General features: G+C 31.2%; 9 protein-coding genes across 13 annotated transcripts; 6 read left to right on the top strand and 3 right to left on the bottom strand.

Annotated features, from left to right (window-relative positions):
* Positions 1-8,661: 8,661 nt before the first annotated feature.
* On the top strand, positions 8,662-10,095 carry LOC137816468 (uncharacterized). The gene has a single exon (XM_068619609.1). The coding sequence runs from the start codon at positions 8,922-8,924 to the stop codon at positions 9,750-9,752; it is 831 nt and encodes a 276-aa protein (XP_068475710.1). The 5' UTR covers positions 8,662-8,921; the 3' UTR covers positions 9,753-10,095.
* Positions 10,096-12,900: 2,805 nt separating this feature from the next.
* On the top strand, positions 12,901-13,449 carry LOC137815339 (transcription factor MYB73-like). The gene has a single exon (XM_068618484.1). The coding sequence runs from the start codon at positions 12,901-12,903 to the stop codon at positions 13,447-13,449; it is 549 nt and encodes a 182-aa protein (XP_068474585.1).
* Positions 13,450-14,237: 788 nt separating this feature from the next.
* LOC137816467 (mitogen-activated protein kinase kinase kinase 5-like) lies at positions 14,238-19,753 on the bottom strand. The gene is made up of 12 exons (XM_068619607.1): positions 18,991-19,753; positions 18,029-18,147; positions 17,411-17,945; positions 17,216-17,303; positions 16,484-16,546; positions 16,224-16,387; positions 16,043-16,118; positions 15,799-15,858; positions 15,594-15,719; positions 15,202-15,417; positions 14,830-14,930; positions 14,238-14,734 (listed from the first exon to the last, which is right to left on the bottom strand). Exons 1-12 carry the CDS (start codon positions 19,314-19,316, stop codon positions 14,557-14,559), a joined length of 2,052 nt encoding a protein of 683 aa, XP_068475708.1. The 5' UTR covers positions 19,317-19,753; the 3' UTR covers positions 14,238-14,556.
* Positions 19,754-22,564: 2,811 nt separating this feature from the next.
* On the top strand, positions 22,565-25,617 carry LOC137816466 (protein OSB1, mitochondrial-like). Of its 2 annotated transcripts, none has more exons than XM_068619606.1 (4): positions 22,565-23,004; positions 23,124-23,262; positions 24,221-24,296; positions 24,824-25,617. In XM_068619606.1, exons 1-4 carry the CDS (start codon positions 22,691-22,693, stop codon positions 25,090-25,092), a joined length of 798 nt encoding a protein of 265 aa, XP_068475707.1. In that variant the 5' UTR covers positions 22,565-22,690; the 3' UTR covers positions 25,093-25,617. The 2 variants fall into 2 exon arrangements, with proteins under 2 accessions (XP_068475707.1, XP_068475706.1); XM_068619605.1 differs by having other exon boundaries at positions 22,566-23,004; positions 23,124-23,274.
* Positions 25,618-30,824: 5,207 nt separating this feature from the next.
* On the top strand, positions 30,825-34,915 carry LOC137816465 (probable disease resistance protein At4g33300). Its single transcript, XM_068619604.1, has 5 exons — positions 30,825-31,676; positions 32,281-32,675; positions 32,917-33,272; positions 33,379-33,584; positions 34,009-34,915. Exons 1-5 carry the CDS (start codon positions 31,001-31,003, stop codon positions 34,827-34,829), a joined length of 2,454 nt encoding a protein of 817 aa, XP_068475705.1. The 5' UTR covers positions 30,825-31,000; the 3' UTR covers positions 34,830-34,915.
* Positions 34,916-36,663: 1,748 nt separating this feature from the next.
* Positions 36,664-40,342, top strand: LOC137816463 (probable disease resistance protein At4g33300). The gene is made up of 5 exons (XM_068619603.1): positions 36,664-37,557; positions 38,170-38,564; positions 38,686-39,041; positions 39,153-39,364; positions 39,454-40,342. The coding sequence occupies exons 1-5, from the start codon at positions 36,858-36,860 to the stop codon at positions 40,263-40,265; spliced, it is 2,475 nt and encodes an 824-aa protein (XP_068475704.1). The 5' UTR covers positions 36,664-36,857; the 3' UTR covers positions 40,266-40,342.
* Positions 40,343-43,023: 2,681 nt separating this feature from the next.
* On the bottom strand, positions 43,024-49,495 carry LOC137816462 (nucleobase-ascorbate transporter 3). Its single transcript, XM_068619602.1, has 14 exons — positions 49,019-49,495; positions 48,529-48,626; positions 48,248-48,424; positions 46,549-46,649; positions 46,347-46,422; positions 46,179-46,238; positions 45,899-46,086; positions 45,707-45,803; positions 45,397-45,483; positions 45,225-45,283; positions 44,408-44,499; positions 44,251-44,328; positions 44,002-44,162; positions 43,024-43,437 (listed from the first exon to the last, which is right to left on the bottom strand). The coding sequence occupies exons 1-14, from the start codon at positions 49,170-49,172 to the stop codon at positions 43,219-43,221; spliced, it is 1,647 nt and encodes a 548-aa protein (XP_068475703.1). The 5' UTR covers positions 49,173-49,495; the 3' UTR covers positions 43,024-43,218.
* A 9,014-nt stretch (positions 49,496-58,509) lies between these two features.
* On the bottom strand, positions 58,510-61,382 carry LOC137816461 (protein TUNICAMYCIN INDUCED 1). The gene is made up of 3 exons (XM_068619601.1): positions 61,116-61,382; positions 60,709-61,020; positions 58,510-59,434 (listed from the first exon to the last, which is right to left on the bottom strand). The coding sequence occupies exons 1-3, from the start codon at positions 61,206-61,208 to the stop codon at positions 58,685-58,687; spliced, it is 1,155 nt and encodes a 384-aa protein (XP_068475702.1). The 5' UTR covers positions 61,209-61,382; the 3' UTR covers positions 58,510-58,684.
* A 1,905-nt stretch (positions 61,383-63,287) lies between these two features.
* On the top strand, positions 63,288-67,199 carry LOC137816459 (B3 domain-containing protein Os01g0723500-like). 4 transcript variants are annotated; one of them, XM_068619598.1, is made up of 8 exons: positions 63,301-63,459; positions 63,547-63,799; positions 64,308-64,623; positions 64,726-64,851; positions 65,106-65,281; positions 65,756-66,245; positions 66,513-66,682; positions 66,776-67,199. In XM_068619598.1, exons 2-8 carry the CDS (start codon positions 63,713-63,715, stop codon positions 67,088-67,090), a joined length of 1,680 nt encoding a protein of 559 aa, XP_068475699.1. In that variant the 5' UTR covers positions 63,301-63,459; positions 63,547-63,712; the 3' UTR covers positions 67,091-67,199. The 4 variants fall into 4 exon arrangements, with proteins under 4 accessions (XP_068475697.1, XP_068475699.1, XP_068475700.1 ...); XM_068619599.1 differs by having other exon boundaries at positions 63,317-63,459; positions 63,570-63,799; XM_068619596.1 differs by having other exon boundaries at positions 63,288-63,459; positions 64,308-64,851.
* Positions 67,200-70,148: the final 2,949 nt, after the last annotated feature.

Raw genomic sequence — 70,148 nt, 5'->3', positions numbered from 1 at the left:
TGGTACCTGCAAAAGGCACTCTGACGCTCAAGTGAGATCTTGGTATTCGGCACTCGGTGCTATTAGTACTGGATGATATCGTACCTGGTTCTTAAAATTTGTGTCTATTTATATGATTATCATGAATCTTTTGTTATTAGACCGAATTAAGATTTTGAATCATGATTAAGAGTGTATTACCTAATGATTACCCATTGATTAGTCTCGTTAATCTTCTATTTAGACGTAATGAATTTGGTTGTTTCGGTCAGTCTTAACTGGATGTTTAACTTCTAGTTGTCGTACAGGTCCGACCGGTACATATCACTTAAAACTAGAAGGCTTATTATTAAACCAAATTTAAACCCTCACTTGAATGTTCCCACCCTTCAAAATCTTGATCATTTTTTTGTGGGCAAGCAAATGTTGATCTGTGACTGCATTGAAAGACAGATAAAGCTATGAGGGTCTACATTAAACCAAATCTGTTACATGTCAATCAATGAACAAAGGTGCGTTCGCAGGTAGGGAAGATTATAAACCAGTATGCAAATGTGGTCCATTTCATGGCAGGTTAGTTATGGTGAGGCAGAAGAGTGATCTTCAATTAATGAGTATACATGATACCTTAAAGTGCTCTAACTGCAGTTCCATAATGGCATTCAACATGCTTTGATTGCTTGGAAGCAGCAAGAATCCTTTGCCACATAAAAGAAAAATCATTAACTAAGTTTTCTCTTTGTATTCTTGTGTTGCCAACTACCAAGAGAACCCCAACTAGATGACCAGATTTGGATTCCTTAAGATTTTACTGGTCCATACCCACATGCTTAAGATGGAACCACACCACTTCTTTTGATCTTCTATGAAAAATTTTCGGCCAAGTTGTAGTCATAAACCAAACCCCAATTTTTGTTTCTGTTTCACATGGTCCCCTCTAGTTCTATGCACAAACATATTCATACGAAGGAATCAAATTTCAGAAACCAAGAGTTTTTAAGAGAGTTAGGTAGGAAAGTTATAGTGTAGTTTTGGATTCTTCAAATGCTCTTTTTAACTTGAATATTCAATGGATAGGAGAATGAGACAGAGTTTTAGACTACATAAAAAAAAAAATAAACTTATGACAAAATATATTCTAAATGTTTTTATACCACTAAAAAATAGACTTTAGGTATAATTCAATCTTATAAAACTAACTTATAAATTAAAGTTTGCACTCACTTATGTATTATAAAATGTTTTTATCTTTAATTGATATAAGTTTGCACTCACTTATATATTATAAAATAATGTTTTTATCTTTAATCGATATAGGATCTCCAACAATCAATATTTTATTTATACACATTTTTTTATAATTTTTTAAAAATTGTATTTATCTTTATTATTTTTTAATCATGTAAATCTTTATTTTAAAACTAGAGAATTATAAGTGCATTTAGCATATTGGTTGGGAATGACCATTTATCTTCTTATATTGCTTAGAAACCATCAAACTTACATGATCATTTCTACATTTAAATCTTTTAATATCTTGCATAATCCTTAATTAGTTGATCCAATATATTTACATGTGTTTTGTTGTGAAGTAATCACAAATCTTTAATCAAATATGCAATAATGGATTCATGTTTAATATACTTAATGTGGTGGGTTAGAATTTATTTGAATATTTAGAAGAAGAAAAATCAACCATGCATTGATTACAATATTTACAAGCAAATGATATGTGAAAAGATTTATAAAGAACTCCTTTTCAATATTATAAGATATGCAATCATTGATTCTTTATCGCTTCTAACTTCATATTATACTGACTTAGACATTGGAGTTGATGCCAATGATTATTTTTAATTGACCAATCTTATAAGAGTTTTCAACATACACTATCATTCACCAATTTTAATGGTTCATTCATCATTTTTGAATGTCTAAATCACTTTCCTAGAATCATCAATATGTTTTTTTTAAAGATTAAGGTTTGATGTTCACTTCATAATGAATTATGATTGAAGGTACCACTTTATTCTGGATTAAAAGAATTAGTTAAAAAAGATATATATTTGTACTGAAAAGAGCATTAAGTAGTCCTAACTTTGTCTTTTGCAACAGTGGATGACCATGGACCATGTCTAACCATTACATAACACCCCAATTGGTATTAATGGACCAAAGAATCATCCTCTCACAGTGTTGTACAGTTGGAAAACTCTACAAGAAAAACAAAAACATAACTAAATACAAACAGAATAATAAGACAAGTAGCAGACCTACATCTAAGGCTGGGGCATGTTCTAGTCTAATGATATATAATAAATGGCTAGTCTTTCAATCTGTGTATCCAACGTAATGACTATTGATTAATTAGCCTTAATTACTCAATTAAAACAGAATCATGACTATGATAGAGAGGTTAGGATTTTCCCTACATATATGAGATAACACTCTATAGAAAAAGATTATCTAAGACACACTGGTGAAGGGTACACTTATCCTTGACCACCTTAAATGTTCTAAACCTAAAATCCTTAAATCCTAAACCCTAAACAATAATCATAGGACTTTGGTTCCAATCATCTTATTCATTTCTCATAAACAAAGTTTCCAATTCAAATTTTATGAATAGAAAAAAAAACAATTGAAAAGAATATTTAATGTAATTTTTTTGTTAATAATGGAGAGATATGATATAATTATATTTAAATTAATTTTTTCATTAAAACTATGTTAAATTTTCTAAAAATTGAATTTTAATTCATATATTTATGCAAATTATGAAAAATATAAAAATTGTATTATTGATGTGACTATTTTAATACTGTAAGAAGTTTATATAATATTTTAAATAGGGGCTTTTTGACACAATTCATCAGTTGCCCGTCAAAAATAAGCAAAATGAAGCTCTCAAGGTGATACAAGCTGAAATTAATAATTGGTGGGTTGACCGCTAGCTCACCACTTTTTTATTTTATTTATTTTATTTTTTATATTTTTTGTTTTGGATCTATTTACTTAATTGTAGTGATTGATATTAATTTTTGGACAATAAAAATGTAAGGAAGACTAATGAAATTGAATCAAACTTTAATATTTGAATAAAAGAAGGTTTAATACCTAACAAAATAAAATAAATATTAACAATACCTCAAAGAATAAAATTATTTATAAAGAAATCAATATAAATAAATTTCTATATAAAATATTGACCACTACAAGAAAATCATTAAATATAAACAAATTTTAGAGACAAAAAATAATTAGTTGCTATATTGACTAAATTATATACTATTTTAGAGACTAAAAAATGTTTTTAATTTTTAAATTAGTTTCTATTATTATAATTAGTTTCTAAAATGGTATCTAATTAGTTACGAAGGTTTTTGCTACCAAATTTAGAATCTAAATAATTGGTAGTTAAGACCTTGATAGCTAATTAGATACCAATTTAGAAACTATTTACCAATAGTATAAACTAATTTAGAAATCAATAATTTTTTTAATCTCTAAAATATTATATAATGTAATCAATATAGCAACTAATTATTTTTAGTCTCTAAAATTAATTTATATTTGATGATTTTCTAGTAGTGGACCACCACCAATTTTAATTCAAAAAGTATGATATTCCTCTTTAAAAGTGTCAAAAATAAAGAAGAATAGACCGACGGACTAGCTTGTCCCACTTTTGGCCCGCTGGGTTGGCGAATTGTGGTGAATTCAAAAAGTTAACCCGTCCTACCTAAATGATGGTGGACCGACCCACTGAACCCGACCCATTTTATCATCCTAATTTTAAAATTATAAATAATATTTTTTAAATTATTTAAATAATTATTTAATTTTAATATTTTAGCAAGTAATATAATTTAAATTTATGTCTCATAATAATTATAAATACAAATACATATAACATAATATGTTTGTTCTAGTCTAAGTCTCTTAACGGTTTATAAAAATTCAAATCAGAACCTTCAATATTAGTTATCTTCTTATTTTCATCCCTTGTCTATAAAAGAACTAGTATTTTTACTTGTATAATGTATGAGACATATTTTAAAATTTAATATATTTATTACATAAATTTTTAAGGAAAACATGATTGAAATTCAATGTAAGTATTTCACTTTACAAAAATTGAACATTAATAATGTAAGTAACTTTTCTTATAACATCAATTAATATCCAACCATTATAAAAATCAAAAGTATATCAAATAGTATGCAACCTTAATCTTAAATAACATTTAGCAATGAGACTAAAGTTAAATATTAGTATAGATCATAAAAGAATATACCACCATTCAATATCAAAAGTAATACTTAACCATAAAATTAAGTAATATTATATATAAATTTATGATATAAATATATATTTTAAATTAATATTATGATTCAAATACTTTTCTTACAAAATTTGAATAACAAAACTTTAATTTTGAATCTTTATTTTTTGTGTCAAGAATATATATATATATATATATATATATATATATAATAGAATAAATACAACATTTTATCATCTCTATTAAATGAGTCATTAAAATTAATATATGAATTAAGAAATATTTAGTAGATATAATAGTATTATATTTATATTAAAATGTTTCTACTAAATATGATATTAGTAATTACAATAACTACTCACATTGTAATTATTAAATACATATATAATTTAAAAAAATAATCATTTAGATTTTGAATTTCTAAAATATTGTCAATAATTATGAGAAGGATATAGTATATTTATTAATATTAATCCATAAAATAAAAAGAGGTATTATTTTCCAGTTCACGTACACTTTAATTTATTGGCTCACCTACCGTTTCATAGTGACAAAATTTACATTTAAACATGTTATTTTTTTTACTTTGGTCCATATAATTGTTTTTACAAAATGGTAGTACTTGTAATTTTTTTTATGTTTTTCTTTGTAAAGTACCCATTTTTTGGTATGATATATATAAATAATTTAATTTTATAATTATCATTTTTTTCAAAAAGAACTAAAATGCATAGAATATTACAGATATTAAACAAAAAATATATATTACAAAAAAAATAAACTAAAATAATACAAACTAAATTAGAAAAAATATCTTTTGCGAGGATCATTTAATTATTTTAACAAAAGAGAATATATTTCATAGACAATAATATATTTAAATTTAAAATTATATTCGTTCATTTGTTTGAAGATGTCTTAATAGTGGTTAGTCTACAGCTACAAGAGTGGTCAAAATTAAGCTCCGAATTGTTTTTTATGAAACGCACGTTTTGTTACTATATAATTTATTATTAGCATTTCAAAATGTGTCCAAAAGAAAATTACACAAGTTGTTGATTTTAAATTCTTTGCACGTGAAGCAACTTTATTTTGTGACTAATTAATGAAAATTATTTGTGTAGTGTGACTTTCACTTTTTGAGTCAAACAAAACCACTCTAGGTTTTCCAAGTCATAAGGTATTTCATTATGATATAATTTTTCAGTTTTATAAAAAACTTTTTCAAAAAAAACTTCTTTTCATGATATATTAAGTTACAACACATTTCTAAAAGTATTTTTCATAGGACAAATTGTTTGTGTTTGTTATGTATTGATATATTCATGTGTTTCAATTTGTTTAAAAGAAATTTTTAAATAAAAAATTAAAATAATATACAAATATCAAATTTTAAGGAATTAGTGTTGTGTTTCAAATTCGTTGAGATGAAATCATTAAGATTAATCATCGTATTTGAAGTATTATTAGTTATCCAATCGAGGGTTAAGGGAACGAGTTTTATTCCCATAGTGGGTACCAATATTTTGACCTCAGGTCTAATGTTATGGTCTTTCAAAGATACAACAACATTTTAAAAACAACAAATGAAGTATAAAATATTAGTTAGTTTTTTTTATCTTTACAATTTTCATTATGTGACAAATGGGTTGAAACTCAATTAGTTTATCATAGTATAATATTTTTTAAATTTTAATTTAATAAAATTAGATGATAAATATAATAAAATTTGAAAGAGTGAATGAGTAGTTATTGAGTGCATGATTTAAAACCACAAAAACAAGATAATATTTAAACAAGAAAAATTATATGTGTAAATTTTTTTTACACCTAAGTTTTCATATTCAGACGAGATACTATGTCGAAAGATGTCTGAAATCAGTACTTTTTTTCTAACAATAGCTTCCGTAAAAGTACTTTTCTTACATGTGTAAATTTTAAAAAGTATTTTCTGAAATATTGGAATTTGATTTGTTTTACAAAAAATATGAAAAAGTTATTTTAGAAAAAGATGTGTATTAATAAAATATAGAAGTGTAAAGAAAAGGTGTAATGGAGGAAATTGAGAAAGCCCAATTAGTTCCTAAAAGGCCGCAATACACACACATGCTGCCCTGTTCTAGATCAATAAATTATGAGAAAGTCCAACCGTTGACTTTGACTTGAACCATTCCACCAAGCACAATTGCACAACTAGTCATATTTTCTTTATGTCATAAATTTATATTAATTGTTGTTACAGATTTCTCCATTTTATATTTAATGCAATTTTGAAGAATATACTATAATCTAACTCAACTTATAAAATAGAAGCCGGAAATATTATTACTTTCTACCCAAAGACTATATATTTATAGATGGTTTAATAGTAGTATGATAACGAGTGAAACCATAAATCAAATATCTCATTAGGATAAATTATAAATAACTCTGCTATCATATTATGAAGTGAACTTTAAGCCGAATTCAATTTTACAAAGTTGGTTTATAAAATGTGGTTTGCATATACATTATAAGAAAATCACTAAATAGAAAATAATTTCAAAGATAAAAAATAATTAGTCACTATATTGAATAAATTAAACCCTTTATTACTAGTTCACGTGACATCTCCATGAAATAATTTGATCTTTCTAACCTAAAAGAACTGAAGTTCTTTTTCTACCAAGTTATGAATAAAAAAGTCTCAAAAATTAAGTCTAGAAACTATAATTTTGTGTGTGTACATTATAATTTCCTCATTTGAAAATAAACCCTAGTGGTTTGATGAAGTTTCACTTGCATTGTTGTTACTACTTTATTTTGTTTTCTTTGTAGACAAGATATAATGTTTGTTTTGCACTAAGTGCAAGTAAAGGGTCAATTCTAGAAGGGTTGTTGTGCTGAACAAGTCTTTGTTGAGACATTAACCACATGTTTGTGAGCCCTAAGGTGGGAACGATATTGTCAAAAGCAACACGCCACACAACAATAACTAATACATAAACAAACAACAAGGTTTCAATATATTTTTATTTCACGTAAATGTATTTAACTACTTTGTTTTCTCATGCAAATCCACATTGCACTCTATTTCAAGTATTTATTCATAATTTAATAAAAAAATGCTCGTCACATCCATGTCTTTATATTTTATATTATTAGCCAGGAATTTCACAATCATCCTAATCAAACACTATCCAAACTCCATAAAATAGAAGACAACCTTTAAAAAATAAATATAATGTTTTGATTTTGTAATTATTTATTTAATTATTTTCTATTCATGTTGAATTGGCAAGTAGTTCTAGATCATAAGAAATTATATAAGACACCCCTACCCTTACCGTCACCAAAGATGAGAATAATCCATTGTTTTGTTTTATATTATTTAATAGCAGCTTCCAATTGACCAAGTTAAGGGTAATCACGTAAATTAACTATTAACACCCAATTGAAAACTGCCCAATAATGTTATACACCCACACACGTGTACATAAATAATACATTAGAAATTATAAATAGCTTCACATCAAAATCTTCTCGAAGCATGCAACGGGAACGATAACAACGACTTTTTTTTTAAACATTTTAAAATTCCACGTAAATCTCGTCACTTAAATACGAGAATAGTATATATAAGATTTATTGGATAATGTTTTTAATATCTTTTCGAACGGATTTGGGATCTAGAGAACAATTATTTCTATCTCTACCTTCGGTCGGTTACTGGCTTTCCAAGCTTCCTGCTTCGCCTTCTTCCTCTCAGTCGTCTGGTTCCACAGGCGAGAGTGATACCTGCAGAATGGACTCCAACACTTAAGTCAATTTGGGTGTTAGCACTCGGTGTCAGAGTACTATAGATAATGACGTACCTTTTTCCTTGTGTATTATTTATATTACCTTGATGGGTCTTCATTGGTGGACCGGATGAGGAGGTTGGTTCATGTTTATGGTTGCGCTAAACAACCCTTAATTATGGATTAATCCTGCTGACTTAGTCAACTCATGACTCGTCGACAAGGGTCGTCATGTGACCTTCTCACCATGATTAGGTAGTTAACTGGTTCGAGTATTGATCGACTCACTGAGTCATCCGGTCGTACTGATACATAATATATTCCTCATTGAACAAAGTTTATAAGTTTGTTTGGTGAAATAGTATTTTGCTACGTTGTTAAATATTCCATTTACTTAAACGTGCTCATGAATAAAATTTGGAATGGGTAATTATATATGAATTTTTAGCAAGGGTAAACACCATTATTACATAGATGCTTACCAAACCAAAACATATAAAATTGAGGCATGTGGGTCAACAATTTTGTGTCACAGCTTGCACCAAATGAGAGAGATTTTTGACATAAAGAAAAACAAACGGTATTAAAAGGCGGCTAAATTAACGTATGACACAACAAACAACCCACGCCAATGGTCAACAAAGCAATCTCCAACCCTAATTTTCCCACATCCAATGATGTTTCTTCTCACCTTCCCCCACCCCTTCACCATCATCACCCCATCTCTTATATAAATACCAACACCTCTCACACAAACCTTTTGCTACAAACCCAACACACAAACTCACAACTTCATCATCTTCTAAAGTTTCAGATACTTTCTTATCAGATTCAAGTTTAGAGTTTAAAATTTAGGATCGAAGAAGAAGAAAAGAAAGATGGAAGTGGTGATACAAAGTCCCAGTAGTCCAACTATGGATAATTTCGATTTTGGAAGCAACATGGGTTCGATCTATCACAGTGTTCCTTCTTCACCCAAAGGTTTTGGAAACTACTTCTTGAGCGCACCCACAAGTCCTTCTAGATTCTCTCAGTTATACTCCGAGTTTGAATATTTTTCATCCACCGATACCTCTTCATTCGAAGCTGCCAATAAAACTCATGATGAGGAAGACAAAGATGATTACAGTTTTGCGTTTTCCGTGAGTTGTGAATCCGACAAGTCATCTCGTTCAGCCGAGGAGCTCTTCGACGGCGGAAGAATCAAACCCTTGAATGAATCCGGTGATGCTCTTCGAAGAGGAAGAGGAAAAGAGAAGGTCTCGTCGAACTCGGGTCGTAGGGTGACACGATCACACTCTCCTTATAGATGGGAAGCGGAAAAACAACAAAAAGAACAGCAACAACAGCAGCAACAGCAGCAACAACCTAGGATCAACAAAGATGAATCGAGTGTGCTGTCCTCGAGCTCTTCTTCAAAGGGCTCTTCGAAGAGGTGGTGGTTGAGGGATCTTCTGCTGTTTCGAAGTGCTTCTGAAGGGAGAGGGTCGAGCAAGGACCCGTTGAAGAAGTACTATAAGAAGAATGGGAACGAGGAAGTTAAAGGGTCAGCGAGTTTCAGATCCTCGGAATCCTCGAGAAGAAAGGGACAGTCAGCACATGAGCTGCACTATGCCATGAAGAGAGCAGAGTCAGAGGATATGAAGAAGAGAACCTTTTTGCCTTACAGACAAGGGATTCTCGGAAGATTGGCTGGTTTTGGAATCTAGCTACCATGATCAAAGTTTCTAAGCACGTCTTGGTTTTTTCTTTTTCTTAAAAAATGTTGCATTCTTTTGTTGAAATTGTAATATGATACGTGGGTTTAAGTTGTGTGAACCCAATCATTATTTCTCCTTTTTTGTATAGATAGTTATTATAAGCGATGTGAGTTGCAATTTGCAAATCATCACTATCAGTATACATTTACTTCATTAATATAGAACAAAGCAATCATGTAATTTATCCCTGAGAAACCAAACATGGTTTCTGTGATATCTCTGTAGGTCTTTTTACTCAGAGTAAAATATTTGTTTATATTATTTTTATACAGTATAAGGACTTTCCTTCTTTTAGTTGTGTTAGTTGTGTGGTAGGGTTTGTGCTACTTTTTAACTAGTTTCTCTCCATATAACTCTTTTTTTTCTTTCCTTTGTCCTTCTAAATTTTGGGAAAAGGTTTAAATAGTTTGTTTGTATTTTTTTTTTATAAGAGTTGGAGTAGCCTAAAATACTCATTCTTCTTGTATTCTATTAATTTTTCGTCAATAAATTGAGTATATGGAAAAAAGATGGTAAGAGTTATTAGTGTGTTACTATAAGAAAATTATTAAATAAAAATCAATTTTAGAGACAAAAAATAATTAGTTGCTATATTAACAAAATTAGATACTATTTTAAAGACTAAAAAATTATCTAAATTAGTTTCTATTGATAAATAATTTTTAAAGTAATTAGATACCAAGGTTTTAGATACCAACTTTAAAATCTAAATAATTAGTACGTAGTTAAAACTTAGGTAGTTAATTAGATAAAAAATTAAAAACACTATTTATCAACAATAAAAACTAATTTAGATATAATTTTTTAATCTTTAAAATAGTATTTAATTTAGTTAATATAAAAATTAATTTTTTATCTATAAAATTAGTTTTTATTTAATAATTTTACAGATGTCATGTTCGGAAAATAATTTAATGACATTAAATATCTAATGATTCTAACTAGAGTTACCAAATGAGTTGGTTTGAGTTAGTCTAACACATCTAAAATTAAAGAGGACTTGGGCCACACTGGAATCTCTTACAAGTTGTGTGTTACATGGACCATTGGGCCCATTGGATTGAGCTCAAATTGACCTAGTTATTATATATATATATATATATATATATATTACTATTAAAATTTGAGGTATTAATGAGAGTCTAATGTTTGATTATATGTTACGGCAAGGAGGAGTTAGAATCAAAATCAATTTTGAGTTACGTAATTAGCATGGAGTGTTTAACTTTTGGTTGAATAATATGTATAAGACCATGTAAAAATCTATTAAGAACTTGCAAACAAGAACAAATATCAAAATCAATTTAGTCATTGGATAATCAAGTTCAACCAAAAACTTAAATCTTTTACATCTTAAACAATTATGACTATTTTGTAACCTAATTAACAAAAAAAAACAATATTTTATTGCAGTTATGTGAGAAACTAGATGTAGAAATAAATAAATAAAAAACAGTTTAAACCTAAAGCAGGAAAAAAAAAAACAAACTAGATTCATAGAGTTGTTAATTTGAATAAATAAGTATTAATTGACTGTCCCAAAAGGAAGATAATTAAGAAAGCAAAATAGTTTTGTGATTCTATTTCTAACACTAACTTACTAAGATCTCACTCACTTTTAACCTATATAATAGATTCAATTTCAATTCTAAAAAAGATAAAAGTTGCTTTCCGTCAAAAAGAATAAAAAAAATGTTTTCTACGGATACTTAAATCCTACTTATGACTATGCGAGATAATTTAATATTAATGATTATCATATGAATATAATAAATTTAAACGTGAGTTTAATTGTACATTGTTTAAAAATTGGGAAGTTGAACAACATAAAAGAAAAAAACTTGATAAACTCATTATTTTAAGTTTTTTAGTTAAATATGATGTTATAATCTTTTATATGATTTTTTTCTATGAAAAAAGTGTTATTAAGTGATTTTGGATAAAAAAATTGAGTCTAACTATTAGTTTATAATTTCATACACGAGAACAAATATTTTAATCAATTTTACTCCTTGTTGGATAGATCTCTCACTTAATTTCAAAGTTTAAATTATTAAGTTAACAATAAAATTTGTGCTAAAAAACATATTAAACAATGTGTAATAAGTTAAGGTTTATGCTACAGTTGTTTGTAAGATTATAATGAAATGTTTTTTTTTCCTTTTTATATGGTCATGAAATTACAATTATATGAAAAAAAAACGTGTTTATTGTTATTCTAACCTTACGTAAGTGTATTTAAATTTTTCTGCGTAATAAATTGGAGGAGAAATAAGAATAGTGCTTTTCCTTTATCTTAAGGTAATTGTGTTTGAAACAGTCTCCTAATTAAAGAGGAGACCATGAAAGAATAGTACTCACTTAATTTTCCTAAATTATCTCATTTTTAAAAAAATATTATATTATATATTATAAAAATTTAAGCAGTAAAATATTTTTAAAAAATAAATTTATTAATAACTTTTGAAAATAATGGTTGTGCTACACAAAATTTCTAATAGTACCACAACTTCAATATTAAATTTTAGCAAATGAAAATCGTCATAACTTAATACTAACAATATGTTGCATTAATTAAAGTTATCTTCATAAAAATCTTGGTAGTTAATTAGACATTAATTTAAAAATTATTTATCAATAATAAAAATTAATTTAGAAACCAATAAATTTTTAGTCTCTAAAATGATATCTAATTTAGTCACTATAGCTGTTAATTTTTTTTCTCTATAATTAATTTCTATTTAATAATTTTCTTGTAGTGATTATATTATACATTATAATGCGAATTCATTTTTATTTTAATAAAATTATTTCAATCTCGTATGAAAAAATCGTGTTACATTAACAAGACTTACATATTTATATAATTAAATAAAAATACTAATTTTAATAATAAAGCGAGTTAAATATCCTTACTTAAAGTTTCCAATAATTGAAGAGACTATGCAAGACACATATTTCAAACCCTAAATTTCATAATCCCACCCCCACCTTCCTAGAAGGTCCCTTTAATTCCACTCGTGCATGAACCTCACACTATTATTCTCATATATAACCACAATCAGTGTCACTCATAAACCAAATCCAGATTATGAAAATGAGAGGAACCAAACAATGCTCTTCTTCATCTTCTCATTCTTCTACTTCCGAGTTCAATCCTAGTAATAATGATCATAATAACAATACTTGTGTTAGAAAAAAGGGGGCATGGGGTGTGGAAGAAGATAGGGTTCTCACTGGGCTTGTGGAGGCCCATGGGCCGAGAAACTGGGCCTTGATAAGCCGACACGTAAAGGGCCGGTCTGGGAAGTCGTGCAGGCTTCGGTGGTGCAACCAGCTCAGTCCCGCTGTGGAGCACCGACCCTTCACCACGCGCGAGAACGCGGTTATCTTGCACGCGCACGATCGGTTAGGGAACAAGTGGGCCACCATTGCGAGAATGCTTCCGGGCCGGACCGATAACGCCGTTAAGAATCACTGGAACGCCACGCTCAAGCGCGTGCCCTCCCAACGATGTCGTTTTGGAGATGAACCGTTGACTGTTGACTCTGGCGCCGCCGGGAAGTGGCTGCGGCGGTTCGACGGCGGGGTTTCGGGAAGTGAGGGAATGTGTTTCTTACTCGTTTTCCGACAACTTTGGCTCTAACAAGGAATTACCATTTTAATTATGTATTAAGAAATAAGTTTTTGTGCATTATAATATTAAATGTTATTTTTTATAAGATTGTGAATTTGAAGTTGATAAAAAAATTAAGTTGAAATTCACATAAACAAATTGAAGTTGTGGTCAATATTAATTTATTGAAACATAATAAATATTTATTTCAAAATTAAGCAATATATAATAATTCAATAATATATATTGATGTGTTTTATGGTCAATATTAATTGAGGTTATTCTTCGACTAAATGAGCAAGATTTATTCAAATGTTAATAAGATCATTTTTATTGATATTGGTGAATATTACTTTTAAATGATTTTGTTTATAGTAATTAACACTAAATGAGGTTATTTTTTATATTATTAGTTTTTTAACCAACATTTCAATTAATGTTGTTTAAGAAAAATAACTATAAATAAATTTGACCTACATCGAAGAAAAATAATCTTAATAATTTCAACTAAAAAATAACATCCATCACATTGACTTAAAAAACTTTTACTTACATTGACCGTAATATTATTTCATTATTGTTGATAAAGCAAACCCTTAATAAAAAAAAAGTAGTGTTTAACATCAGTAAAAAAAACCATAATATTATAAAATAAAACTTCTATCTAACATCAATTGAAAAATAACACTAACCTATAGTGGCATGTACATTTATTTTTTTATTCAAGAAACAAAATTCGAAGCATGCTCTATCTTTTTTACCTAATTATAAATTACTATTGAAACAAGCGAAAGACAGTATTGGAAGAACTCAAAAAGTCAAAGGTATAAAAGAATGTTTTACCGAATAATTCAATGTATATTTACACGTGAATTTCTAACAGAGCCTCACTTTCTTCATGTACAGCAAAAACATTACTCAAGACAAACCAATATGAATTTTATGATTTCTTTTGCCTCTTAATCTTTGAGAGTACATTTAATAAACATAAAAAATCATGAATCACCATCTTTTAAATCCCTGCAGTACTTATTCAGCAGTTGAATTTATGCAAGATTCATTCACCTGCTCCATTCCCAGCAGCACGAACACACATTTAAGCTGCAAATATTCCTCCAACTTTTATGATGACATGCTTCAGAAGTTTGTGATCGTTCTCATCATGGTGGAAATGTTTCTGGAATTTTCAGCAGACATGTAATTGAGGGTACCAGGTTTCAATGAAGATTGAAGAATGCTCACTTCTGGTGCATGAGAGTGACTACAAGGTATAATATGATTAGAGTTCTTGGCATTGCTTTGTTCGGAAGTATCGCTGTAAAATGCAAAACATCAAAGAGAATGAAGCTCAATCAGACACCAGTTTCTGAAATCTATGAAATTTACATTTTTTATTCACAAAACTAATACCCCGCTAGTTTCTGAATTTTGTTGAAACACCGTGAGCTAATGGAGGCTTGTTTTATGCAACTTCTATTGGTGGTAGTGTCTCTAGGACCAGCTGAATTACCCTACAGAACAAACAATTTGAACAACGTAAGAAGGACTAATTATTGTAGCATTTTCTTCTTTCTCTTTGCATTAGCACCAAGCATGTGTCGGTTTGTGCATTATCATGCATGATAAATACAATTAGATAAAATTTCTCATGCACAAACTAGTTAGACCTACACAGATTTCAACCATCATGAGGGAATGTATCAGACCCTTCTTCATGGTGATAACCTTGGACATTGTCAATGATTCAGATGAAAGAATTAATGAAGCACAATTAGCACTTACTCCTGGTCCAAGGTCTCCTCTAGGATAGGATTGTGGATGGACTAAAACATCTTGATCATGCAGATTCTGCACAAAGGCATGCTTAAGAAGCGTTGATGAAGATGGTCGATATGCAGGGTCCCTTCGGAAGCATTTTTGGAGGAAATCCTTTCCCACTGATGATAAAGTTTCAGGTATGGGCGGGGACTCTTGCAGTACCTTGAACATGGCTGAAGGCTAACAAATGAAACACAATAAAGTGTAGAGTTTTTCTCATTCTTCTTTTGAGTAGAATTATAACATGAAGTCATGCCAAAAGAAGTGAAAAGGAGAACTGATACATAAGGAGAACCAATAGTTAACATGCATAAGGCTTGATTAAAACGAGTCAACAAGAATAAGAAGGTACTCACCCCTTCAACTTCGCTCCAAGGAGGTCTTCCTGTTAACATCTCTATAATGGTGCACCCTAAGCTCCATATGTCAATTCCCATGACAATATCAGGATTAGATTCGTTCTTTATGGCACCTTTCACGACCTTCAATGCACAAATTAGAGTCAAAAGGGGCATTTCATTACTCATCTAAAACACCATAGATGATTTGAGGATAGAATACCTCTGGAGCCATCCAATAAGGACTACCCTTCAAAGAAAGATCATATGAATTCCCCATCAGCTGGAAAAAAGCAGATTGGTCAGATTGCAAACCACCAGAAACAAAAGTGAAAGAAACAAGCTTCAATAATAATGCAAACCATAAAAAACATGAATGAAGTGATTATAACCAGATCAGTAGAACAGCTATGCCCAACTAAAAGTATATGTACTTCTAATTAAAAGTATACAATTTAATAACTCACAATTTTTGCCAGCCCAAAATCTGCAAGTTTCACAATGCCTGATTCATTGACCAACAAGTTTGCACCTTTGATATCTCTAAAGAACCATAGCAATCATTTTAAAAAAACTTCAATTTGCAACGCCTATCAGGTTTAATTAGCACAACAGAGTGGTTTTTATTCATTAAACAATCCTTGTTACCTGTGGATGGTTTTGTTACTGTGTAAATACGCTAATCCAGAGAGAATATGCCTTGTAAAATTGCGAACCACAGATTCTGTCATAGCTCCACAATGCTCACGCATAAATTTACTGATTGATCCTGGATGGACATACTCCATATATATGTACAAATGATTGCCGACCTGAAAGTACAAATGCCTCAAAAGTTAAAATCTTATATTTTACGTAGCATACATTATACTTGAAACAAGAGGTTAAAAAACCAACAATTAACTCACTATTTCACTTCCATAATACTGCACAATGTTGGGGTGGTTTAGTTGGTGAAGAATTTTGATTTCCTGTAACAAGAAACTTTTAATGATTGCAGTCTATGTACCATGCATTTGACGAATGTGCAAAAGTATAATATAATCACAATGGAAAAGGAAATATTAAGATCTATAGAGCTGAAACTAAATTATCATCCTGGTCTCGAACTCTAGGCTTCTATTTACTTTTCTCTACAGGAATCATTTTTTGGATTATTTATACTAGTTTACAGAACAATGAATTGGAAAACATCATGTAGTAAAAGAAGAAACCGAGACAAGTAGACACGAGGGAAAGATGTAAACAAGTGTTGAAAATTTCACATCGACTAAAGAGACATTTTATAAGTGGTGCAAACCTAACCGATTTTATAAGGTCGAGTTAGGTTTAAAGTCCACCTCTCTTAATAACAAGTCAGAGTCGTTGCCAATATTACATAGGATTAAGGATGAAAATAATATTCTTTCTATGTTCCATATATTCCAACTTTTCCATAACATATATGAATTTTTCTTGTGTACCATTTACATTAGAAGTTAACTTGCAGTTGTTGGTGTTTAACTTCAATAAAAACTGTAGACCAATAGTTAGGGTCAATGGTTGACTTGGGTAAATTCTTACCACAAGCTAAATACTAATTTCTCGTACCCATATTTTTCAATAAGATTATTATACATATATATAACTAAGGGAAGAACCTGGTCAAGTTGTTTCATGCACTCAGCAGATTTAGGATCATCAGGAATTAAACTGACCTCCTTCATTGCACAAGAGGCTCCAGTTTCTCTGTTAGATAAAATAGTAATGCACATGAGTAACTATACAAAAAGGTATACTTTATAGCAGATGTAGACTAGTAAGTATTGGAAAAACAATAAGAATTAAATAGTTACAGGTTGGTTGCATGAAAAACACTTCCAAAGGTTCCTCGTCCAATAAGTTTTCCTTTCTGCCATTGACCTTTGACTGAAGGTATACTTTCAGTAGCGTGATAGATGGTACTTGATTGATGCAGCACAGATAATTGTGCAGGCGGTGAAGCTCTAGGAGGAAGAGGCAAGGGATGTGCATCAACATGGTTATTTTCAGGACTCACCTTGGACAAGAATTTATTGCTCTGAGATCCCTCCTCAATTTTAGGATTGAAGTGACGAGTGAGGCTTAGTGGGCACTGAATAGGGGAATGGTCTAGACTGTGTACACTTTTAGCTGATAACATTCTCAATTTGTCATTAACTTCCAAAGAGAAGGTGAAGGTAGGATCAAAGAAATCTCTATTATTTGATCTATATGGACTAGTATCAGGACTAGTGACCACACTTGTTGGAGCACTCTTGGGCTTGGCACAAACACCCAAATGCAAGTGGGGATTACCTTCCGAGTCATAACCATGAGACACTGCTCTTCGGTTTATCAATGAACTATGATCTGTATTTACAACATAAGAAGGTATAGCATGTTAAATATCCAATTCTTGAGGCATAGAACAACAACAGAGAAAAAAAAAATACCTGTCACGAAATTTGCTGCAGGAATATGCTCTCTCAGATTGCATTTTGAATTTGCAAGAGTAGAATCCAAATGGAGTGTAGGTTTTGTACGTGTCACTACATCATGAGGCAATGCCTTCCTGATAAATCATTGCAATGAATCAACATGTAAAGAGCCACCAAATCCTCAGAAAATATTCATGTAATTTGACAGCATACACAATTTTAGACTGCCTTAGAACATTATTTCACAATAACTTTTCATTGATTAATCACTCCACACCCATTTTCACACCAATTTTATTGCTTATCAAAGACTCAATTATTCTACAGATTGATTATTATATAAGCAAAAAAATGGGTGTACAGATTGTACCATGGCACTAAAAAGGAAACAGTTTTCCATCAGTAATGACAAACTCTAGCCGGTTGAGGGATCCATTAGGGTAGGAAAAGTGAGAAACAAAAAGAAAAGTAAAATGTATAAAGAACATTCTTTTCCTTTTGCTTATGATAACAGTATATGAAAGTTCACACAATACACCTTCTTAGCTGCTACTTCTTTTTCTTCATCACATAAAATTACCCATAACATTTACAATTTTTCTCTCTCTCTTTATCTCTAGGCATAGATTGGCACAAGCTACGCAAGAATCATTTTTCTAACCAACAAAAAGTATACTGGTTTAATTAGGTATGCATAGGTTATTAAAGTGAAATACCTACCAACTGTGTCACTAGTTAATGTATCTTATCCTTTTAGCTCCACGAGCTCTGCAGAATCATTTTCTAGCCTAAAAGACATAAACTAATTTGATTTCTTTATATTTTTTTTTCTAACATGCACTTCTTTTCAACCATATTATATTTTAAGAACATCTTCTGAATTTCATTCAAAGACGTTATTTCACTTGCATGCTTGTTTTCAATTTTCGACGTTGAATTAGAGTTTCAAGCGGTTTGAACGATGAAGCAATGTTTACCCGGAAGAAGAAAAACTACGATGTTCTAAGGGAGGAGAGAGGGGAGGATGTGAGGAACCGGGGCCGACAGACCAGGCCCGACGGGTGGACGGCGCTACGGGAAGAGGCAGGGGTTGCGGCAGGGAAGAGAAGGAGCGGTGGTCGGAAGCGGCGTGGGAGCGGGGCTCCGGCGAGAGAGAAAAAGACGAAGAAGAGTTGGCGGAGTGGAAGGAGAAGAAACCAATGTCATGGTCGGTGAGGTGGTGGAGCTTCCTCTGGCGGGTCAAGCGGCGCGGCGGAGCATGTTGATGGGGTCCGGCGGAAAGCGAGTTCGGAGAAAGAGTCATTGGAGAGTAGTGGTTGTTGGAGAAAGAGGTGCGTTTCACGCAGAAGGGTATTTAACGTTTGGTTGGAAATGCAGCAGAAGATTACGAAGCAAAACCATGGAAAGAACGTATAAGGTGTTTTGTGTGGACTTTGATTGCTAATAATTTCCATGTTCCAACCAGGATTTTCTTCTGTCTGAATAATGCATACTCCACTGCTTGACTTTCTGTTGAAGTCGTGTTTTCTTACACTAACTCTAACACTAACTACCTTCTACTATCTCTAACTCACCAAAAGATTCACACATAACTTTGGGATATGTCTAACTCAGGAAAAGATTCACACATAGTTACTTTGGGATAATATACTATGTCTCCCATCACACGTATCACTTAAGTGTTTAATTCAACTTCGAACAATCCTTTGTGTATCTATGTTGGTATGAAATACATTGCCCAAATTCATAAAAAAATTATTGATTTATTTTTTAAAAAAAAATACTTGTAAAAAATTTATTACGATTATAAAAGTAAAAAATAAATCTTTTTAAACAAACATAAAAAAATATATTTATTATCAATTTATATAATTCATAACTATATAATATATTTTATTTTTTTTTTTTCAAAAATTTTAATTATGAATAAAATAAGAAAGAAAAAAGGTGATAAGAATGAAGTTTTTGAAGGGACATGATGAGCGTATGGAAAGACCACCGACAGCTTGACACGGATTCGTGGAAAATGGCTGTCATAAGGAAGTACAAGTCAGGTTTGATAGTTTCAACTAAATAAATCTACGTGTTCCAACCAAACAGATACTTTGTTTTATATTGGTTTAATCTAAAGTTATATTAGATTATATTAGGTTCTCTTTTGTAAAGTTATCTTTTATCTTCTCTTGTCAGTTAAAAATATATGTATTTTTTTCACTAAGTCAATTCTACATTTTTATAGTATATTATTACTAGTTACAACGAAAGAGAAAGAGTTATGTTGTCGTTGGTTGACTCGCTTGTCGGTTGTCTCGAATAGTAGTTACTGGTATGTTTATTTTCAACTGAGAATCACTTTCAAGGTGGAATAATGTCTCACCTGCAAAGACAAAGAGAGCGTCTTGACGGTCTTTTGCACTCTGACGCTCAAGTATTAGGGCAAAGAAACAATAAGTGTATAAAGTAGTTTCAGTCTTAGAAACGGTGTACCTTGTTAGGGTTCTTAGGCTCCTTTATATAGGTTGAAACTAGGGTTTACCTTTGTTCTATTACCCATGTATAGGGTTCCTTGGAGAATGTCCATGCGCCGCTATTACACAATCTTAGCATAATCTGGCACATAGGACTTCCCTTAACTGGAGTGCAACGACTAACATAGTGGCCGCCTGGGTACCAACTTGTGTACCAGATCTTTGGGGTCATCTGTTCTTTGGGTGCCCTAAGTGTTCATGTGTCATGCATGTAGCTTCCCTTGGAAACCCTAACCCTAACGAGCCTTAGCGCCTCCAAGAACTATTTACTCGTGCTGCGCCAGAATGTGTTATGCACACCACCTGCATGGATCTCTCATGTCTTAGAACTTCCTCTCATATCTGATGTTATAACGGTAACTAGTGTAATTCTGGAGCCCACCTTACGTGACTCATTATAGTTGTTCAAACCACCGACGTCCGATCTCTCCCTTTATTAGCGAAGTCCGATGTCGACCCCTGAGATCGATATCCGAGAACTGGTCAGTACAAGTTATTTTTGAAATACATAAAAAAAAATTAAGTCATGATTTTATAGTTATTCATGGTTAATACACTTATAATTTATATATTAGTTCCTCATGATCTTATGTTATAATGATATTAGTTTGTGTACTAACTTACAAATGAGAATTATTGTAAAAATATATATAAAAACATATTTTTTAAGTAATTTAGTCTAGTTTTCAAAATTGCGTTGTAATTTATCACGACGGAAGAGCTACAGTTTTAACATTTGATGAACAAAACTATCATTTGCATATTTCTCACTAGAAGATATTTGCTCAATTATTTTAAATTTAGTTAAAATACAATTAAACTTTCCCTTTTATGTTTTTCGTGTCAGGTTAATGAAGGAGTTTCTCCATTCTTCATGAGAATGTTGAATTACTTAATTTAATCTAAAATTTGTTACACGATTTTGAGGAGCCAACTATTTTTTTTTAACTTATCACCACTACTTTGTTATTATTTTTTTATCATTTAATAATTTTGTGTTGCTTTTCTACCAAACACTATTTTTATTTTTTATTATAAATTGAGATAAAATAGATATTAAAAATGACAAATTGTTATAAATTTATATGACCAGGATTTCAAGATTCCAATGTTGTTTAATATTGATGCACAAAGAACTCTAACATGAGGAAATTGTTTTTCTGATATTTTTTAGTATGTTGTTAATAAAGGACTTAAAACTATATTTTATTTGAGATTTTTTTTTTAATTTCATTTAAAAAATATTTATTTATTTTAAATTAAATTAATTAACTTATCTAACCTATTAACTCATGATAACTCGGAATAACCAATATTTTAAAAACTTATGAGGAGATTAAATTAATTTATTTGTTGAGTTAAAATCGAGCTCAAATATTAAAGTTAAGTTACCCATTTTGACATACACACTCTTTATCTTTATTTCAAGCATGTAGGCTTTTGAAACATACTTAACTAACTTTTGGGTGTTTCTCCCTGCACCCCAGCAAATGACTTCCTGCACCCCATCATTTTATCCCTTTTAAGAATACTTCAATAATACTCTTTTCGAAATATTTTCATAACATACTTTCTAGAACAAATTTTTGAATTCTGAATTTAACATTCCAAGAATTAAAAAAATGTGTTTTAAAAAGGATATTCTGGAATAGTTTTTTGTCTTCTGAATTTCCTAATTTAGAAATATAATTTGCTTATAGAACCCTATTTTGGAAAAAAAAATTGTTTACAAAAATTCTATTCCCTAATCACCCAAAATTATCAAGAATAATTCTGGTATTTCAGAAAAAGTACGGTGTGGGAAAAAATGTAGGGGTGCAGAAAGAAATACCCCCAAGTTTTCTACCATTTTCAAATATTGAAACATACTAACCAGCTTCAAAAATAATACGCAGGCTTTTCAAATTAAAATTAACAGGGGCAGAGCTGGGATTTAAACAATTATGAAGGTGCATGGAGACATCTTGAGAGGTGCAAAAGGTAAAAGCCTCCCAACAAGTTCAGCCACCCAGCCGAAAAAACCCAAAAGAGAAAGGAAAATGTGTAAACACGGTGTAACTTTCAAGAGCAACTACCCTTAATTCGCCGGCGAAATTTATGACACGCCGGAAAAGCTGATCGCCGGAATCGTCGTGCTTCGTCGGAGCCTATGAAACCAGAACCGTTCATCTTCTCGAAACGATATCCAATTCCATCGATATTTTCTCGATATTTTCCCTTCTCCACACACAATCGCCATTCCTTCGACGACTCCGTTACGAGATGCAGCGCCGTTTATAGCCACGCGTTCAAATTCCAGCGTCCTGCCACTATTCGGTGGACCCCGCGCCTGGAGAACACGGCTAGCTTTATCGGCTATGTCACGCGCGAGCCGGCGCGTGTTAACTCAAAAACCGGTAACTTAGGAGCTCATACTGTGCTCAGGGTTCGAAGATCCAACCAACCAAATAGCTCCTTTTTCCGGTGCGTTTTTTTTCTCCTGAAATTATCATGATTTTCAATTCGATGAAATTTTCAGTTTTATTAATTTGGTTGGGAGATTGTGACCGAAACTACATTGTGCTGTGCGTTTTGTTTACCAGTGTGCTTCTGATGATGTGGAACAGTGTAGCAGAACTTGCTTTGGAACACTTGAAACCAAATGATTTTATTTATGCTTCAGGTTCTTTGGGGTCTTACACTAAACCTGGTGCAGATGGAATCCCTGGGTTGAATTACAAGGTTATTTACACAGTTATGTATTCATAGTTGCCTGATAACTTATGGGATAATTACTTTAGATATTAGAGCAAACTACATTTATACCCGATGTGATATTGTCTTTTAACGATTGTAGTAGTCAATGTGTTTCTTGGATGCTGATCAGTGTAATGTATTTAAATCAAATAGAGGGGTTAGTTTAGGTGGCAATTTGATGAAATTTGCATCTAGGAATGATTTTTAATTGGATACATAGAGTAAAAATCTTTACGAAATACCATAGGAAACAATATACACGAGTGACAATTGAAATTTTGAAATTTTGAAATGTTGTTACTTGGTCATTTTCTGTTTGTAACCAATAGTAGTCCATCGGTGCAATTTTATCCCTGGATTTTCTGTTTGGGGGACTATTTCATCATAGATTTACTCAGTTTAAAGCATTACTACATATTCTCATGAATCGGGTTTGAACTTTACAGTACGAAGTTCTCTTTGTGTGGCTCTATCCTTTAAATAATAAGTCTTTTGTGATAAATATCTCATTTAGTGTGTGGTTGGATTAGTTTATTTTATGTTCAAAATAGGTTGTACTCAATATCTTTTGAAGAGACATTTTGAAAAGAAACAAGAAACGAAAAAAAGAAAGCAATCCTCTCTTGTAATTTAAGCAAACCCAAAGATGCTATTAGATGGCTAATATCCTCTCGCTCAATAGATTTTCTATCCCCTCTCAATATCATATTGTTAAATGGATATTCCATACCAAAGCACTCCTCCTTTTCCTGTTGTTTCAACGTCTTGAGAATTGCCTCTTAATTAAGTTTTTATGTTCATGTTTTGAAATTCCTATCCTTGAAAATGTATTAATGGTGTTCGTGTGCTCAAATTCCTCACTTATTATCACACTTCTTTTAACCTGCATCCTGTGATATTTTTCCCTCTTTTGTGTGTAAATTTTGCATTTACTTCCCTACAGCTAGATGTGAAGGAGTTCAAATTTGTTACTCAAAGGTGTGGTCGTCAAGGCCACAAGAAGTTAGAATCTGCTGAAGGTATGTTTTGTTGGTTGCTTAAGTTCACACAAATTCCAAGAACTGTTGTTTTTCTTTGATTTTTCATCTTGTTTGGAAGTGCCAAAACATATTTCCCAACTAGGTCAGTAATTAGTGATGTCAAAGAATTAAGACAAATTCTTATTTACAAAGTTTCTAGCACTGGCAATATTTGTTTTCCATTGGTAGAACAAATTTGATTAGTTTTGTAAATCTAGTGAGTGCAGAGGAAAAAGAATCTGCAGAATATCTTATGCATTTTTATGCATATTAAGTAATCACTTTTTTTGGGAAGTAATATTACTAGACGAGGCGTTGTTGTGCACTTCTAGACAGAGAAGTCTGGTGGGCTATATTTTGGGATAAACTATTTTTAAATTTTTGCTTGCACACAGGCTTCTCTTGTTGTTCTTGATTGAGTTGGTTGTACAATTTTTGTGGTTGCTTCATTCATCTTAAACTGATTTATTTCCAATTTTTAATGCATTTTCTTTGTTTCTATTCTCCTTATCATAAACAAAATATAGCCAATGTTGGCACGCAAAATAATCAAAATCGGCTACACCTTTGGCAAGTGTTTTTTGCCAATCCAAATGAGTGGTGGGATCAAAGAAAGCGCAAGTTAAATCCAAAACAGCCTGATTTTAAGAACAAGTATACTGGCGAAGTTCTGTGGCTAAGTACATATGATCCTCCATGGGTTAGAAGACAACTCCAATTGCTAGACTCAAAAATGGCAGGAGGATCAGTAGGTCATCATCATTCTCGTGTCACCAACTGGGTTTATGATGATTAGTCGATATCGATAAAAGACGTTGCATGTGGGTAATGGAACTTATACATGATAGCTTTGTACTTACTCTCACCATTTGGAACGAAATGTACAACAGAGTGATGGTGGCACCATTTATGTAAGAGAAGGGAAATCGCTGATAATGATGATGACCATATTCAATGGGCTCAGCTATAAGAAAGCTTGGCCCAGTTGATAATTACTCAGAAGCCAGAAAGAATGAAAGAGGTAAAGTTGATGACTCGAATTCTTGGTCTAACATGAAAAGCTTGTGATGTGACCAATTTGGTGAAGAAATATTCAAAAATATTTTTGTAGTGTTTTGTTTTAGTTGCTGTATCGGGCTCATAGGCCCGAAACAAGAGCCCGCCACTGATCCTGTGCGGGGGTGCGATGCTCCATCCCTGTGATTTGGACCTTTATGTTTTGGGTTAGGATTTTATAAACACTAATGTAACACTGCTATAACAATTGTTTTTTCATCTCTCTTGTACCAATTTTGATGCTGTGAATTGTTTTCTTGTTAAATTTGTGTTCATTCTTTCAATATACCTGTTGCACATTATTTCTATAAAAAATAAATCATGATAATTTATTGTCAGGTATGGTAAGGTAAACCCGTAATATACCACATTTGTCTATAAACTTGCATCAGTGATAAGAGGTTTCAAATCCTGCAAACTCCTTGTTAAATAGGTTGAGAACTTAAGATGATGTTTGTCAATCCTCAAATGGTGGAAGCTTCACATACTGTTTTTCTTTGATTTCTCAATTGAAGACTTAGGGGTGGAAATGTGTCTTGGTGGATGGTCATCACTTGGAAATTCAATATCATGATCACATATAGTCAACATAGTTTTCTTTGGAGGTGGTTCTACTTTCTGTCCTAGTTGCTTGTTATGAAGTGCTTTTTTTTTTTAAGTTTCCTGAACGTTAGTGCAAATGTAACCTTAAAGTTATCACATTATGAACTCTTGGACGTGGTCGTGTTCAATCCTTTTCAATTGACTTTACCATTATAGTGGATGGTGTTGCTTCAACTGGGAACCAAATGCAAACCTACCTCCCCCCGAAGACAAAGTCGTTAAAAGGAAAAAACATATTCTAGAGAGATTCATAACTTATTTTCAAAATTTAGTTATTCGTTTGTACTGTTACACGATATTCACCAATCATCTATAACATTATTTTCTTAGAACCACACTCACCTGACACGGTTTTCACACGACACAGAATAACATCTATCTGTTACGGGAGTTTCTTCCTGCACCCCGCAATTTTTAAAATTTCAAAATTAGCCTTGATCTTTTATTTGAAAAAGGCACCTGCATTTTTTTTAAATTACGGATTTGTGAATCCGAAATGTAATTTTTTGTATTATGGATTCTGAAATCCAGAAACATACTATGGATCCGCAAATCTAGAAGATTACCGAACTCACTAATCTGGAAGATTTACGGATACATCAATCTGGGAGTTTTGTGAATTCAATATTTTGAAGACAAAACACAAAGTGTGGATTCTCTGTTCCATAAACCTAACAAACGAAACTGTCTGGAATCACAACATATGTACTGCAAAAACGAAAATTCGCAATAAAATCAAAACTATAGATTTGAAAACTAACAAAAATTTACTTACCTTCTTCTCCTAATAGAGAACCGTCAAGACAAATCACCAAACCACCACCAAGAGAGACGTCTTCTTGTGCCAAGAGACGGAGTAGCGCGGTCAATGAGAAAACAATGCGGTCTCTGCTGTGTGTGCAGAGTGCAAAGAAAGAAGAAATAGTAGAATGTGGGTGCTGTGTGCATTTTAGGGTCTTTTACAAAATATTAGGGATAAGTTTGTCTTTGCATGACATTGTGGGGGTGCAAGACGAAAAACGCAGGGTGCAGGAAGAAACTGTCATCTATTGCTATGCCAACCCTAAGGATCTTTTTAAGGGTAAGTTTAATACATTTACTTTTCTGATGCTAACTATATTAATCAATGTTTAGGGGGGTATGCACTTTCGTGTGTGTGCTGCTTAAAAAATGGTTCACCTTAATTTTGACTGCTCCACAATCTAAGGAAAAAAAAAATCATGTTTTGGATATAATTGTGGATTAAATAAAATAAAGTCGATGAGATAAAATAACATTCTCAACTTGCTATTTAGGTATGTTATAATGAAGTGGACTTGTTACTAAAAAAAATGAAAAAAAGATATTGTAATATTGGCATTTGATGAAGGTTTTTTTACATGTACTAACTGTGTTTTATTTATTTTATTGAATTTATCATTTTTCAAAAATAAATTAAAGGTTGATTCTTTCTACTATCTTTTTTTCACAAATATCTTTTTTTCTAAGATAAATAATTTTCAAATACTAAATATACACATATGTCAATAAATATTCCAAATTATACATGATAATGCCCAATCCACCTCATTTTGTTACCTGTATTAAATTATTTTTAATCTTTTAATGTAAAGATGTTTATATTTTTAAATATCATTAAATAATTTATTTATCACCTAATTAATATTATGTATTTACAAGTATGAGTATAAATTTTATTTTATAATTTATTCTAATATTTTTTCCTAAAAGTTCTTTGTTTACTCATTGTAAATAGTAGATAGTATTAATCTTTAGAATTTTCTTTTAATAATTATATCTATGATAAATCTTTCACTTAAATTTAGAATTAAAAAATTATAAAGAATTTTATTTGTTTTCAAGATTTTAAAATGTATGTAGGTTGAGTTGTAAGTTCACAATTATCTAATTATATATGGATCAATTCATTTCAATTTCTATTTTTGATGAACCACATGGGATTCACATTCCCATTCCTATTCAAAATTATTTTTTGTTTTGAAAAAAAAAAAACTAGTTCCATTCACCTTTACCTATATAAATAATGAAAACTTACCCTTCTTCTTTCATACACCCATTTATGGTGTTTAATACATAAATTTCAAATTTACTAATGAAAATTTTGGCAGCAATTATTTTACATGTTCCCTTTATTGGTAGAAATTTTAAAATTCTAATTAATTAGTTAATGCCAGTTATGTATTATGTTATACTATTTATATTAATTATTTACATTTAGATTAATAATTTATATTAATAACTTATATTTAGATTAACTTAGCGTGAGTGATATAATTTAGTAAACTCGTTCAAGGGCTAATAAACACTTTATATGGTCTTAATTAAAAGCTACCAAATTGATTCATTAGGGAATAATAGAATCTATATCTAACAAGTTATACATCACATCAAATAAATAAATAAATAATACAAGAAAGATTGCATTAGAAATAAAGAAACTCATAAAACTAATTATTAAGAGCAACAAAGATTCTTTGACCCCACAAACAGCAACAAAGAAGTGTTTTTAATGTTTAAAGTATTAAAGTATCAATGTTCTATTAATAATCACTAAAGACTCGCTTCTATATACAAACTTTCATGTATTTTTTCCCAATATTTTATAAGGTACCGGACAACAGATGAAGGTTTCAATATTTAATATTTAATTAGTACCGATTAACATGACCAGATTCATTAACTTTAACATAATGTTAACAAAACTAAACATCGATTAAATATTAGGTAATACGTTCTTAATTATGATTTAAAATTTTAATCCGGTCCAATAACAAAGGTCTTTGGTAGTCATATAAATAGTCACAAGTTTTAAGAAAAATATATATTATTATCCCGTATTAATTGCACCGAATACCGAGATCTCACTTGAGTATCGAACTGTCTTTTGCAAGTACCATCCAAATTAGAAGTTTGCGAAGGAGAAAATGACAGAGAGAGTAATGAAGAAACTTAGTAAAATAAATAAAAAAAAGACAAAAAAAAAGAAAAAAAAAAACAATCGACCAAGAAGAAAAGTAATCGTTCTCTCAATTTCTTCCAATATGTAGGAGAACACATAAATATTCCTCTTCATCTCTCTCTATAATTTGCCCTAATATAGTTTTGTGTATATTTAACACTTTACAAAGTTAAATTAAATATTCTATATTGATTTGGTTTGTATAAAATAGGAGGTTCACAAAGGAATTTCAAATAAAACTTTCATCCTCTAGTGATTGATATGGTAATTGGACCTAAATTCCATGGGTCTATAATAAACTCATCACTTTGGACAAAACTTCACATCAATGTCTTTGTAGAATTCAGCAATGGAGTTTGAAGTGTGTGTTTAGGCATCTTCCATGGTGTAGGGTTGGTGAAGGGCACAATGGTCATTGCAGTAGTCAAGTGGTCCTTTGTGGATTGATGACTTATCCTTCAACAATTATGTCTTCCAATAGTTAGTGATAATGCTTTCATTTTATATTTTCTATGTAATGTTAGTGTGCTTTCATTATATTATCATTTTTTGCACAATCAAGAATTTTTATTATGCACCCTCACTTGTCACATCATTCTCATCTCAATTCAACTCAACTCACAAATTCAACTTTTGTGTGGTTGTTATGGAAAATAAATAGTAGTATATGGTCCTATGAGATTAGACAAATTCATAAATAGGGTTAGTTAAAAAAATTGTATAACATTTTCTTGGGTTAGGTTAAAAACTCATTGTATCAATTATAATTGATTTTTTTTATTAAAATAAAATAATTTTAGAATTACATTATTTCATATTATATTTTTGTGTTTTTTATTGTGTGGTTATCAAAATAATATTTTTCTTATTTATATTGTTAGAAAAGAATGGAGTGGAGATATTTTCAAAAAAATATTTTGTTTGATTTAGTTTAAACACAAAATAGATGAGTATTTTTTTTTTCTCATTCAAAATTTGCTCCCTTTATATAGTAGGGGATTTGGAGAGGAAATACATTATTTAAAATATTTTAAAATGAAAATAAATCTATTTATTTGAAATACAAAGTTATAAGTATTTAGAAATAAATTAATTTTTTAAATCTCTTTCATTTCCTCATAAATCAAACATGAAAAGGGTTACTCTCTCTTTTTATTAATATTTCTTTCTTTGCATTAAAACATAATATCTAATTAAATCTATTTTCCCCTTTATTAAATTTTTTTTTTCTTTTTTAAGATTAAACTGGGTATCTACTTATTCTGTTTGGAAAAATTAAACCATCTTGTAGAATGTTGCATCCCTCTTCATTCAAACAGGTAAAAATGTCCTTTTTATCTAGAAAAAATGAAAAGGATGATGATAATTTCACACCATCATAATAATTCCATAAATTATTATTTTATTTATTATTATTATTATTATTTTAATATAATATTTGATTATAAAAATAGTTGTTAAATATATCTAAGTGAGATAGAAAGTGTAAAAGAAGAAAGAAGAAGGACACTTAGTGAGTCATCTTCATTGACAAGTAAACTTTTGGCTAAACATTTTTGCTTTTGGGAAAAAAAAGTTCATGTTGATTTTTGCATGTATGTTATTTGAGACTATTTATTATTATTATTATTATTATACGATTATGCTTAAATTTTTGGATAACTAAGGTTGGATATGAAGTGTATAATGTACTAAACTTATTTTTAAGACCATCCAAATTTAATTATAAATAGAATAATTGTTGATTACCTTTTTATATTCTCATTTTTTTTCTTACTTTTACTTTACAACTTTATTTAAAAATAAAATATTATGTTTAACTAATAAAAATAAAATTTGAAATAAAATAATAATATATTTAATTACAATGAAAATGTAAAAAAATGTTCAATGTCAAAATTATGATTTCCCTAAAAATGAAGTTTTGGAAGTGACTTGTAGAAAGAAGTTAGTTTAGGAAAGAAGAGAGAAATAACTGAAAAGAAAAGAAGGTGTTAAGAATGATTGAGAAAACAGAGGAAAACAGAGCATAAGAGAGTGAGAGTGCGGCGGCTAACACCACAGAATGGCCATCAACGACTTCTTCGCCGGCGAGATTGCGACGGAGCTTCTGAAAATGCTCATCAGCATCTCTCGGAAGTCGCTCCTCTGCCGCGCCAGCGCCGACCAGCTCATCACCTACATACACGAGCTCCTCCCCACCATCGAGGAGATTAAGTACTCTGGCGTCGAGCTCCCCGCCCTGCGCCAGTCCCAGCTCCACCGTCTATCGGAGCTTCTCCGGTCCGGCGTGGAGCTCTCCCACAAGGTCCTGGCCTCCAGCCGCTGGAACGTCTACCGCAACCTCCACCTCGCCAAGAAGATGGACAAGCTCGAGAAGACCGTCTCAAAATTCCTCCTCGGCCCCATGCAGGCCCACATCCTCGCCGACGTCCACCACACGCGCTTCGAGATGGCCGAGCGCTTCGACCGCGTTGACAACTCCGTCCGCCACCTCGAACAGTACTTCGAGAACATTAAGATTGGTGTCGGCGGCGGCGGCTGGGTTGAGGAGGCTGTGAGGAGTGTGAATGAGGATGTTGTTGATGGCAACGCCGCTGTGGGGTTGGGGTTCGGGAAGATTAAGGTAAGGGAGATGGTTGTCGGGAGGGAGGATCTCTGGGTTGTCGGGATTTCTGGGATTGGCGGCTCCGGGAAGACCACTCTTGCTAGAGAGGTCTGCAAAGATGAACAAGTTAAATGTGAGTTCATCTCGTGGAGTAAAGTTCCTTAATTTTAAGCTCATGAAAGTTACTTATGATCAAAATCAGAGTTTTTCTTCGTAATTCGTGCAATATGACCAAGATGAAATTTTAGTTCTAATTAGAAAATAATGAAAAAAAAAACTTGCATATAGTTTTATTAAGCCTAACTCAACCTCATAGGCTGATGTTGAATTAGGTTAAAGTCCACTTCTTAATATGGTACCAAAGTCATTTAAAGCTTATTCAATCGAGTGTTTGGTGGGCTTATCAGACCACCCTTATCGAACTATCCATAATGTTGTTCCACGCACGAGTTGTCACTCTCGACGTGAAGAGGTGTTGGAGATCCTACATCGACTAGAGATGAGGATGGTATATAAGTAGGTGCAAATTTCACCTTATAAGCCGGTTTTGTGAGGTTTAGTTAGACTTAAAGTCCATTTTTGAATAAGTTATGTATATGTGATTGGTTTGTAGTATCGAATTAGATGTCAGAAGAATAGATAATGGGACTTGGTGTGAGAAAATGGAGTTTATGAAGTGATGGTTCTTGCTTAGTTTTTTTGCTTATTTTGGAAAGTTGTTTGACATTTTTTTGCAGGTTATTTCAGGGAGAGGATTTTGTTCCTGACAGTGTCGCAGTCTCCAAACGTGGAGCAACTAAGGACAAAGATTTGGGGGTATATTATGGGCAACGAGAGATTGGATGCGAACTATGTGGTTCCACAGTTAATGCCGCAGTTTGAGAGCAAAAGCGAAGCAGCTCGAACTCTGATTGTTCTGGATGATGTGTGGACACTCTCTGTGGTGGAGCAGCTTGTGTGTAGAATACCTGGTTGCAAGTTTCTTGTGGTGTCCAGAACTAAATTCCAAACGGTGTTGTTGAGTTATGAAGTGGAATTGCTGAGTGAAGAGGATGCCCTGTCTTTGTTCTGTCACCATGCTTTTGGCCAGAAATCAATCCCTTTAGCTGCTAATCAGAATTTGGTGAATCAGGTAATGTGTGGTTTGTAATTGTAAACCCTGCAACTGCATGCTGATTAATAGCATGTTTGGATTCCCATTAGATGATGCAGAATCATGTTAAATACCATCTAAAAGATTTTAGGTGAATGTACACATGGTTGTTTCTATGTTAAGAAATTATTTTAGTTCCAAAAATTGAAGCAACTTTAGTGACTAAATAAGTATAGTGCTATGTACTTAATTTTTGTTTCTTGTGTCTAATGGCAAATAGGTTGTCACTGAATGTGGAAGGCTTCCTTTGGCTCTTAAGGTGATTGGAGCTTCATTGCGAGATCAAACTGAGATGTTTTGGTTAAGTGTTAAAAACAGGTTATCTCAAGGCCAAAGTATTGGGGAATCCCACGAAATCAATCTGATTGAAAGAATGGCAATCAGTATCAATTACCTTCCAGAAAAAGTTAAGGAATGCTTCTTGGACCTGTGTTCATTTCCTGAGGATAAACAAATCCCTTTGGATGCTCTCATCAATATGTGGGTGGAAATTCATGATATTCCTGAAACAGAAGCTTATGCCATTGTTGTTGAGCTTTCCAACAAAAATCTTATCACCTTAATGAAAGAGCCTCGGTATGCAACATGAAAAATCTTCTTAACTGATTTCATTAGCTGTTTTTCTTGTTTTTCCTGTTGGAATAAGAAAAAGGGTCACTCTAACACCCTTTTGAACTACCAGAGCTGGAGGCATGTATAGCAGTTGCTTTGAGATCTATGTTACTCAACATGATATACTCAGAAACCTTGCCCTCAATTTGAGCAACCGTGCTACAATTAATGATCGCCGGCGATTAGTAATGCCGAAAAGAGAAAATGGAATTCCTAAAGAGTGGTTGAGATACAAGCACAAGCCATTTGAGGCTCAAATTGTTTCAATTCATACAGGTATATCCCAAATACTCTTTAAAATGGCTTTTATTATCATTGTTATGGGTGGGTTTGATGTTTGACACTTGGGTGTTTGGTTTGGTTTACTTAAGTTTGTTGGCAAAGACTGAGTTTAGTTGTTGGACTTTTGTGTCTTGTCTTGAGAATGTGTTCCTTTGAAGGATTGATGTAATTATATATTGATGTACTTTTGCTATGGTATGTTAATGTGGCTGATGTGTTGTAATGTCTGTGGGATCCCCAACTGGTAGGGGATAAGAAGCTTGTGTTGGAATTATTTGTATAAGCGTTGGGATACTCGCGAAGTGTCTCATTTTAATTTATTTATTCTTTGCTGATTAAAAAAAATTTATTATCTATATTATTATTTTATCTTTTCTTGCTTCTCTTGTTCTTTTTTGTGATGAATTTCACATTGCAGGTGAAATGAAAGAGGTGGACTGGTGTAATCTGGAATTTCCAAAGGCAGAAGTTTTGATCATTAACCTCACATCCTCTGAGTACTTCTTACCTCACTTCATCAATAGAATGCCAAATTTGAGGGCATTGATAATAATAAACTACAGTGCAAAATATGCTTGCCTTCACAACATTTCAGTTTTCAAGAACTTGTCCAACTTGAGGAGCCTCTGGCTTGAAAAAGTTTCCACCCCAGAGCTATCAGGCACTGTCTTGGAAAACTTGGGAAAATTATTTGTTGTTCTCTGCAAGATTAACAACAGTTTGGATGAAAAAGAGGTAGCCAAAGTCTTCCCAAACCTCTTTGACCTCACTCTTGATCATTGTGATGATCTAACCCAATTGCCCTCAAGCATTTGTGGAATGAACTCACTTCAAAACTTGAGTCTCACCAACTGCCACAATTTGACTCAATTACCTCTTGAACTAGGAAAGCTAAAATCTCTAGAGATCCTTCGTTTATATGCTTGCCCTGATTTGAAAACACTTCCTAATAGCATATGTGGCATGAAGAGATTGAAGTACATTGACATTTCTCAATGTGTGAACCTCACATGCTTCCCTGAAGAGATTGGTGGACTAGTAAGCTTGGAGAAGATTGACATGAGGGAATGTTCCATGATCAGAAATATACCAAAGTCTGTGTTGTCACTGCAGTCTCTGCAACTTGTGATTTGTGATGAAGAGGTATCTGGGATTTGGAAAGAGGTTGAGAAGGCCAAGCCTAATGTGCATATTCAAGTATCAGAACCCTACTTTGACTTGAACTGGCTTAAAGAGTGACTCATGTGTCTTACTTTCCAATTTGATGTGAAAAATTGTACATAACTTCTATTTCAAATGGAAATTATCTTTCTGCAAAAACCAAATTCCCCTAATGCTCAAAATCATGCCACCAGTTTCGCTTGTCTGAATGAAATACCATCGACACCATCGCATCTAAAGAAGACTAATAAGATTAATAAATGATAAAAAACATTAAGTAATACATTTTTAATTATGGATCACATTTTTAATCCGATTCAATAATAAGATCCATAGTAATCACATAGTCTAAGAATTAGGTGCGTCATCATCCAATATTAAATACAACTAAGTGTTGAGTACCGAAATTTCACTTGAATGGCAAAGTGCCTTTTGCATGTATTATTCGAACTCGATGTTCACGGAGACACAAAGAAAAAAAAGGTGGGGAGAGCCAAGGAATTCATTCGAAGAAAGGAAGAGTAAACCGACCGACTAAAGAGGAAGACAATCGTTCACTTGATTTCAACCCCTTCCATAATAAAATAGAAATATTTAAGTAATTATATTTAAGTAAGAGCTTAGATATAGGAATATTTAAGTGATTATATAAAATTGAGTGAATAATTTTGTTTTTACTGGAAAAATATCTCTCTTGTCGGAAAAATGGTACGAATATTATCTTATTATTATTGTATAAGGTAATTGAAATTTATGTTGATAGAAACAAAGAAGGGCGCCCCAAAAGAGAACTTTCGTGGAAATGCATAAAGTGCGATTATAATTTGTCTTTATATAAATAATGTGTGACTTTAATCACTCAACTTTTTCTACAGCAGTTTTTATTTTTAAATTAAAAAGGTAAATTTGATGTAAAAATAAAATAAAGTTTCCATGTGACCTTGTTATTAGAAAAGTGAAAATGATAAGGCGATCAAAGATTTGATCCTAAATTTGTTTCCAGTTTGACAAAACATTTTGGTACTGAGAGTCTCTATCAATATCATTCATGATTGGAAATAAATACCAATGGGGTGCATGAATTAGGTCAAAATTACACATTTGAGTCCCTGCCCTCATCGTTGAAAATGAAATAAACATTATTATCTTTTGAATTTCAAGACAGAAGTAACATCACTTTTCTAAAAAAATAATTTTGAAGATAAAAAGAGACATGGATTACATAATTTATCATAATAATAAATAGAAGTAGCAAATGATTATACGTAATTACACATACTCATTATATGTTTAAATAATGGAAAGAATTATCATAATTTCTCTTTTAATCTAATTTTAATGGTTACTATTCTAATCTAAGTACAATCAATCAATAATATTTTTGAATTCCGTAATGGTTTATTTTTTTTTCTATCAGTTAAGGGAAAAATGTATATTTAAACTGATTTTATCTTTGACTCCTAAACGACGTGATGCTATATTCATCAGGATTAATCACCGCATCTAAGGTATTGTTTGCTTAAGGAAGAAATGTGTATTTAAATTGATTTTATCTTCAACTCCTAAACGATGTAATATTATATTCACCAAGATTAATCACCGCATCCGAGATATTGTTTGTTTTGAAAATCGGTGTTTCACGATTTTATCTTCGAGATGACTTTTAAAGATAAAACCGTAACAAAATTCAAAAATTTTAAAACAAACAATTCCTTAAAAATGTGATTGCTCTTAACAATGATATCACAACGGACTTGAGATCAAACACTTACAAGTAAAAAATTTCACACTAAGTTAATATAAATAAAATGAATTACATTAATTATTTTTTTACAAAATATAAAACCAAATTAATAATAATGAAAAAAAAAAACTTATTTAACAATAAATAGTCCAAGTTACTAAACATAACAAAGTACGAGAGTTAACTAACTGTTTGTGGTGTTGGTAACGTCACGTGTGGCTGGACACTGTTGGTGCAGTGAGAGAGTTGAGAAACCATGATTAGCAGTTGAAGGACAACATCGTCATTTCCAAAGCCATCAAGTGCTGACTCCTATAATAGCAATAAAGAAGGAAGAAAGAGAGAAGAAGAAGAGCACCACCATGGCTCTCACGGAACTCTTCACCGGAGAGATAGCCTCCGATCTCTGGAAAATGCTCATCACAATTTCCCGAAAGGCCCTGCGCTGCAAATCGAGCGCCGAGCAACTCATCACCTACGTGCGCGAGATTCTTCCCACCATCGAGGAAGTCAAGTACTCCGGCGTGGAGCTTCCGGCGCCGAGGCAGTCGCAGCTGGACCGCCTCTCGGAGATTCTGCGCTCCGGCGTGGAGCTTTCGCACCAGGCGCTCTCCTCCAGCCGCTGGAACGTGTACCGGAACTTCCAGCTGGCGAAGAAGATGGAGAAGCTGGAGAAGCATGTGACGAGGTTTCTGCAGATTCCGATGCAGGCGCACATACTCGCTGATGTGCATCACGTGCGGTTCGAGATGGCGGAGCGGTTCGACCGGGTGGAGGCGTCGAACCGGCGCATGGAGCGGTTTCTCGGCGAGATGAAGATCGGAGTGAACGGGGGTGGGTGGGTGGAGGAGGCTGTGAAGAGCATGCAGGAAGATGAGACGTGGGTGGAAGGGTGTAACGGGAATAACGGTTTCGGGGTTGGGTTGGACTTCGGGAAGAACAAGGTTATGGAGATGGTTTTCTCCAGGAATGATGCTGATTGGATTGTCGGGATTTGTGGGATTGGTGGCTCCGGGAAAACCACCCTCGCCAGAGAGCTTCTCAGAGATGACCAAGTCCGATGTAAGTCCACCTTCACTCATCATCAAAACAGAGTTTTTTTTTTGTTCGTGGTAATGTGAATGCAGCTGATGGAACACTGAATTAGTTGTTTCAGTTAAAAAGTGATTCGCATGAATCAACTGACACAGAATTGTTTCAGTTTGAAAAGGGGTTTGCGTGAATCAACTGACACAGACTTGTTTCAGTTTTTAACAAGTAATTCTCGTGAATCAATTGATACAAAATTGTTTGAGTTTAATAAGTGGTCTTGAGCAGGATTAGTCCGTGAAAAATACTTTTTTTATTATAAAAGCTTTCATGTATGTTAGGTATCACTATGCAAACATCTTAGTTAGACTAACATATCAAATAACAATAATAATCAGTGAAAAATACTTTTAGTCATGTGTTAGTTTCATGTTTGATGACAACTGCAATTGTTGCAGTTGTGGTTTTTTGTTTAATGGTAATCAACAAATCTTATCCTTGTATATATGTGTATTAACTGATTTAGATGTGACAAGACTGCAGTTTTATAACTCGGAATGGGTGAATGAATGCATTTGTTGTTATTTGTTTAATCTGTATTTGTGAGAGAAAGTGTTTCAAGAGTGTAATAGTTGGTTTTTGCAGGTTATTTCAAGGACAGGATTTTGTTTTTGGCCGTGTCACAGTCTCCGAATGTGGAGCAGCTGAGAGCGAGGATCTGGGCACACATCATGGGCAACCAAGGCTTCAATGGAGATTACGTGGTTCCACAAAGGATGCCACAGTTTGAGTGCAAAGGGGAAGCTCAAGTTCTTGTTGTTCTTGATGATGTGTGGTCACTCTCCGTGCTAGAGCAGCTTGTGTGGAAAATTCCTGGCTGCAAATACCTTGTGGTGTCTCGATTCAGATTCCCAACATTTTTTAGTGCCACTTATCATGTGGAATTGCTGGGTGAAGAGGATGCCCTCTCTTTGTTTTGCCACCATGCTTTTGGACAGAAGTCAATTCCTTTGGGTGCTAATGTGAGTTTGGTGAAGCAGGTAATGGTTGGAATTGAAGTTGTGAACTTTGTCCCTGACTATTGATTAAGTTTTCAAACCAGAATCCTGTGATATATGAAGTTAGCTTACCTTCTCTCTTGTTTTGTGTTTGTAACAACAGGTTGTGGCTGAGTGTGGAAAGCTTCCTCTGGCACTGAAGGTGATTGGAGCTTCTTTGCGTGACCAGAACGAAATGTTTTGGTTGAGTGTTAAGAGTAATCTGTCTCAGGGTCACAGCATTGGTGAGTCCTATGAAATCAATCTGATTGATAGAATGGCAATTAGTACTGAATACCTGCCAGAAAAGATCAAGGAGTGCTTCTTGGACCTGTGCGCTTTTCCTGAGGATAGAAAGATCCCTCTAGAAATTCTGATCAATATGTGGGTTGAAATCCATGACATTCGCGAGGCAGAAGGATATGCCATTGTGGTTGAGCTTTCCAACAAGAACCTTCTAACCTTAGTGAAAGAAGCACGGTATGCAAATCGCAAACATGCATTTCAACACGTTTAATGTGTTCATTTCATTTATCTCTTATCAAAATAACCATTATTCTAATACCCTTTTGGCCATTTTTAATTTTTCAGTGCCGGGGGCATGTATAGCAGTTCCTTTGAGATTTCTGTGACTCAACATGATACACTGAGAGACCTTGCTCTTATTTTGAGCAAGCGTGGGAGCATTCAAGAACACCGAAGGTTAGTTATGGCTCAACGAGAAGAAAATGGACTACTCCCCAAAGAATGGTCAAGATACCAGAACCGACCCTTTGAAGCTCAGATTGTTTCAATCAACACAGGTATGTATTATAAATCAACACAGGTATCAATGTCTCTCAAGCACTCTTAATATTTTCTGTCTCGTTGTGTGATGAATTTGACATTGCAGGTGAAATGACAGAAATGGATTGGTATGAACTGGATTTTCCCAAGGCTGAAGTGTTGATTATCAACTTCACGTCCAGTGATTACTTTTTACCTCCCTTCATCCGCAAGATGCCAAATTTGAGGGCATTGATAATAATAAACTACAGTACCTCATATGCCCGCCTTCACAATGTTTCAGTTCTTAGGAATTTGACCAACTTGAGGAGTCTCTGGCTTGAAAAGGTTTCCACCCCTCAGTTGTCAGGCACTGTCCTGCAAAACTTGGGCAAACTATTCATAGTCCTCTGCCAGATTAACAATAGTTTGGATGGGAAACAGTTCCCTAACCTCTCTGAGCTCACTCTTGATCACTGTGCTGATCTAACCTACTTGCCCTCAAGCATTTGTGGAATAAAGTCACTCCGAAACATGAGCCTCACAGACTGCCACAATTTATCTCAACTACCTGTTGAATTTGGCAAACTAAAATCTCTAGAGATCCTCCGTTTATATGCTTGTCCATACCTAGAAACACTTCCTCCTACCATGTGTGACATGAAGAAATTGAAGTATATTGACATTTCTCAGTGTACTAACCTCACCTGCTTCCCTAATGACATTGGTAGATTAGCAAGTTTAGAGAAGATTGACATGAGAGAATGCCCCATGATTAGGCATTTACCAAAGTCAGCAGTGTCACTACAATCTCTGCAGCTTGTGATTTGTGATGAGGAGTTGTATGGTACATGGAGAGATGTTGTTGAGATGGCCAAGTCAAATGTCCTTATTCAAGTACGAGAACCACAATTTGATCTGTGCTGGCTTCAAGAATGAAGTATTACTTCCCCCAATTCATTGTATATACTTGTTCATAGTATCTATTCTGAAAAGGAAATTTTCTTCTTCCAAAAGTCATGGTATGGCACAATCTTTTCACTAGTCTGAAGCACCATAACAACCATTCTTATTTCAGACGCCATAGATTCCTAGAATTGCTGCTGGTATTAGGCAGTGATAAGGTTGTTTTTACTTTAGTTAGATGACAAACAAAAAGTTTCAATTTCTAAAACCATCAATGTTTGAGATAAGTTAAACAAGATTATACATACAAATACTGGGGGCGGCTAGAAAATAATGAAAATGGAAAAGACAGATTTCCAAATGGAATTGCTTTTCCCATTTGTGTTGGAAAGTTGAGACCATAATGTTGGAATTTTGAGGCCTCCATCGTTATCTATGTACATGTACAATGTACATGTGCGACCAGTTCCTATCACATGCCTCCACCCAAAGGCCATGTTCTAGAGTTAGATGGGAAAACGCGTAAAGAGAAGCACAAAAACAAAAACTGAAAGCAACCTTTGGATTTTAGTTCACCACAGTAGCTGCTGTCATGTGTCTACCTTGAAGCTTCCTTGCCCCATTTCTTATCTATCTTCTTTCTCACTGTTGCTGTTTTGGTCAATGTCTTTCTTTGATTATTTATCTTCACTCATTGTTCATCCTTATATAGTGCAAGTCAAAAGTCGACATCAGCATCATCATCATCAAAACTACTAAATATTTTTGGCATCAACTTTGTCTAACTCTCAAAGACACTTATACCCTTGTGTATGAGTAGTCTCAAACAATTTTTACCATAGAATAAGAACCATAACAGAGGCATTGTTTGTCAAATCAAAACAATATCTTTTACTCTTCTATACTTAGATAATAAAAAATTCTCAATTTCTTTAATCATTTAACCAATAAGGAGTATATTAAAAGATTTATAAAATATTAAAAAAAAATCAAGTTTATGATTACTCATATTTTTCGTTAAAGAAATTCGTGTGTTGATAAGTTGACTAATTTAAGATTTTTTTTTATACAGAATCATTTCATTGGTATAATAGAGTTCTATCTAATCTCTTCTTATAATTCTAGGTATAGTCTAAATTTTGATTTAATCTTTTCATATTTCTTTTATTTTTTTTATAATTCTTTCATGATTGTTGTTACTTAAGATGTCAAGTTAACTCAGATGTCAAGTTACACAATAATACCTAACATGAAGGCTTTTATAAAAAAAATTATAAAATATATTTTGCTAATTATCTAATTTTTAGAGAAAAAAAAGTAAAATGGTTTATTTTATGCTTTAGTTATATTTTCATTAATGAATAACACAAATTTTCTTAAATACTTTCTTAAATTCTGTTTGGTTTTCATGAGAAAGTAAACGATTTGATTAAAACATGAATTTAAAATTATTTATCAACGTTTTCTTTCTTCTAAGTTGATATTATGTTATTTAAAAATAAGTGGCTAACGTTCATTTGAGAAGTTACAATGACAAATATCTTCATAAAATTTTCCAAATAATTTTTATTTCTTAGGGTAGCCTTACGCCATGCTTATGTCTGATGCATGATGCATCTAGGACAAATATATCAATCCATAAACAGTGACACAATTGACATGAAAAATAAATAATCACCACTCAATTTATTGATTTTTCTTTCATCCTATTAGGGTGATAGATACACTGATTATACTGAATTTTTAAATTGAATATAAATTATTTTAGTCAGGTTATTTTTTTAGAGTAAGACTTTATTAAATGATTATGATCTGACCAATAATCAGATCTAAAACTTAATATATAAATAAAACATATGAATTTGAACATTATATGTCAGATTTACCATATCTTTTTTAAATTTACTATGTTTATAGTCAAAAGTTTCACAACCTTTTCTACTTTACAAGAAAGTGGCAATATTATGACACCAAAAAAAAACATTCACACAAATATTCATTTTTGTTTATTTATTTTAATTTAAATTCGTATACATATTATTAATTGTTTTTTTAGGGTGTCAAACTATTATTTAAACAAGACCAAACAAAGAAAAAAATAGTATGTAGAGAAACAAATAGATTATAAATAGATAAAGGTTTAGACTTAAGAACAACAATAATAACACTGTTACTGATACAATAGTATACTCTATTACAAGTCTTTGATTAGAACATCAGCATCATCCAACTTTGTGATGAACAAAATCTACCCTCTCAAAGTCAACTTTTGCACTAAAGAAACTACAATATAAAGAATTGGAATAAATTGCACTCTCCTGCAGTAAAAAAAAATGCTCATTACATTTTTCTCTGCTGCTATTATGAAATACACATTCTTTTTACTTGAAAGATGAATATCTTACAATTAAGTCTATTCTGATGTAGATGAAATTATTAGAGATTTTTCCTCACAACAGTTCTCAACAAAGTTAGCAGTAAGTTTTTCAACAACTTTGAAAACTCAGAACAAAACACAGAACACATACATGAAGCTTTAAAAGCAACACAATACAAGTATTTAACACTTTATTAACTCATGACATACTGAAACCAATAACAAAATGTTTCAAGATTAGTTATTGGTTATTCTAAGACTTTAGAAAAAGCACAACATCATTCATAGGGGAAAGGAAACACATTAACAATTATTCACTACTGTTAAGTTCATCCCTATTATAAAGGGCTAAACTGCAACTCATTTATCTCCTAAAAAAATTAAAGAGTATTTTAAATAAAAGGAGAAAAGTAATTTCAGCATCTTTCTGGAGTAGTTTATCCAAAGAATTACTATTCCAATCCCTTTATACAAGGTAAAATTTTGGCTTCTGTTCTGACCACTTGAGGAAAAATTTGTTTACCCATATTTTACAAGGTTGTCATTGTACATGAAAATTTTAGAATTAAGCTCACAGAAGGGGGTTAAGTACAAGCATATATGAGTACTTTAGAGAAATCTGGTGGGCATATACTCGTTTATCCTTAGAGGTAGACGGTAGAACTCATCATTTCTAACATCTCCCTTCCTATTCTGGAAAGGACTCCACCATTGAAGTCCTCTGTCGACAGCTTTAAGTTTGCCTTCAAGTGTGTTGTCAATAAGGATCCCAACAATTATAGCCACAGTTGGAGAAGAAGAGAATATGGTGTTCAAAATGTCATTAAACTGTTGTGCCATAAAACAAGGTAGAATCAATCAGATGAATGAATTTCCAAAAGGTAGAATATCAAGCAAATAAACAGTTCAACAACAATCTTACTTTACAAGGAAAATCACTTAAATATAAAACAAGTCAGTTTGTCAAATTAATCTAGAAGTATGTTTCCATGTTTCTCCCAAAGAGTGACCACCTAAATTAGTCCTTGAGATTTAAAAAAACCTTAACTTAAAGGTTGTTTATGTTAATCTTTTTTCACTTTTCTTTTCAGTCTTTTTGCATGGAAAAACGACTGAGTGAATGATACTGGGCAGCCATACTCGTGTTAAACATTGGGAACAGGAAAATTCCTAGATACTGCCTGAGCTTCTACTGCATAATTCATGGACTTCTATTCACTGATCTAACAAAATAGTGTTGTCGGAAGAAATTATTTCCTAAAAGGTAGCATCTTATTGTTCCACTTAATCTCAAACATGTTACACATAATTATAACCTTATGGATCGAGGAAAGCTGATATGCCTAATAATCACATGGAATGTAGAAATGAGATATTTTAAGAGTCACTTACCCATCCACCATCTGTTTTAACTGGACCATGACCATCTGGTGCAGTGTTAGTGACAAAATATTGTGGAATTGATATCGCTAGAAACAAGGATAGGCCCAGAACATAGATGTTTCTTATGGAGTTGGTATTTGCAAACTGTATAAAAGAAATCCCAACAGCAGCTGCAAAAAAAATCAATAATAAAATAAAAGGCCTGCATCCACTAGTAAAAATTATTGTAATTTATGTAAGGATAGCAGCAGCACCCACCCACAATACCAAACAAAACACAGTATATAGCCGCAAATATCGGTAGGGGAATCGATGCGAAAAAGGCTCCAAATTTCCCTGAAAGAGACAGTAAAATGATTACACCGGAAATGTAAAACTGAAAGAAACCACACGAGTTTCAGGTGGAATATAGTACCAAAAATAGAGAAGAAGATCATGAAACCACATGATATTTGCACAACTCTGCGGCTCCCTATATGTGTTAGACCAAGTAGGCCCACATTTTCACTGCAGTTGTCAAAAGGATTTGTTATACTATTACTCATAGAATTCCTCTTGCACATGGAAATTGGCAAAAGCTCACACTCCTTAAAACTAAGATTAAATATAAAATGGTTGTTATCAAATGTTAACTAATATATCAAAAAGTATGTCTATTACAAATTAACCATACAAAAGCTTAGGGTGTGCAGACTTCTATTCCTTCCAGCTCCCAACTCTTTCCATTTTCAAAACATCCCACTAATCATTTGATATTCAAACATAGCCTTAGAGTTTTCAGTCTTCTCACATGTATAGAGGCAATGGAGGTCTTGATCAGCATGGTATTAGAGACCAGGGATCATTTTGGTGGGATGGTATGCCATGATGTCATCCTTCATTAGTTTAGCCTTTTCCAGAGATAGATATAACCTTCATTTCTTTAGGTTTGTTTAGTTTTTTACAGGTTTTGGTTTGGACACCCCGTCTTTTGTACTCTGTTTTTCTTACTTTTACTTTCTATAAATTTGAGGTATGCTGCAAATGATAGTTGTTGACTGGGGTGCTAACCTAGTTAGAATTGCAGCCAACACTGATGCTTTTGCATACCTATTTTGATTAAAAAAGTAACCTTGAAGTAATTTAACCACCAACAGGATGAGGAGAAATGTTCAGGCTTAGGGTCTCTAATTTTACACTGAAATTTTGTCTTTGTTCAGACATGAGAAGTTCTTAAGACATTGTTTTCTTACACGGATACAGTAGTGCCAACAACAGAACCAAATATGCCTTCAAGCAGCATGCCAATGCCCTGGCATTTGGAAGGGTGAAAAACATGAGTCAGTGATAAAAGTTACATGCATATCCAGATTTTGCAACAATATAAAAGAACAAGTAAATTAATTGTTAAGAAGCAAGAATCACCTGCATCCCAATGCTTCGGCTGAGCACATGTGCAGGTGGTGGTGTTGCACCAGAAAGCCTGGCTGCAGCAAAGAAACCACCAGTTGACTGCTTTCAAAAATTTCAGCAAGGAAAAAACTCCACGTTAGATTATCAATTAGATGACAATGGATAGAAAATAATGGCATATATATATACATATATATATATATATAAAGTTAAGGTAATTTTCCAGAGGGCAAAGTTGTCAAATGCTTCAAAGATAAGAATTAACATATAAATTATTAGAGCTACATGAAGAATTCAAAATATTAAGGAATAGTTGATAGACCTCAGCAGAAGAGACAAGTGCTGCCCCCATCATCCCAAAGACATGACTAGCTCTGAATATGGGGGTACCCCACTGGAATGGATATGGAACTTTAATCCTGCAATAAAAAAGCAATTTAACTGTTATTATAAAGATCCAGAAACAGCACTCGAACTCAAATAAACTGTTGAATTGATTGTTTTGCAAACATACCATGGGGCAGAAGACATAAGGTATGAGCGATCTGTACGACAACTCACTTGGGTCTGTGTTTTAGCAGTATTATATGCACCTGCTACAGTAAGGATAGCAGCAAATGCCCAGATGACAGCAATGCAGAGAAGTAAAGCAAACCTCTCAAGTACATGATGTGCAGCATGATGAAGAAGACGCTTCAAATACTGCCATACAGAAAAAAAAAAAAAAAAAAAAAAGGCATGTTAGTATCTGAGAAAAAACTCTTTTAAGAAATTGTTTCAGATAAGATATAAACCTGTTGTGTTATGACAAGTACAATGAGCATAGGTAAGCCAATCTGCACACAATTTGCAAGCTGCACGGAAGAAGAAAGATGAGTTTATGAACTCTTCATATTTATGTCTTTTACTTTTACAATAATAAATAACCCGTTTATTCAAGGAAGTGCATTAGGAATATTTACCAATGGAAAGCCCCTGGAGAACAGACCAAGACCCACCACACATACTACAGGTACAATGCTTATGGGACTAAACAACCTGTTCAGAAAAGAAGACTCGCCAAAAGATTAATTAATAATTTACAATTAAAAATAACTAACGATGTTCCTTTAGACATTGACAATGAACTTAAAATAAAAAAGGAAAACAAGTCAAGAGGTTTACCTTGTCAAATTTCCCCATGCCTTACTAAACCCAAGGAAGATATTGACAAAAGAAGAAACAATGAGGGATCCTTGAATTGTTCTGATAGTGTAGATGAACCTCTACAAGCGCCAGTGTGATAGTTTATTAGCAGTTTGATTCACCATTTTCATGTTAGAGAAAACAATTCAGTCAACAAATAACAAGACAAAGCATACTGTTAGCAACATGGCCAACCTAAGATGACTACATATAGAAGCCCAACTACAGAAAAGATCTTCCGTGATCATCTATAGTAATGTTTCATTGATGCCTCTAGATGATATATTGTTATAACTCTCTCTCAGCAATGCTTATTTCACAAACATGCATTATTGGTAGATTTACTTTTTCTGTTACTGAAGCGTACAGGTAGCTAATCATTGGCACATGGGCCACAATGTGATATTTTGTGTCGATGTCCCTATTGGGCCTGACAATGTTACAGACCAGTTGGGCCTGACAATGTTACAGAAAAGTTGGGCCTTCCTCCTGAAAACATGACTTGGGAGAAGTGGGAAGAATTTCATACACGATAACCTTGAGTTCAAGGTGTTTTCTCCAGTGGAGGAATTGTTAGCAATATGGCCCAAACCTTTTGACCCAATATGACTACAAAGAAACTCAACTTGCAGGATCTTGTGTGATTACCTATAGTCACATTTCATACATGCTTCTAGATGATATATTGCTAAACATGCTTCTAGATGATATATTGCTAAACATGCTTCTAGATGATATATTGCTAAACATGCTTCTAGATGATATATTGCTAAACATGCTTCTATATGATATATTGCTATATCTGCTTCTAGATGATATATTATATTGCTATATCTGCTTCTAGATGATATATTGGCAAGGCTTATTCACAAATATGCATTATTGTTAGATTTTCTTTTTCTGTTACCAGAGTTCTAGTGTGTAAGGAAACCATTTTATGGAATTTCGAAAGTATTTCCTATAGCACTAGAGTGTAGAGTAGATAAAATGATCAGTTTTTCCTATCAGTAACCTAGCCCGTACACCACCAAAACTGAAGTGAAAAAAAATGTTCAGTTAAGGGAAAAGTTACAAAAACCCAGAACAAACATTTGAAGAAAGTCAAGCATAATGCTTGAAACAATGAGAAGATGACAAAGAAATAAAAAGAAGAAACAAATATTTACCAACTACATAGAAAAATCAATAAATAGAAAGCTTTTCTTGGAAATCAAGGTGGAGGAGGTGCATAGGTAATAATAAAAAGCCACACATTCCAATATAAACTTTTCACTCTTGAATTTTGAATAAAGCATCTTATAGCACTGATTAGCATTCATTTTCTTTAAAATATAAGTAAGTTCCATATTCTTGAATATCCTAGAACATTTGAATTCAACAAAAGTTTCATCAGCAACACACATGTTTGGATCAAAGGTAACAAAAAGTTTTGACTGAATTTCATTTTGCAAATGGAGTTAGCAAAAAGCAACTTTTGTATACTTTCATTTCAAACTGAGCTTCTGAAGCAAAACTCAGTCTACAATTGGACCCAACTGAAACTTATTTCTTTCTCCGTTTTACTTTATGAAAGGTTTTACTTTTTGAATGATATTCTCATGACAACAATTACTTAAAAATAAATATATCATTAAATGTTGCAAGTTAAAAGCTATTAGCAAAATAATCATATACAAACCTCATGCTCAGAAGGAAATGTCCTGTCTGCGTAATCGTTTATTATGGACAACACTGGAAGTAAAAAAGCAAATGATCCACCCATCACAGTTGGAAGCCTTGACCCAAACCAAGTTTGAAGCAGTGTGTTCAACCCAGACATAAATAACAATGACTGGATAACACGGGCCTTGTCACCCTGTCCAAAAATAACAAATTTCTTATGGTTATACCATAATTTATACAACAGAAACAAGAATACTAGTGCTATAATATAATCTTTATATTATAAATTTCACTTACATGGTCCCCACCCATTGCAGGAACCAGTGTGGTTGCAATCAGAACAGTGGTTCCAAGCATCACAATGTAGTGCTGAAAACCCAGTAGAAGAGCCTCCGCTGCCAAATTTTTTTATGCAATCAAAAGGTGAAAACTTTAAGAGACATGCACCAATACCATCATAAGATTGAATTCCAGAATTAAATTAATTAACTTTTCACCTAAAAGGTTCTCAAAACTGACAAGAACAAAAAACAAAGGACCTTTTTTCTTAAGAGAATCAAATCATAGTAGAATAAAGGTAACAAAAAGCAATCAGCAAATATACAAGTTACATAGAATTGTTTTTATTTATGATAGAGACACCAAACTGAGTAAAAAAAAAGGAACTTTTACATGAAGAGATTCTTCCTGTTTCCTAACTTCTTTTGAAATCAAGCATATCTTTTTTTCCATTTTGTGACACACAAAAATGAATCAAAAAGGTTGGAAAAAAGTGAGAGATACTAACGCCAAGAAGGATTTGAGTGGATGCAAAAGTGAAGTTGCAAGAGTTGTTCAGCTGGATTCCACACTGGACCTCTAGAAAGGGCAAGATTTGGGGGCGGTGGAGCAGACGGAGGCGCCTGAACTGGTGACGGTGCATGGTGGTGCTCCTCACCCATCTTCCTTTTTTGTTAAAAAAAAAGTCTTTGTGAGAAGAGTTCCGTTTTAGTTTGTGGGTAATGAAGAGAAATGCCGGAGGAAATGAAAGTGTGGCTTTTTTTTATGCTGAACAAAAGGGGTGACTTTGAAACAAAGGAAAGAAATTAAAATGTATAGAAAGCTGAGTCTTTTTCTGATTTCGAAAAAAGGAGTTATAAGCTTATTAGAATAATTAAGTATAAGAGTTGTTTTTTCCAGAAAAGTACAAGGAAATAGTGAGGAAGGAGTAAATAAGGTTGCATTTTCTGGTTGTCGTGTTGCAGGAAGAAAGTTTTTTTTTTTTTCTCTTCTTCTTTTCGGATTTGAGATTATTAATAAGAGTATGGGTTGAACACGTGGATTGCAGTGTTTCTTTACAGTCTTCGAGGATGTTCAAACCTCCTCACATTACACGCACTTTGCATTGAAACATTTCTCCAAAAATTACCATTTGACAGTAGTTTGTTCAAACAGTTCAACTCATTTCACAGAGACATTTTACAAAGACAAAATTATAACCAAGCACTTACATCCAAAACAAACACTTATTGATTCTAACAATGTTATTTTTTGCAATGTTCTTTTCTTCTTTCTTAGGATACAATGCAATTATCTGTGATGAATAAGAGTTATAAACTCATGCATCTAATGAAGCATAAACTGTTATGGTCCACATCTTTTCTTCTCTTTTGACAAATTCACAAACCAGTCAACACAACACAGCAACATCAAACATGTGGTGAACAGTGAAAACTACCGTTACACTTTCAAGTGTATAAATTTTAGTTGTTTGAAACTGTTGTGTGATTAATATTTAGTCTATAATTAACTCTATAGTTTACTCTATTCAATTATTAAGTGACATTATTTCACATCCTTTATTAACTGGGTTGGATGCAAATACTATTTCTATGGTTCTATTGAAGAGTTCAAAATGAGAACTACTCTAACACATTTAACAGATTAAAAAAACAAATCAGAGTTGGTCATGAACATTAATGTTGTACTTGTTAGCATTGATGAATTATTTTACAGAAATTAATAACCAAAGAGTTTTTTCTTAAAATAATATATTAGTTATTGTATTTAGTAAATGTATTATATAATTAGTATTCATAATGTTATCAAGTGTAATATATGTTTATTAAATGTGTGACTTTCTATATATTAAATTAAAAAAAATAGTAAAAAAATAGACACCTAAGTATTATATTCAAATATTAATTATTAATTAAAATGTATATTTAGAATTATTATGTAAATTAATACATGTATTAAATTTAATTAAAAACTGTTATTTTTATTCATTTTTTATTTAAAATAGTATATAAAAAACAATTAAAATTTGAAATATTCAAATATATATGTATATATATATATATTAATTATTCATATACATTTAGTTTAAAGCTTAAAGAAACAATGAATTAAATTGTGTATAATTGGGTGTCATTCTTTCTTTTTCTGCTTTGTATTTAAAGAATATGATGGTCACTAGATATATATATATATATATATATTATGTATATAACATATTTTGATAAAAATAAATACACCTCATTGAAAATCAGAGTAACAATATAATGTGACAATATATTATAAAAAACATATATAATTTAATATTTCTTATTAAATAATATCATCTAAAATATACCATTTGAATGATATATTATGTTAATTATAAAAGTTTATACTGATTTAATATTATTTAATATTTCATTAGCATGAATGAAAATAAAACATAGGCTATATATTTTTTATTCCAATTAGCAATTTATATAAAGTTATTCTATAATACTTAATATAATCTATAGTATAGATTGATTCATTTCTTTTAGTTTGCGAAGTTAATTAAATAACAAAAGAAAAAAAGGCACATTAATAATATTATTTACTGAAAATATATACATACACACAAATGCTTTTAACATTATAATTCTTAATTAAGTGAAAATATTTAAAAAGTACTCACACAGTTAACAAAATACAATATTATTAAAGGTTTTCAAAATATAATACAAATTATTTGTTAAATATTCATCCAAATCATTTTTTGACTTTATTTTTTCTTTTTGTCATCCCTTCAATTTTGTATGTCATCGAAATAACGACTGTTTAACAAATAATAATTTATAACATTCAATGATTAAAGCAACTTGTCCCAAAGTAATAATGGTATTAAACTTTATGTGTAATCTTGATGCAAACCTTTCATTTTTTTTTACCATATATACCCTCACACCAAAATCACAAGTTTTTCATACCTAAAATTCATTTCTAAATTTTACTTTAAATATTATGAAATATGTTGGCTAATTTTTAAAAAAAATTATGGAAGTGGAACAGTTTATTTTAACATGTTTTAAAACTAACATTTATAAGTATTACATCCAAATTTATTTGTTATATTTTAATAAATAATTTAATTTTAATATTACCAACCTCTTAATTACTATAAAATTTAAGTTCTGATGTTAAATATCAGTATTAAACTTGACATTTCAACTACACTGACACTTCAAGTAACTTCAAGTAAATAATAATCATTTAATTGACATTTCAACTACACTGACACTTCAAGTAACTCAAATAATAATAATCATTTATTATTATATGAAAAAAATATTATTAAAATATATATCTATAAAAAAACATAAAAATTCATATATTAAAAAAAAATAGTATATAAATACTTTATACATATTAATAAATAATTATAAGAAAACACGAGATGAAAGTGTAATATACTAATAAAAATAATTTTTTATATATAAAATCTAAATTGATAATTTTATAATATGAAAAAATTAAACTTGATTTTTTCATAATAGTGTTTCAAATATTTATTAGAAAGATATTAGAATACTTTTTAGTTATGCATTTATTTTGAAAGTAAGAAAAGGTGCACTTCATCCTAATACTAGCTTTGTCATGTTAATCCACTTGTTGAAATCTTAATCAACATTGTAATTAATATATAGCTAACAAATTGCACCAATAATTAATACTACACAAATAAAAAAACATAACTTTTTCAAAAGATTTTATATCAAAAGTTTAACACATATAAACAAAACAGCAATCAATCAAAGCATTGTCTGGTGTAAGAAACTTTAATCATTTCTCTTATCTTCTTTCTCTCTTTTCATTTCTTTTTTGAATTTTTTTCTCTTATAGTCTTGTCACACATGTACAATTCAAGATCTTGAATCTTTCCTAATGGATTATTTTGTCCATATTCATGAATTAAGTGTCACTCTAAATTAATCCAAATTATAATTAGATTCACTTGTTTAAATAATAGTTGCAGTAGATAATTTGGTTAGGTATTGATTGGAAGATTTTTATATAGTGACACTAAAAATAAAAATATATTGTCACGGTTATTTTCGTATAAACTGACGTTTATATCTGTCACAATATACGTTTGTGGCGATTTTGGTTTTCCAAATCGTTATAGAATTGGCTGTTACAAATTTGATGTGACAGTTTTACGCTACCCGCCGCAATACTCGTCACTTTGAACGTAGTGTAACTAGTGACGATTTTTATATGTAAATAGTGTCAGTTATAACTGTCGTAATTTATATTCATTGAAGAGGATTTTGACGCCATAATATATTTAAGTAGTGACGTTTTTAACTAACGTAATTTTAATTTTGAATAAATAAAATTTAACAACCACTTTTTCATAATAAAATAAAATAATGTATAAAGTTATAATCATCCATTCATTTCATTATTATCTTATAGATTTTTTTATAAAACAAAAAAGTTGTAAATAATACTTAAAAAATAGTTATTCATTCTTATCTTTAGTAATTAGGTTATCAACACTTTAATCATAAATGGCTATTTTATATCTATTTTTATCATAGGCTGCTTCTTCTTACACCACCGTAGGCTCTTCATGTACCACCATAGGTTGTTCATTGTTCATGTGAAAATACATTATTGTCCTTCAATTAAAAAAATTAATTAATCTTAAATTTTCACATATTTTTTATATTTTTTCTTTATTTTATCTTGTTATCTCAAGCACCGCAAGCCACCCCATCATCCCATTTGTATTTATTGAAGGTTTTTTTTGTGATTTTTTACATAATTTGGGAGCATTTGTTTGTTTGTGGTTATAGGTTGGAAAGGTTAGTTTCTTAGTTGTTTTTCACCTTTTTTTTTCCATTGATTTTTACTTATTTGAGCATATCTTATTTTTTTGTTCTTAAAAATATTTCAAATTATATAATTTTGAAGATATTTTTGGATTTGGAATGTTTTCTAAATTTGTAGAATTCATAAGAAATTTTAAAAAAACATATATTTCAAATTCCATAAAAACTTCTCCCAAAAAATATCTTCCAAATTATTTAATTTAAAATATAAGTTTTTAAAAATGATATTCTAAATATAATCTAAAAGATTTTTATAAATTTAAATTAATGAGAAGTTAATATTAAATCCATAAAAAAACTTATAAATTATATAATCCAAAAATTACACACTATATTTTTAGAATAGAAAACTTATGAGGTGCTACAATAATGAATGTACGAAGGTACAAGAAGAAGCAACCATTATATAGTGTAACAACTTAACACATATTTAATTATTTTTCATTATTAACATTTTCCCACAAAAACTTTAATACTGAAATAATTTTGAAGATATCATAACACTTTTGTACTATGTACTGGAATCTTTTTTAATGTTGTTTTTATTTAAATTATCATAATTTATTATGTATTTGATACCTCTTACTTTATTATTTATTCAATACTCTAAACTATTTTTTAACAATATCTAATCATTAAAATAAATAATAAATATGTATTTTTATTTCATATTTACTAAATATAATATCTTCTTTTATCTTCCAATAGTGGATCTTTTATAGGGAAATACACTTTTTTTTTTATAGTTTATAAGTGCATGGTTTTAATCAATTAACAAAATTTCGGTAGTATTTTATATTAATGTTCGAGTGAATGATAATATCAAAATTATTTATAATCAAATATACAAAATGGAATAAATCAAAGTATATGAAATATATTTGCATTTGTGGATTATTAAAAAGTGATTTATTTTATCCAAATAGACCATTTAATATTTAATAAAATTGCATGTTATTACTTTTTCATCTTGTTTTTTTAAATGAAAGAAAACACATAGATAGTTAAAACTGAAGATATATTCAATTTTATATTCAATATAAGACGATAAAACAAGGTTCTCTCAATTAAACATTATATAAATATACAAGTTTAATAACTTAAAAGATGAAATTTCAAGAATTAAATAATATATTTGTTAGGAGTGGACATCCCAAACTCAATACAATAAGCTCAGCATATAATGCACACTACAAAAATATATGAACATTCACAACATAATATAAATTTTAATAACATAACTAGATAATAACTCGTATTAATTTTAGAATCAGATATGTAACATAACCAAATAATATAACTAAACTTTGCTTATTCCAAAATGAACAATAACTATATTAATTAAAATCCAATTTCAAAAAATTTCGTTTTCCTAAAATATTATCCCAAATAAAGTTTTTATGTTTAGTATTTTTTTAGTAGAGTGTGTGATACTTGAGAAAAAAAAATATTATTTATCCTCTATGTGTGATCAAAAGTGAATTTGAATGTTAAAATAAGGAACATAAAATTAATTATCTTTTATCTTAAATTATTATCTCTCAAACGAAATCATAAGAATTATTCAAACAATATACAACTTGAACAATCTTATACTGTATGAATATATTTTGTTTAAATAAGAGTATTTCGCTTATATAATAATAATATCAAATATATATTTTAAATATATGAGATAATATTTAATCTATTGTACATGTATATTTATGTAATTCTTAAATAGATATGTTTATACACGATAAATTGATGTATGTAATGAAATATGTTAGATTGAGAAAAATAATTATTTGGAATATGAAATTTGTAATTGTAATATTAAGTATAAAAGCTGAAAAAATATTTAACCTAATAAATTACATGAATTGAGATATCATAATGAAAAAATGATATTATTTTTTTCAAAACCTTTTATAATAAATAAAAAAATTTATTCATAAAGAACAATTTTATTAATATAATAAATTTTCATCTAATTAAGTATATGTTATCTATACTATGCTTAGATGATGTTGAATATGTGTTGTTTTAAAGGTTTTAGATTCACTTTTGTTTGAAGTGTTTTGTATATCAAAATGTATCTAAAGCTTACAAAAATGAGTAGCAGAAAGTGTGAATTTGTGCTTGAGCTTGGGACATATAATAGTTGGTGTAATAATAGGTTGAATGCAGTTCAAAATCATTGGTTTTCAAGTCCTTTTTACCACTCAGAGTTGTGCAGTTTACAAAAAATTCTTTATAACAGTTAAAATCATAAGAGAATATGATGCACATGCAATGATAATTTAATGAGCAGAATGAAGGCAGAGAAGGAAATTAAGTGTGGTTGTGGTGAGACAGATACACTCTGTGAAGGATTTTAAAAATGGCAGGATCATGTAGGAGCCATGTGATCCTTGGGAATGCTTCATTCATTCCCAGTTATCTGTGTAATACCAAATCACTATACTCTCTTCAATTTTTTATTGTTTTCAGATTTGCAATCTCAATGCCATGATATACAGGCACCGACCTTGACCATCCAATGCTCAATCTATTTTTTTTTATTAATTGTTCCGACTTCAAATCTATCGTAATATTGACACCGTCTGTTAAAACAGGAAGAAAGTCCTTCGGTTAAATGAAAGATATTTGTTACGATAACTCACATCGTTTAGGAATTGAAATCAATAATAATTTATATATTTATTTCTCCTTTAACTCATAAAGATATTTTTAAAGATAAAATTATAATATAACACCATCTTTCAGTGTAGACAATATTTTAAATACGATGATTGAATCTAACAATATTATATCTAACAATATTATATGTAAGTTTAAACATTACTCATTCCTCATCTGAATTCAACCAAACCGCACACAAATTCTGCAGGATTTGGTAATAATCTACTCCGATTATCAAATAGTGTGATTCAGATAGCATTTTTTTTTCACAATATTAGGAGTGATTCTCTTTTACATCTGCAATTGATTAGACATCATCATTTGTATAATAGTATAAAAATCAGTCATGCATACATAATAATTCTCTAGTTGTTTTAGTAACGTTCTGATGTGTAAAAAGTTTAGACCAATAGATTAGCATGTTTTATAATAATTTGTTATAATATAGAATAGATTTTCAGATTATATAATTTAGAATGTTTATAATGTATAGATAATTTAGAGTTTTTCTATATTTATGGAGGTGAAAAAAAAGGTCCAGGTGTTAAAAGAAATTACCCATTCTCACCATCTGTAAAAAGTGAGACCTAGTAGTCCCACATTATTTATTTGGATGAGTTGAAGGATGGGATTCAAGTTTTGGTGGTACCTACACTTGTGTACTAGCACCATCATTCACAATTCTGTTTATATCTACGGATTATTATTATTTTTATTATTATATTGAATGCATTTAAAATTTTGTATAAAATATATTGTGTGGATATTAAAGTATCCAGACCCGTTGCTAGCTATTTGAAACTACATTTCAAAATTTTCAAAATTATCCTCTATTTTAGATTTGAAAATTTAAAATCCAAAAAATACAATTTGAAAATCAAAATAAAAAGTAAATTTGAAATATAACATATACATTTTAAAAAAAATCTGAAACACAAAATTTAGAAATACGTTATGAAAAAATATTTCTAAAATTAAAAAATGTGTTCTAGAAATCCAAAACCGATAATGTATTTCATAGGAAGGGTCTGGAAGTATCTTTTAATCCACATCCCTTTCATTTTTCATTTAAGGTCATTTTCATCATTTCAGTCAAAAATCGGTACAAATTCAAATTGATGCATTGCAAGAAAAATTTGCCTTAATTTTTTTTATTAAATTTTAAAACCCAAATTCATATTTATTTTAATTGACATCTATCAATTTCTAATAATATTTTTTTTATATAACAACAATAATTTGTAATCACATAAAAAAAATATTATTAAAAAAAAAAACTTTCAAATGTTACTTGAGAATATATTTTGTTTACATTGGCTCCATCCAAAGGTCTATAAACAAAGCACCACCAAGAACTCAACATCAGGGGGCTTGAATTTCTTGTTCCATCTTTCTAAATCACCCCTTTTGTTTCCTTAAATTGGTTAAGTAAAAAAAAAAACTTCTTAGAGTATTTATTTTGGTCAATGTTTTTGCTTTTTAAGTCCTTTGAAGCATTTGGACTTGGCAGAGATGCAACATAGGTTAGGCCTAAACCTAATCTATAACACATTTGATTTTTTAGTTCCTAATCCTTTGAATTACCGTTTTTATCCTATCTGCTAGAAGAATCATTGGAATTACAGATAAAATTTCACACCTTCAGCAGATCTGGAGAACATCTGGATCACTCAGCTATTTTCATGACAGTTACATGGGTTTATAGAGAGACTCGTGCATGTTTTCAGCATTCTGAGAGTGTTCTAACCTTTAAGTTTATTGATACTGTCATAGTTATCAGATCCTGTATATTATCCAGTTTTACGTCAGATGCCTCTATCACAAATGGCTCAAAATGTCAACAGAAATGTTGGATTTCCATTATAGTATATTCAGTTGGTGTTCTGGAGTTTTTTTAATGCAGAGTCCAGCAGGGATGAAGTCACTAAGCATAGCAATTCCTTAGATAGTGGCATTAAATTACTAAACAATAATCAACAATGTTAGTAGAGGGTGTGCCAAGTACCAAGTTGAATAGAGGCCAGTGAAGGACAAGTTCCAAACTTTTAGAATCTAATAAGCCTCCAAGGTGTTTTACCATGTAGAGGGTAATCATGCTGAAATTGAAGGTGAATAGTTGCAACTTCTCATGCCATTGAATTTGGATCTATTTTGAGGTCTTTATGTACTGTTCGTTATGCACGAGCCAACAGGGAAAGATACTATCATGTTCTAGATCAGATACAAAGACCCAAGACCAAAACCCATTTAAATACAATATGCAACCATACAAGACTTTCCTACAAATTTCAGCATGTCAACAGTGACATATTACACTAAGGATAACTAAGTTCTAGCAGATTATATTTGTAATCATGCATAAAGCACATTAGAAGCGCAGCCACTTAGCATAACTGCAGTGTAGCACACCACCTTAGTCCACACAGCTTCATCAGAGGTACCATTTAAAGAATTAAGTCCATATACTGGAAGACTGTATAAATTGTGTAAAATCTCTTCTTTCTCCTATCCTATGTTGGTATTTACAGGACCAATCATGAGTGCATGAGTAATATTTTACAAGAATTGGTGAACTCTTGCATATAACAAGATCAGCAGAAGAATCTACAAACATGATCTAAAAACACCTTAAAAAAGATATTATAACTTTGTTTCTCCTACCATTTCACATCCAGTGTAAGAGGTTCTGGAGGAAGAAAAACGGGTCTCAACATTGTATATGACATATTGGACATCAAATTGGCCCACGAAACCGAAACAGATTCAATAAAAGGTTTTACCTTCTTGATTGAAAGAGGTTTGAGCCTGTTTTCCTCCACTCTGGCCAGTATCTCAAACCAAAACCTTTCAAAACTAGGCCTTGTTCTCCAATCAGGAATCGTACGATTAAGAGTAACATTATTCCTTATGTCTCTTTCTAATTCTATGCGGAACTTTACAACAGCTGATGCTTTAATATTTGCTTTGAGAAGGCCAAAAGACTGACCTTGAAGAATCTTACGACCAAGAAGACTCCTCAAAACTTTCTCCAACATACTTAATTTCAAACTTACGGAATCAAGTGGACATGCTTGTTTTTTAAACATACGACCATGGTAACATTTTTCTGGAAGCATCTCAATAGCATCCTCTGAAATCAATGTAGTTGCTATGTGTGCATAAGGGTTTCGAGCTCTATAAGCAACCAAAGATGCAGACCCTGATATGCGTATGGGAATCACAGCCATGCAAGTTGAATGCAGAAAGGGCCAAATGTCACTCTTTCCCCCACTACACATGGCACTTCCATTCATTAGTAGATCAATATCAGAAGAGTAAAAAAGAGAGATTTCTTGAGCTCCTTTCACTTCTACTGTAATACCCTCACCAACAAGGATTTGTTTCAAACCAGTGTATGAAACATTCATCTGTCAGACAGAGTCAGAACTCAGATTTTATTGAAATATCAAGACCACTCGTTATCCATAGAATTAACTTGAACATATCATAGATTGCTTTGAAAAAAAAAAATCATTTAACAACAGCAGGGCAATCGTCAAATTTGCCAAACGAACTAAATGCAGAACAACATAAAAAAATAGCAAACTATCTTCAACTTTCGAGACATCACTCTACAGACGAAAATTTTTATGTTAGGCTGTTAGCAATAAAAAATCTGAAGTAATAGTTAAGGCTACAAGCCTACAACAAAAACACATAAGAAAAACAAAATTGTTCATTGTCTTCAACACACCTATTGTTATATAAGACTCAATCTTTATTCTGTAGTGGATGCACGAGTGGTGATAGAAGTGAATCTTGACCATATGTCCATACTTAGATGGGTCAAGATTGTTACAACTAATATTAATATTAATCATCTATGTTAATTACAAGGCTGATATTTACTCCTCTCAATACTTTTCTTTTGTTCTTTCACGAGTTTCTCCTAGTTCATTGGACTAGTGACTGATCTCACTTATAGTATTGTGACTGTCGTTGGCTCACTCACATACTCCCCTCAACGTCTACACATAGACATGTATACGAGTTATGGTGTATGCATTCACCATATAAAGAGTTTCTATATTATCATTCATTAAGAAGTGGACTTTTAACTTTAACTCAATATCATAAAATCGACTTATAAAGTGAGTTTTGCACTCACTTAAATATCATGAAATCATGAAATGTCCTAATCAATGTAGATCTCTATAACACACCCTCACGCCTAATATCACTTAATCACAAGTTTATTGATTTTTTTAGAACAGGGATTAAACCCAATGGTTTATCCCACAAACCAAAAGTCATGAGACTAATGCATGCGAGAAAGTAGAGTACCAATTCACATACAACTATGCCACCTACATATTGCTACATTCGCATAGCTAAGAATCAAACTACTGATATATGCTTAGAGGAACACGCTACCAGCTTCCTGGGTCAGACCTTGTGAGTTGGTCAGTTTATTGACTTATATAATATCAAAATTTCTAATGGTTTGACACTATAGGGCATAAAAATAAAAACTTCTCACTACATGTTGGTGTGTAAGCTTTTTGTTCGTTTCTGGATAAGAGTTTCAGCAATCAAAGTAAAAAAAACTACAAATTCGAAATGAAAAAATAAACAAAAAAGAAGAAAACTTTAGGACGTAGCATACAAAGATCTAAACTGAACAAGAAAAAAAAATACTTACGGGAAGGAATAGCGAGAGGTTATGAAGGGAATCAACACGTAACGAAAAGGGGCCTTCTAATTTGAGTGTGGGAAGGAGTGGGAAGGAACCGAGACGATGAACAAGAGAGGGTAAATCGGGAAAGGGTGTTCTGAACTTGTTCCACGTGGCAACTTGGTCGGCGAATTTGAGGGTGAAGTTACCGGTGCCCAATCCGATTCGGAACTCGTAGCTCTGGGAAGTTCCGAATCTGACCTTGGCAGCATCCAACTTGGCCACTCTAACGTCGTTCGAATCCCACTTCTGCTTCGCCGACACGGCCCTCAGAACATCCTTGGTTTCCACAAATCGTGAAAGTGAATGAACAGATTCAAAAAATTGAAAAGAAAAAAGATTGAAAAGTGAAGTGTGTGTGTGTGATGGGGTACCTGGAGAATGTGGGTTAGGTTGGAAGAAGATGCAAAGGCGGTGAATTGAAGGAGAAGTATGAAGAAGGAGAGAGGAAAACGAGCTGTTATCATCCTCGCTGCGAAACGTTGGATAGCTCCGACGAAAGCAGAGGTGTCGTGATGGGAACTGCAGATTCGCCAAGCTAATTCCGATTATGATTTATTTTAGGCTTATGCTTGCAGATCAATTCAAATCTACACTGTGAAATGTTCAATACACTAATCTAAAATGTTCCATTTCTTTTTAATGATTTTTAAAAAATTGTGATATTTATATATGTAGAATAAATCAGAAATTTTTTATATATAAATCCGAAAGGAAACTAATAAATCACTTCGGATTTTATTTAAAAGCGATGATATAAATGATTATCCCAATGTTAAGATATGTAAATAAACATGAGTTAAAGATTATTTATAACATATTATTCTTCTGAAAATCTGAAACTTATACTCACTTTCATCTAAAAACTTAAATAAAACATAAACATATCTAAATTTAAACATATAACAATATTTTCAAATTTTCCCATTTATATGTAAATATAAAGTCAAACACAATGTTAAAGTTTTAAATTTTATGTTAAGTGTTCGTCTTAAATGATAGAGTGAAAGGAAAAATTATCTTTATTTTATGGTGTTTTAGGTACGAGGAAGAGATAAGGATCAATATAGAATTGATTTAGTGAGACTAAATATATTATTTGCTAAATATTTTTATTCATGGTTCTTTATTTTTTATTAAATTATACAATTTTTAAGTTTACATTTTACATGTATTTCTTTTCTTCTAGCTTTTTTTTTCATTCTATTTATTTTTTGATTGGTGATGGTTTTCTTGCTTCTTCTCTTTTTCACAAAATTAACTCATGTACCATTTTTTTAATAATTAACAAATTTTAAAATGTGTACTTGTTTGAAGTGAAGCTTATTAGTATCTATATACAATTTTTGGGTGTAGTTAGTAATGGACTTCTTTATATATTTTATGGACATTTCTGTTCTATTCTTTTAGAAATAAAATTGCTTAGTATTTAGATTATATTACACCATATCTTAAAATAATCTTGAAATTATATAAATATTCATGTTTACTTTGAATTTCATGCCTTCAAATTTAAATTTTATTAACCTTATGGAATCACATCTCGTACTTAATTGATATAACTTAAGGTGATAATTAAATTATTCTTTGCTTAAAATTTTAATTTTCATCTAGTTATGGAGATTATAAGTTTGATATAGAGGTATTTTTTTTTAGGTAAAGATAATTAAGGAAACAAATTCGTGTTTTTTTATAATTTTTTATCTAAAAGTTCTATATGATTAATTAAGAACAATGGCCCAATTGTTCCAACCTAACTAGTTATAGACAACAATAAGTATGTTAATAACTCTAATTTTATAAATACATTGTCACAAAAAAAAACATAAAAGTTATTCTTTTACCAAGTATATTTGAAAATTAACTCTTCAAGATTATAAGGTTTCACCACAATATTTAATCCCAACTTTGTCTTAGTAAATGTTTGAGTGTTTCTTGGTCTCAACCATTACATAAAAAAAATTCATACATTCATTATAAGATAGATATAAGTAAGAATAATGTTATCTAGAGGATAAAGTTTACAAGAATAAAAAAATGATAGAAAGAGAAATATGAGATAGAATATGTGATGTATCATAGAGATGAAAATAAAAAAAAAATATTATCATGAATAATAAATTAAACCTTTTATTACAAACTAAATTTGATAAAATAATTAAAAAATTCACAGCCGAAACTATATTTTTTATAATTTTATTATGGTATAAATTATGTATTATATTATCATCACTAGTCCAAATTTTACTTTTTAGTTCTGTAATAAAAAAAATATTACTTTAATTCTTATACTATTATCTTTTATTTCTACAAATTTTAGAGGATAAAATAGAAAATAGTATATTTAGAAATTAAAATAATATATATATATATATATATATATATATATATAATTTTAAAAGATAAATAAGTAATTAATTTTTTATTATTTCTCATAATAGCAACTCATCGCTCTTCTACTCGCTGGATTGACAATCCATGTCTCACGCGCTGGGGCTGCGGAGCATAGAGACGGCGTCGTTTCCATGGGCGTAGATTTGCACGCGCTCGCATTGCAATGGTAAACTATTTGATGCACAAGCATTGGATGAGACACACAAAAAAATGAAAACGAAAACGAAGAAGAAAGAGAAATTAGCATTACCAATTTCACACCAAGCTTGCTCCATAGATCAAACAGCTTCTACTCTGCAAGCTCCTTCACGAAACTACCCAAAGGTACCTTCTTCTCACTCTCTCTTTCCTTTTCATTTTTATTATTTTTGTTTTTCAATTCCCTAAATTTTTCACATTTCTTTCCATCAGATGTGTGATTTGGCGATTTTCAGGACCCAGTGATTATCCAGAAAACGAAATAAAAGTAAATTCAGACGCTTTGGGGTTGTTGATGTTGAGAAGTGCCAACACATTACTCAAAAATTCGTTGTCTGAATCGGAATCGATAGAGAAAAAGAGGGATAGGGTTTGATTGATGGGGTGTGACTGTGGGGGGAAGTTAAATTTGAGAAAGCCTCATTTTTATGAGGTTTTTTCCTCTGCCTTCAGCTCTCACAGACTGGTAACTCTCCAATTTATCTCTCTCACACACACTCTCTGCTGTTCTCTTAGACCTAGCTTCATGTTCTAATAGTTGTAACTATCCTTATGAATGAAACAAGGAGATTCAATCTGAAAATTAGGGTTTACAACTTATGGCGCTGGTTTCCCTTTTTTGCACAATGCATTATCTTTCTGCTTCTACAACAATAACAAGCTAAAGAAAGTGTGTTTAAATGGGAAAAAAATGTTTTTTTTTCTTTTAATAAAATTTTCTAAGTTACTGAAAGTTCTAAACTTTTTTTTTTTTTCCTGAAAGACACTATTTGTTATCAGTTGTGTACAAAAATGTGTTGATTGAAGAACGGATACACTCTTAGTTGGAGTATCCTACTCTTGTTCTAGTCTTGCTGTGTCTTAAATAGGGCTTCAGAGATGTTTGATGTCGCTTAGTCTTCTTATCCAATAATGTTTATCATAAATTGCTTGTTGAAATTTTTATGTTTTGAAGTAAGTTATTTTGTTTGCAGAAAATTCCGGATGGGTTTGTGTGTCGCATGGAGGGAAGGACGTATGGGTCACTTTCATTGATTGGTCCCAGTGGAAATGTATGGACAGTGCAATTACTTAAGCAGGACAATGATCTTTTCTTCCATCATGGATGGTCGTCATTTGTGGTGGATCATAGTCTAGAATGTGGTGACCTTTTGGTTTTCAGATACGAAGGTCACTTGCACTTTACCGTTCAAGTATTTGATAAGGATGCATGTGAGAAAGAGGCAGCATTTATTTCTGAATGCAGTCAAAGTTCGAGTGACTTTGAGGCAATTACGGGACAGAAAAGAGGTACGAAGGAGAGTTCTTCTTTGGACATTGCATTTGATGGTGTTTCAAAGAAAATGAGAGGTTGTAAATATGAGAATCAGGAACATGAACCCGGTTTTGTAGGTAAAGATTTATTGCGTTATGAGGTAGTAAGACCGATTAGAATGTTCAGAGAGACTGAAGAAACCTCTAAAGCGTGTTTGGCTAATGATGCCCTTGTGCCTTTTCACACGGACAATAGAAATGAAGGTACAAGTAATTTGATCAAATTCTGGTTCTCACACAAAATGATCTATTAAAATTGATGTAATGTAATCTTTCATAATAAGTCTGTACCTGTCTAGAAAAACTTATTTTGCATTAAAATCATTAAATATATGCCACATCATACTTTTCTTTAATACTTGCTTCTTTAAGTTTTATATGTGAAAATGCTGTCTAAAATACAATATATTGACAAAGTCATAAACTCATGATTGCTTGAATTGTTCAATGCAATGCAGAGGCTGCCATCATGTATAGAAGTGGAAAGGAAGATGGTAGTTATTTTCTAGGCGGAGTTTCATTATCTAACGTATCAGCGCAAGACGAGAAAAAAGTTGCTCAGTCATTTACTTCAGATTATCCGTATTTTGTTAGAATCATGAAAAGCTTCAATGTCAGTGGTTCATATACTCTGGTGAGTTGTTAGTTTCCAAATACTGTTGTTTTATGACTCTGCACTTACTTCTAAGTTACTTGGGTAGCGTTTCATTGGCTTGAGAAATTGAACTGATATATATTATCTTTTACCTTGAAAGTCATTCATCCTTCATATACAGAGGATGAACAGAATTTCAGATGTATACCATTAAAAGATGACCTCAACTCAATGAAACTTTCATCCATATAAGTCCTAATTAGTGAATGCCAACCTTGGTAGATTGGAACTATTATTTTCCTTTCACTTATAAATACATCTTGGACTGATTTTCCTACACCCAGCATATTTATTAAAATAAGTTTGTCTGTCAAACTATGTATAGTAATTGAAGGTTTTTTCTTATTCAATGTGCCTGCCATTAACCTTGAAGAAGTTATTTTTGTTCCTCTCTATGTGTGTGCACACGGATCAACTTCTTGTTGATGCTGATTTACAAATTTTGTAATGCAGAATATTCCATATCAGTTTTCAATGGCACACCTTCCCAATTGCAAGATAAAGATTATTCTTCATAATTTGAAAGGAGAACATTGGACTGTTAATTCTGTGCCAACAACTAGAGTACATACTAGTCACACACTTTGTGGAGGATGGATGGCTTTTGTTCGTGGTAATAGCATTACGGTTGGAGATATCTGTATTTTTGAGCTTGTGCACAAGTGTGAATTACGTGTTCACATTGCTGGGGTTGGAAATGATGGGTTAGACTGCCAGGTTGGAAGAGTGAATGCAGGACATGTTGGACCTCCCAGATATATGCCAACTAATGCTAAAGTAAACTCAAAGTGCATAAGAAAAGTTGATGTATCAAATAAAAAATGGCCCAAGATTGGTCAAGAAACTGTTTTATCCATTGACCTTAAGAAATCTGGTAGAGCTTCAAATGCTTCTAAGCACATGGGTCTTTGCCCTCAGTCCAAAGTTGCCCATAAAAAGCTGGGTAAGGTTTTTCTCTGTTTGCCCAATTTATGATCCATTCACATTCCAATTCTATGTCGATTTATATCTTATTTACAAAAGACATCTATGAAATTCTTTCATTTTCAGAAAAAAGGAAAACCGCATAACTCAATTCCTTTAGAATTGGAATTTTGTCACTTTGCTATTGAAAGGAAAAACAAAAATGATAAATATTGAATGCTTTCCTTCTATTAAGGTTTCTACCTTCCAAATCATGACTTCTGTTTTGAACTCTAAACAATGACAGCTACTCCGAGAAGACATCGGGTCGAAGATGAGCTAAGCTCACAGGCTAAAGCTGGTTTGAGAATGTTGTTTGCATTGGATGAACAAAGAGTAGCTCAAGCTTTTAGTTCCCCTTTTCCTAGTTTTGTTAAAATCATGAAGAAGTTCAATGTCAGTGGGTCATACACTTTGGTGAGTAATGCACAACTATTTTACATTGTATTGATATCTATATGAATTTACTTAATATGAGTGCTAAGTTAGTTAATGCCTGTTACATTGTAGAAAATCCCATACCAGTTCTCAGCTGCACATCTCCCAACTTACAAAACTGAAGTTATACTACGTAATTCAAGAGGTGAATGTTGGACTGTGAACTCTGTCCCAGATGCAAAAGGCCGAACAGTTCACACCTTTTGTGGGGGATGGATGGCCTTTGTTCGTGACAATGACATCAATTTTGGAGACACATGCATTTTTGAACTGGTTACTCAATCTGAGATGCAGGTGTATATATCTGGGGTCGGAAAGGAAGGGCCTGATCATCAAAATGGGCACATAAAACTTGATAGATTAGCTAACCTTCCATCTACTTGCTAACCTTCTTGTTTGTTTCTGAGAATCAATCTTCACTGAGGATGTCTGTCTTAAGAGACTCAGATTTTTTGTTTTATGTACATATTTCAGTAATTTCATCCTCTTTGATCTATTATATTAGCAAATTGGGTGAAGCATCTAAGAGTACAAGGCGTTTGCAGAGGTTGGAAAATCACAAATATAAAGTCAAAAACCTTCAAACTAAGTTTGTGTACTAAATTATTTTAATTGGACCAGTTTATTAATTAGTCAAGCCAAGTTGAGGTAGGTGTTGGATAGGCCTTTTCTTCCTGCACCTCCATAGTTTCTTTATGCACTTCCATAATTCTTTTAATTCTAAAATTACCCTAGGTCAAAAAGTCTTTGGTTTGTTTTCTTTATTTCTGAATTTGAAATATAATTATATTAAGGATAAATTATACTTTTCATAAAAAATACAATTTGAAATGTAATTATAATAAAGATAAATTAGACTTTTCATAAAAGAATATGGAAATGGAGTTGCAAGAAGATGGCACTAAGAAAAAGCTAAAGCTTATTATTATTTATTTAAAATTTAAAGGTTTTTAAATATTGGTATATTTTATCTCAATTTTTAAAATGTTTTTTTATATATTTATGTTAATATTAATTAAAATTATTAATCATTTTAAATATATCTTATGATTTTATGTTTAACGCCAGTTATATTTTCCTTTTTATTAGAATTCATTACTTACACATTTTTTTTATATTTCTATATTTTTATTGATATTTTTAATTTTAATTAAATTTAGATTAAGTTATAATGCAGATAGTATTTATTAATAAACATCTGGTCCATAGAATTAGGCATTCTTAAATTATTCGATCTCTAGTAATATGGAAAATATAATTTTAATAACTATCAATTAACAAAAATCTAAAATTTATCTGTACTAATTAATTTAACATTTAATATTTTAAAGAATCAAATTAATCCTTCACTTCTTATAAGGATCAGTTCATTTATTCTATGAGATTAAATCAATAAATGCACAACAATATTAACAATTAAAATCAATAATTATAAAATCCGTTAATTATTTTTATATATCAATATTCAACTCATCAGCAATGTTAATCTCAAAGAATGTTTGATGCTAGCAAATAATTAGAGAAGACACAAAACACATAATATATTGTTGGTTTGCTTAAAGAAACCAAAATTTTCTTTAAACAAAACCATTTTTTTTTATCAAATTTTGATTCTATTAAAATTTCAAATTTTTTTCTCCCTCACTTTCTCTTCACCATGATTGAAGTTTCATTTCCCACAAATAGTCTTTTAATTTATGATTACTACCAGCTATGAGTTTGCCATGTGACTGAACCCTTCACCTTTTTCTTTTTGCTAATGATATTTTTTGCATAGTTAACTTTTGTAATAGATCTTTTAAACAAAATTTAAAAAGTAAAATACCATCTATTCCAAAGCTTGAATAAAGGCCTTTAATGGATTATTTATTCACTGTTTACTTATAAATTTAAATAAAATAATAAATGCTATAATTTATTTTACATTAAAGCATTCAATTATTCCCACTCTCAAGCGTTTTTCTAAATATATTATTATTTCTATTTGACTGTTCAAACAAACTAAGAGTGTGTTTGTTTATAGTGTTTTCTTATAACGGATCTACAAAGATTATTGAAGTTGTTTGTATCTATTATTTTTTTACTGATAAACAATTACAACTCTAACACTGAAAAATAATCTTTTAATTATAAAATATAATTTCAATTAGACTCATCACATTATTTATAATTTTTCATAATTATTTTATATTTTATATTTTATTTAACTTAATTCAAATCACCTTACTTTCTTTCTATTTTCATTTTTTTATAAAAAACTTTCATGTTAGAGATCATTATACTACTTGACATCTCAGCTAGGTTAACATCTCAAGTAACAACAATTATTTATCATCACATAAAATAAATATTATTAAAAAAAAAATACAAAAATATAGGAAACTATATCAAAACTTATATGTTAACAAAAACGATGCATAGGTAGACTATACCTATTAATAAAAAATTCTAATAACAGATTAAATGGAATAAAAAAAAATTCTATAAATAAATAATAAATTAGTCAACTTTTTAACACTGAAAGCATAAAAGCCTTTTTGAGTGCTGCATTGTGAAATTGTACATTATGATACCTCATTAAATGATAATTTGAGCCCTTCTTTGCAAATTTAAGGAAATAAGTGATATTTTCAGAAGTTTTTTTCTTTTAAATTTACTTATTTTATTTTTAAAATGATGAACTTTTTCTTCTTCTGCCATGCAGTGAAACCAAGGTGATTCAATGGGTGGATAAGTCTTCGTAATTCGTTACTTTCAAATTTCTTCACAACTATAATTGCACGTTGAATTAACACACCCCAACACCAAATTACACATCTTTTTAGGAAACTATTTTTACCATAAAACAGCATTTACTCCTATGTCTAAATCATCTTCAACAAAATTCTTTTACTATGTGCTTTTAATTTGATTAACTGGGTTTTTTTCTTTCTTAAAAAAATATTATAGTTAAGAATGTTTTTTTGCATGATTTGGTATTTGGTAGAGATGTTTTTTATACTTGAAGATGTTTATACAGCAAAAACATAAAAAGAGTTTTAGAGTTTTGAATAGTGGAGGAATAATGTGCTGAATTGTAGCATCAATGTGACTTCTTCAGATTCAGTTTCTGGGAAATAGGACCTGAGTTTTGATGACAGAGTGTGTGGCAGTGAGGATGTGGTGAAGTGATGAACCCTAGAAATGATGAACCCTAGAAATGATGACAAGAAAAATAATGTAAAAGTTTAAACATGTTTTCTAATTTTTATCATTCAAATACATTAAATTGAATTTATATTTTTATTTATTTTAAATTATTTATAATTTAATTTTTTATTTAAATAAACACTATCAGGAAATCATGAAATAGAAATCAAGTTTAGAGAAAAAAAATTAATGAGTTGTTATAGTGACTAAATTAGAGATATTTTAAGGATAAAATAAATTTTTGATTTCTAAATTA

This window comes from Phaseolus vulgaris, chromosome 1, assembly GCF_000499845.2.
Source record: "Phaseolus vulgaris cultivar G19833 chromosome 1, P. vulgaris v2.0, whole genome shotgun sequence".
Classification (NCBI taxonomy): domain Eukaryota; kingdom Viridiplantae; phylum Streptophyta; class Magnoliopsida; order Fabales; family Fabaceae; genus Phaseolus; species Phaseolus vulgaris.
This window is presented reverse-complemented; position numbering and strand designations above follow the sequence as displayed.

Excerpts from the sequence above, each read along its gene's own strand:
- LOC137816462 (XM_068619602.1), bottom strand. The coding sequence starts at position 49,172 with ATGGGTGAGGAGCACCACCATGCACCGTCACCAGTTCAGGCGCCTCCG. Across the intron at positions 46,423-46,548 it reads GCATGGGGAAATTTGACAAG|GTTGTTTAGTCCCATAAGCA; the intron begins GTAAACCTCTTG and ends TTTTCTGAACAG. Across the intron at positions 44,163-44,250 it reads TGTTTTGTTTGGTATTGTGG|CTGCTGTTGGGATTTCTTTT; the intron begins GTGGGTGCTGCT and ends TTTTTTTTGCAG.
- LOC137816467 (XM_068619607.1), bottom strand. The coding sequence starts at position 19,316 with ATGACTCTTTCTCCGAACTCGCTTTCCGCCGGACCCCATCAACATGCT. Across the intron at positions 17,304-17,410 it reads GTTTTTCATGCAACCAACCT|AGAAACTGGAGCCTCTTGTG; the intron begins GTAACTATTTAA and ends TTTATCTAACAG. Across the intron at positions 16,547-17,215 it reads GCATGAAACAACTTGACCAG|GAAATCAAAATTCTTCACCA; the intron begins GTTCTTCCCTTA and ends TTCTTGTTACAG.
- LOC137816465 (XM_068619604.1), top strand. The coding sequence starts at position 31,001 with ATGGCCATCAACGACTTCTTCGCCGGCGAGATTGCGACGGAGCTTCTG. Across the intron at positions 31,677-32,280 it reads CAAAGATGAACAAGTTAAAT|GTTATTTCAGGGAGAGGATT; the intron begins GTGAGTTCATCT and ends ATTTTTTTGCAG. Across the intron at positions 33,273-33,378 it reads ACCTTAATGAAAGAGCCTCG|AGCTGGAGGCATGTATAGCA; the intron begins GTATGCAACATG and ends TTGAACTACCAG.
- LOC137815339 (XM_068618484.1), top strand. The coding sequence starts at position 12,901 with ATGAGAGGAACCAAACAATGCTCTTCTTCATCTTCTCATTCTTCTACT.
- LOC137816468 (XM_068619609.1), top strand. The coding sequence starts at position 8,922 with ATGGAAGTGGTGATACAAAGTCCCAGTAGTCCAACTATGGATAATTTC.
- LOC137816459 (XM_068619596.1), top strand. The coding sequence starts at position 63,713 with ATGGGGTGTGACTGTGGGGGGAAGTTAAATTTGAGAAAGCCTCATTTT. Across the intron at positions 63,800-64,307 it reads CCTTCAGCTCTCACAGACTG|AAAATTCCGGATGGGTTTGT; the intron begins GTAACTCTCCAA and ends TTTTGTTTGCAG. Across the intron at positions 66,683-66,775 it reads TCAGTGGGTCATACACTTTG|AAAATCCCATACCAGTTCTC; the intron begins GTGAGTAATGCA and ends GTTACATTGTAG.
- LOC137816466 (XM_068619605.1), top strand. The coding sequence starts at position 22,691 with ATGAAACCAGAACCGTTCATCTTCTCGAAACGATATCCAATTCCATCG. Across the intron at positions 23,275-24,220 it reads ATTACAAGGTTATTTACACA|CTAGATGTGAAGGAGTTCAA; the intron begins GTTATGTATTCA and ends ACTTCCCTACAG. Across the intron at positions 24,297-24,823 it reads GAAGTTAGAATCTGCTGAAG|CCAATGTTGGCACGCAAAAT; the intron begins GTATGTTTTGTT and ends AACAAAATATAG.
- LOC137816461 (XM_068619601.1), bottom strand. The coding sequence starts at position 61,208 with ATGATAACAGCTCGTTTTCCTCTCTCCTTCTTCATACTTCTCCTTCAA. Across the intron at positions 61,021-61,115 it reads ACCTAACCCACATTCTCCAG|GATGTTCTGAGGGCCGTGTC; the intron begins GTACCCCATCAC and ends GTGGAAACCAAG. Across the intron at positions 59,435-60,708 it reads ACCTCTCGCTATTCCTTCCC|ATGAATGTTTCATACACTGG; the intron begins GTAAGTATTTTT and ends TCTGTCTGACAG.
- LOC137816463 (XM_068619603.1), top strand. The coding sequence starts at position 36,858 with ATGGCTCTCACGGAACTCTTCACCGGAGAGATAGCCTCCGATCTCTGG. Across the intron at positions 39,042-39,152 it reads ACCTTAGTGAAAGAAGCACG|TGCCGGGGGCATGTATAGCA; the intron begins GTATGCAAATCG and ends TTAATTTTTCAG. Across the intron at positions 39,365-39,453 it reads GATTGTTTCAATCAACACAG|GTGAAATGACAGAAATGGAT; the intron begins GTATGTATTATA and ends TTGACATTGCAG.